At 31.9% G+C, this 72,089-nt stretch overlaps 2 protein-coding genes across 2 annotated transcripts; one reads left to right on the top strand and one right to left on the bottom strand.

The window, feature by feature from the left end:
- Positions 1-51,693: 51,693 nt before the first annotated feature.
- On the top strand, positions 51,694-55,297 carry LOC143080666 (uncharacterized). The gene is made up of 3 exons (XM_076256633.1): positions 51,694-52,055; positions 52,368-52,749; positions 54,001-55,297. Exons 1-3 carry the CDS (start codon positions 51,775-51,777, stop codon positions 54,799-54,801), a joined length of 1,464 nt encoding a protein of 487 aa, XP_076112748.1. The 5' UTR covers positions 51,694-51,774; the 3' UTR covers positions 54,802-55,297.
- On the bottom strand, positions 52,536-55,636 carry LOC143080665 (uncharacterized). The gene is made up of 3 exons (XM_076256632.1): positions 55,287-55,636; positions 54,785-55,013; positions 52,536-53,933 (listed from the first exon to the last, which is right to left on the bottom strand). The coding sequence occupies exons 1-3, from the start codon at positions 55,482-55,484 to the stop codon at positions 52,816-52,818; spliced, it is 1,545 nt and encodes a 514-aa protein (XP_076112747.1). The 5' UTR covers positions 55,485-55,636; the 3' UTR covers positions 52,536-52,815.
- Between the last annotated feature and the right edge of the window lie 16,453 nt (positions 55,637-72,089).

Here is a 72,089-nt window from a genome sequence, read left to right as displayed (position 1 = left end):
TTATCTTTTTATCGTTCTATTACTGGTCTTTTCTTTCTCCTCAAGTCAGTTTTACGCTTGACGGAAGCAATCTTGATAACTTCTCCTCTCGTATTGTGACGTCGCTGATAACTTCTCCTCTCACATTGTGACATCGCTGATAATGCCTGATCTCGTTTTGAAGTCTTGATACGAGAATTACGGAGCGACAGAGCAAGGTGATATAGGGGTAGGGAAGGACGATAATTTACGATATCAACATGCAGATAACCTGAAAATCGGTACGTATCATGATATGAACGTCCCGATAGTATGATTTGTAACAGGAGTACAAAGAAGAGAAAATAATGAGGGAACATTCTTAATCAATAAACGCAATAAATTAACGTACTGTGACCAAAATTAAAATCGTTGAAAATAAAAACAACTATTCCCAAACATTTAGGAAATAATGGATGCAAGCTATACTTTATTGCATTATAACATAGAAAGGTATTATATTTAAGAAATAATTCTATCCTGCCATGCTCAATGCTCATTTTAACATGGGTAGGCATTATATTTGTTAATATCTTAATATCGAGCGTTAGCGAGGTATTCAATATTTGAAAATATGCCTACCCATGTTAAAATGAGCATAGAGCATGGCAGGATAGAATTCTATCGATTCTAATAGGAATATTTGAACGTTTTCACTTCGAAGCGGACCTACAGTAAACGCTCGGAATGTCGCCCTTAAAAACGTTATAGAAAATCAGCAGTTTATCAATAAAAAAGAACAGAAACATTTAAACTTACTTTTAGAATGTTTACATTTAATTTCCTGGCGAGCAACACCAACACAAATGTCCATTTTGATCTCTGGCGTTGTTCAAAATTCATTTGACGTTGCAATTTTAATTGTGACGTCAATCACGTGCAGCCCATGTTTTATTTGAATTAGAACATGGCTTTGTACCCAAAGCTTTAGAAGAACGTCATATTAGAATCGTGATTATTTTTGCCAGAGCGAAAGTGAAGGCTAAAATACCACGAATATAATGCCTATCCATGTTAAAATTACAATAAAGTATAGATGCATCAATTATTTCGATTCTGATTAAGACAATTATGGTAATTTCTATTTCCGATGTGTATAAGTGAAGAGCGTTTGTGTAGACTCTGATTTCTTTTAGTAAACAATCGACTGGAAGTTTGTTATATCAGAAGGAAGGGTTTTGAACAGCCAGCATGAACGTTGTCGTATCCAGGTAAAATCAGTGAATTGCAAATTGTAGCACATTGTAGTCATAATATAACAACATGTGCATCATTTAAGAGTTTGAAAGCGTTTTAAGTTAATGAAATATATGAAATGCATGCAAATTTGATGAAATTCACTTTTCTGCGGTATACATAGTCAATTAAATTAACGGTACTAATTTTCTTGCACCAGAGCGCATTTCGACAATACATGTCTCTTCAGTGATGCTCGTGGCCTAAATATCCGAAATCCAAAGCTTATATAAAAGATGAAGAGCTATAATCCAAAAGGTCCGAAAAGTATAGCCAAATTCGTGAAAGGAATCAGAGCTTGGCATGAGGGAGATACATTCCTTAATTTATAATAATTTCTATCATTTAGTAACAGAAAATTTTAATAACACAAAAAATCCGTATTTTCATGCTAGTACCGATCAGTCTATACGCAGGTAAAGAATGATCAGCAAAAACCCAATACAAAATAGGAATGAGGCTCAAATACTTCGGAAGAGAAACCAAACCCCGATCTATTACTACCAACGTCGTGCTACTAATCGGAAGTACAAACTCGGTGAATAGGCTGTTTCGATAATGTCACAACCAAGGAAATTGAATTGAAATTCTATTTCGTCATTTTGTGAAAAAAAAGTAGCAGACGCAGCGAAGGCCTTTAAGTATTATTGCACATCACATCAAACTCATAAATCGAAAATAAACTGACAACGCCATGGCTGAAAATGAAACAGACAAACAGACAAATAATTGTACACAAGAAACAACAAAGAACACTAAGACTGAGCAACAGGAACCCCACCAAAAACTAGGGGTTTTCTCAGGTGCTTCGGTAAATAGTCTAATTTAGTAGGTCACATTCATAAAAAAGGGAACGGGATTGTAGTTACGTAAAAAACATATTCGATATCATCTGTGAAACGGTTATTCCCTAGCGGTCAACCTACTCGTGATGACGTCTGTGAAATTTACGAAGGGATGATGTCAACTTCACCATTCGGAACTCTTGGTCTAAAAGCTTCTTTTTGAGCAGCAACCCTCTATCAAGGAAATCATGACAGGAAATATAAACGCGGGAATATCGTATCGATTGGGAGATGTACACTTCGTATGCAGGTGCTGCTGGAATGTTGCTACATATAAATTGAAAGTTAACAATTGGGAAGCTGAAATCATCTCGTATGTCGTAAAGTTTTGTATTCAACCGAACCTCATTGTCAATTTCTAGATGTAAGCCAAAATATTTCATAGAGGCGGTTTCATTTCTATTGGAACCATATCAATTTAGACTCGTTATCCTGTTATCGGATCTGATCAATGGAAAATACGAAAGGGCTATATTGCCTTGTTTGCCCACCTTCTAACTTTTATTTATTTATGTGTTACATGTATGCCTCAAATGGCAAGAAGGGGGTAAAACAAACAGTCAAAAAATTGAAATTAAAGTAGTAATTTAGTCCATTTAAAAAGTTTAAAAGTTAGTATGACTGAAGATGTCTAAAGAATTTTGAACCTATTAACATAAATAAGTACATATTTGGTTCAGAAATTATATACAATGCTCTATAATTTTGATATGATTTGTGTTAAAGAGGTACCTTACATTGTAATAATAACACCGGAAAATTTGCAGCCACATCTAGGTCACATTTGAGTTTTATTGATTTTTTGTGAAATTGTTTTACACATTACAAAGATCTACAAAATATTGGAACTGTGTTGATTAAATGATATTTAGCAATACGTTATTATGTTAGAGAAATCGAATCAAATGGGCGACTATTCAAATTGCATTTTGTTTGTGTTTTTGATCATAACTAAATGTTATGCAAAAACAAAAAACCCGAACTTAATGGAAAATTTAAAACGAAAAATCTCTTTTCAAATGGCAAAAACAAGGTCAAACACATCAAACGAATGGAAACAACTGTCATATTCCTCACTTGACATTTCCTTGTGTAGAAAATGGTGGATTAAAGGCAAGTTACAGGCAAGTATAGCTAGCTAGATCTAGCAAAAATAGTTCTTGAATATCATGGTAAAAGCTATTAATTCCAAGATTTAAGCTGAGACAGAAAGCCGTAAAATAAGAGTAAAATGTGTTGTATTGTATATAAGCGATATTGTAGTGATATTTTCCATAGTTAACAATTTTTAAAATTTCATTGAAGTGAAACTCAAATAGCTTTGTACAAGCGTGATTCGCATCATATAATGTATATTACTGGAAAACTACGTTAAAAATTCATCTTATGTTTTTTTTATAATCAATTAGATGAATTACATTTTATGTATGCCCACACACGAACTATCCAACGTTTTTGTTTTAGTCATTTGAATCATATGTCATCAAGAACCATCAAAACTTAAAAGAGAATAACATGTATTTTCAGTGTGAGATCTAAGAATCGATGCCCTCATAATTTGTGAAAGGGTTGTTAAAATATGTTCTCACTCATGAAATGAAATTGGCTGTTGAACTACAGATTGTAACCGATATCTCTAGTAGTTATATGCAACTGAAATTTTCTCGGCAACATAATAATCAAAATGATGGTATTTTATACTTACACAAATGGATTTCACAAACGTCCCAAATATACAAAAAACTGCATATAGAAAAGTACAATTCACTAAAACAGACCTTCATTGTACAGGAACAATTCATTTTTGAATCAGCTAAAACATGTGTTCTCAGACACCCAGATCAGTCAAACGAATTTTTATTGTAAGGATACACCACATCTTGAATCAGTTCAAACATGGCCTTAAATGATCTATACTCCTGTAACCAGAACGGACATTCATGGTAAGGGTACATCACATCCTAAATCAGTTACATCATGGCTGTGTATTCTACACCAATCTCAGCAAAACAGATCTTTATTTAAAGGGCATCACACATCTCAAATGAGTTACTAGTATGTCAAAAATGAAATGAAATGAAACGAAATAGAAATTTGTTTTCCTTTATAGTTTGTTAAAATTATTAAAAGTTATAAATATTCAAAGGATTATATTACATTTATATGCAAGTAATCCGCATGGTTTGTTAATGTTTAGCTATGCGAGCATTTTTTCTAGATATGAATTAAATCTAAATAGTTGGTTTGCAAAATGAGGTACGAATTTGGAGAGTATTAAAAACAAAATAATTGTTCAAAATACGAACTAGGCAATCTATCATGACAATAAAAAAAAAATAGTGTTCGAGTAATTCAAATTTAATAAGCAGTATATTTTTCAGAAAATGAAAATAGTTAAGATATTTCGTGATAACAACACATGATGACTTTGTGCTTGTGATACCCTCGGACGGAAACGCCTACTAGAAGTGAAGAAGACTCAGTGGGTAAAAACCTTATAATTTGGAACATCAGACGACACGCATTTCATTCACACGAGACTCATCAGCATGATCAGTGACGCGCGAATAAAAAATAAAAATGGATGACAAAATCAAATACAACGATCATAAAAAACCCAACATTTACACAAAATTAGGCTGAATATGACTAAGGCAATGTACGCTGAAGGTAGAACTACATGAGTGTTTCGTTGTTAAGTTTAATAAATTTTCAGTAAATGAAACAATGTACATATATCAATGATATTTCATGTCGACACAAAATTAAAGTGCTGGCTTCTGGACATTTTTCGCACACAATGGATTTAAAAGTTTGCCAGCATTAGCGGCAATCTAGTGTTTGTTAGCCTCATAATTTTGATACTCAAGATGCAATTTCCATCTAAAGAAGATTCATCAGTTGGCTTAGTGAGAGACTACTGGAGGACGTTTAGAGAGGTATCTCTAGCCAATGACATAAAGGCAGCTGCAAAATTGATTTAACGGTGATACTAACAATATTCTCAACGCTCAAACTTTCTTAAGAAGTTTGATGACATAACTTGAAATCAACAAACAGTTGTGTATGAAAAACAATGGTAACTGAAAAAAACCCAGAAAACTATATTATATAAAAAAGAAGATGTGGTATGATTGCCAATGAAACAACTATCCACAAAAGACCAAAATAACACAGACATTAAAAACTATAGGTCACCGTACGGCCTTCAATAATGAGCAAAGCTCATACCGCATAGTGAGCTATAAAAGGCCCCGATAAGACAATGTAAAACAATTCAAACAAGAAAACTAACAGCCTTATTTATGTAAAAAATGAACGAAAAACAAATATGTAACACATAAACAAACGACGACCACTGAATTACAGGCTCCTGACTTGGGACAGGCACATACATAAATAATGTGGCGGGATTAAACATGTTAACGGGATCCTAACCCCCCCCCCTAACCTGGGACAGTGGTATAACAGTACAACATAAGAACGAACTATAAAAATCAGTTGAAAAAGGCTTAACTCATCAGATGGACAAAAATACAGTGGACGTGGCCCGGAAACGATATTTATTAGACCTTAAACGATATTTATAGCCCCACTTCTCTGTCCAGACTCCGATGGTGATCCAGGTGAATGTTTGTGAATATGGTTAATGATACCAACTTACTCGAATGTATTGTGTTATTGATTCGTCGGAAAGAGTTAGTATCATCGGAAAGAATCTTTTCATTAATTCTGTTAGATGATGAAAAATAAATAAATCAGAAAGTCACACTTCATTGCGACTTTTCTTAATATATATTATGCCTGATATTAAATTTTATTTACTTACAAAAAAAGTTAAATAACAAAAATACGAACCTCTATAAGGAAATTTAAAACGGAAATTCTTTAGCAATTGGCAAAATTGGTAAACCTCAAACTCCTCAAACGAATTGAAAACAACTGTCGTATCTCTGCCTGAAAGTTTATCTATATTGTTTTGGTATTTGTCACAAACTTATTTGATTTATTTGAAATGTCAATAATTTGTTTTGAAAGATAAAATGTTTAGAAAACTTCATACCATGCACTTTTTTGTATGCACTCCTGTTTAACACTTATTTCCAACACAGCAAAATATAACGTTAACCAAAACACGAAAAAGATATATGCACTTTTTTTATAATACTCAGAAAAACATGATTTGTATTGATTATAATTAACAAATAAATTGAAACATATATTATTCAATTTCATTAGCAAAAGCAATGCCACTTATTATGCAATTAACAGTGTCAGTGCATCATATGTTATTAAAGTTTGATCATCATTCGTGGTTACAAGATCAACTGATTACTGTAACACAACGTAATCAATGAGGTAACTTTTTATGTTGAATTGTGATTAATATTATCTGCCGTATTGTTTTGGATTTATAAACTTGCAGCTGTCAAAACATTTTTTTTTATTTTTCCTATAAACTAATTAGAGACAACACTAATACAATAGAACAACCAATTTTATTAATTAAAAAAAAGTTAAAAAAGAGGTACGAAAGATTTCAAAGGGACAGTCAAACTCATAAATCGAAAATAAACTAACAACGCCATGGCTAAAAATGAAAAAGACAAACAGACAAACAATAGTACATATAGGTATTTGTATATTTAAAAACTAAAATTGATAATTCCTTTTTGATACGTTGCGTTTACCAAACAAATTACAAGTACTCTTTTTATGAATAATTCTTATGTGATTTGCATATGATGGAATACGTTGATATGATTGGTCGAGAGAACGTCCGGTAGTTGATTTTGACTTTGTTTATTTTTTGATAGACGACGTTGACCGTACTTCTCATCGTAACCAATGTAAAAAAAGTGTCGGTGATGATATCACCGACGTTAAAATTATTTAATTTTGCTGCATGTTAATAATGAACCAAAAAAACTCATTTGAGTTTTTCGTCCCGAAGTCAAGCCAAGTAGTCAGCACTTCGGTGTTGACAGGAATGGCCGTTTTGTCCCGAGGGTATCACAAGCCCAGTAGTCAGCAATTCAGTGTTGACTTGAGTGGACATTTTGTCACGAGGGTATCACCAGCCCAGTAGTCAGCACTTCGATGTTGACATGAATATCAATTATACGGTCATTTTTATAAATTTCCTGTAACAAAACTTTGAATTTTTCGAAAAACTATGGATTTTCTTATCCCAGGAATAGATTACTTTAGCTGTATTTGGCACCACTTTTTTTAATTTTGGGTCCTCACTGCTTTTAAACTTTGTAATAGTTTGGCTTTATAACTATTTTGATCTTAGCGTCACTGATGAGTCTTATTTAGACGAAACGCGCGTCTGGCGTATTAAATAATAATTCTTGTACATTTGATAACTATTTGTAGTTTATTTATCATCAGATAGCAAATTTCATATTTTTGCGTTAACCAACAAATATATTCATGCGCAAGGTCAATTCAATGACATAAATCTACAATTAACGTGTGATAGAGGTTGTCAGTGTTGAAAAAATATATTCCTTATCTCCAATTTTAAAAAATTATAAGGATTAAACGTCAATTAAAGGAATTTATTGGTGTATAAACTTGACCAAGTCACTCACTTCGGACTTTTATGATATGTTTGTGAGTGACTTGATCCAGTTTATACAACAAAAATTCCTTTAAAAAGACGTTTAATCCTAATATATTTTTGCAGAATGAGGTTGAATGTCAGAAATTTTGGAAGTATTTTCATTAAATAGTTAAACTGGTTTAGACATTAAAACCAGCGTATTAAAATTATAAGAATGTAATGTTTATGATGAAATCACAAATCCAAACTCTAGTTATTTTTTGAAATTATTTATTATATTAAAAGAACTGCGGAACAAAAAAATACAGAAAGGGGTCACACGGTAACTTTTCAAATTTCGAATTCATATCAAGAAGTGAATAAGTATATTAACAAAGTAAATATTATTTTATAGCAAAACAATTTTGATTCAAACATACTAATTAGTAAACAGATTTTCAGTTATAAAAATACACACCAGAAAACGAATAAGACCTGAAAGAATGTAACACGGCGATTAATATTATGCATGGACATTACGACCGCAAATTATCAGTTATTATGCTGTAAACATGTATGTATTCATATCAAAGAAAAGCGAAAGATACAATAGGGATTTTCAGACTATTGGATCGAAAATACACTGACAACCCCATGGCTAAAAAATAAAAAGAGAAAAAAGTGCACAAGACACAACATAGAGATTAAAGTTATATCTGCATTATTTAATTCATTGCATCTTTCTCTGTATTCTGCCTTATTTGTAATATATGTATAGACCTTGTATGCTGCTGAAGCAATGTTGTTGCTAATGTTGTATCATGATGGATGGACAACTAGTGAGCCTCCTCATGGGATTTTTGATTATGTAATTACTGAGCCGTTTTAATAAGTAATTATTTGATTACCAGACCAAATATGTCATGATTATTTGATTTAATTAAACAAAACCAAAAAATATTATGTGATTGGACTGGAACACAATTTTTTATTGATGCTTACTCAGCTACCCCATAAAAGGTCTCACTTATGAATGAGGAAAGCAAGGATGTAAAGGAAAGATACCAGACGAACGCAGGCAAAAATGGACAGTTTGAACTATAGACGGTATTATATATACAACTTCGGATTCTAATTGGTCTGATGAGTCTCTTGTAGACGAAAAACGCGTCTGACATTTACAATGGTAATCCTGGTATATATGATGAGTTAATATATACATACGCACACAAGGAGGGTTACATGAAATTTAGAAAAGTAAGCAATAGAAAAAATAATTACTTTTTAATTGTACGTCGAAAAAAACAGTAAAAAAAAAAAACAATAATCCGACTGACAAAGATTTGTATTTTCTGCGAAAGTCAATTATTCATTAAAATAAGACAAACATCACTGAAGGGCCTGATGGGGATGGAATGTGGGGTCTCATCACGATTCACAGAACATAAATTTCCATGATCACGGATCACGAAAATATAAAAAAATCAAAATCTGTAGAAAAACGGTTCACGATATCGAAAATGAGCCGATCACGAAGAACGGAAATAATCCATCAAGCCCCTCATCACTTTTTTATTCATCATTTACTCAAATAAGCAAATCAATAAAATTAAAAAAATATAGATTATCGTTTTCTCGAGAGATATACCATCGGCAGCATTCATGAATGTAAAATTAATCAAACTCCTGATTTAATATCCTAAACTATTGAATGGCGTATACACGACTAAGTTGCAAACAGAAGCAGTAAGTTAGTTCCCAAAAGATTCTGAAGTACTTGTGTCAAATTAAAAAAAAAGCAATACAATTGTCGTCAGAATAAATTGAAATGTGTGTAAAAAAACTAACTACGCGTTCATATAACCATTTTATGGGGGAAACATTGTGTCGTAATTAACTTACCGTATCTAAAGACCCAATTTTCTATCAGATAATATTCAAATATAATGAGTTGACACTATTTTACATAATCAAAAGTAAGAGCAAACATCGCTGTGTTTGATTATTGTATCAAGTACACAGAAAGGTTTGTCGTTGTTGTCTTTACCTATGGGAAAATTCAAAATGGAAAGTTCTCATATCAAATGGCAAAATCCAAAGCCAAAACACTTTAAAAGAATGGAAAACAACTGTCATATTACTGACTTGGTACAGACATTTTCTGATGTAGAAAATGGGGGATTAACCCTGGTTCTGCAGCCAGCTAAACATCTGGCTTGTATGACAGTCGCACAATATTGACAAAAATGTGTTAATAAAGCAAATCGACATGAAAGGTAAAAATGGCAAAAATAGGGGAACAGCAGTCAACATTGTGTTTTGATCTTTATCCCTATAAAACAAAAAAAATTGTCAACAAGATTGGTGCTCGTTTTTTTTTCGATTCGTTCCACTGATTAATATAGTTGAGTATTTAATTGTGTCAGGTTAAATGGACGTACGAATTTATGATTTTACCTTGAAGGACGGTACTTTTGTAAATCCTTTTTTTAATTGGTCTGATTTCGTGCAATTTCACCAATAAACTATCACTGCTCCCATAACCCTACCACCAACCTCATTTACTTGCATCGTTGAATAGATATGTTAATTTCATAATCAAGTTTGTAAGCATAAACGGGATCGATAAGAATTAATGGAAACGTTTTATCTTTTATCAATATTTTTGTTAATATGCCTTTTGATTGAGTTAACTAACCATTTCACTTTATATTTTATAGTGTATCTTTCTATGTAGCTATTGTTTCGGGTAAACCCACTGCATTTGTTTGCACCTGGCATTAATGTTGTCAGTAATCAAAGCCGGACTTCAAAGTTATTGTAACACTGCCTATTCTAGAGATGGCGTCAATTAGATGCGGATATTTAAAAATTCCGAAGATTTTTTTAGAATACATAAAATATAAGACTCTTTGATCTTGCGCTTGTATTACAACATTTGACTTTTTTATACTTTACACAAGTATTCCCATTCCAAAACATAAATAATCTGATTGATAATTTAGTCTTAGATGCATGATTTTTCTCTTTGTTGTTATTTTGCTTTGAAATAGCTGTCAGTTACTGCAAGTAATCTCAGATCAGTACTTAGTGTCTTTTTGTTTCTGGGATATACAAGTACCGAGCCACGTCCACTCTGTGTTTTTGTAAGATGTATTTCTATTTATATAAATTAAATGAGTTAAGCCTTTTTCAACTGTTATTGTTTAGTCCATTCTTATGTTGTAATGTTACACCACTTTCCCAGGTATGAAAAAGGAGGGCGGGGTTGATCCTGCTTAAAGTTTTACTCCGCCGCATTCTTTAGTATGTGCCTGTCAAGGATCCAGAAATTTAGTGGTTGTCGTTTGTTGATGTGTTACATATTTGTTATGTGTTCATGTTAAGTGTATAAATATACTTTGCGGTATGGGCTTTGATCATTGTTGAAGGCCATGCGATGATCAATAGTTGTTAATTTCTTTATCATTCGGTATCTTGTGGAGAGTTGTATCATTGGCAATACTAGTTTCCTGTCTGAAAAAGGGATAATTCCTACTTTGTAAACAAATCACTCTGATTTAAACAGACTGACATTATCAAGATGTCTGAGTTTTTAAATGAAAACATACATGTATATGTTTCGTTTGAAGGACAAAATTTTTCAATAACATATCGGCATTCCCATAAAAAACCAATTGTGTCCCTCTTCTTGCCAACTTTGTCCTTTATTGTTATGATGCTGATTTCATACATGAACTTATCCTTTAACTTTACTTTCCGCTATATAGATGAATTCTCTCACTTAATAACTCAAAATGTGGTGAATATGTTTAAAGCATCTATCAATCGAACGAGAGATAATGGATATATCAGATACAGTTAAGTCTGCCTCATATATTGACTTATATCTACAAATTGACAATGAGGTAACTTACCATTTCTATGTAGCAACATTCCAGCAGCGCCTGCATATGGAATATGTATCTCCCAATTTTTACAATTGTTACAATGTTCCCTGATTTGTATTTCCAATCATGATTTCCTTGATAGAGGGTTGCTTCTCATAAGAAATTATTTCAAAGCTATTAAAAAAAACCAAATGGTGACTTTAAAAATCATCCCTTCTAAAAATTCCCGAACGCCTTCACGAGTCTGTTGACCGTTATGGAATATCCGTTTCACAGATGATATCGGATATGTTCCTTATGTCGAAAGTACTATCCTGTTTCCTTTCACGAATGGCCTAGCGAATTATACTATTAATTGGGTTTGTAATAACATGATCAACTCGACGGATGGCTACAGAGACCATCCCTAGTTTTTTGTTGGGTTCGTGTTGCGTAATCTTTAGTTTTTAGTTTTCTATGCTGTGTACTATTAATTGTCTGTTTATCGTTTCTTTTTTATCCATTGCGTTGTTTATTTTTGATCTATGGATTTGAATGTCCCTACGGTATTTTTCGCCTCTCTTTTCTAAGTCAGGAACCTGATGTTCAAGAGTTGTCGTTTGTTGATTTGGCTCATGACTATTTCTCGATTTCCCACTTTTTTATATAGACTAGGCTCCGTGTTGAAGACCATACATTGACCTATTATGGTTTACTTTTACAAATTGTGACTTGGATGGAGAATACCACATTTTCTTATATCTATAGACCGATGGTTTTTCAGTTTGAATGGTTTAACCTAAGTCTTTTTTTAGCCTTTTATAGCTTGTTGTTTGGTGTGAGACCATACTCCGTGTTGAAACCCGTACTTTGACATTTAATTGTTTACTTTTACCAATTGTGACTTGGATGAAGAGTTGTCTCATTGGCACTCATACCACATCTTCTGTTTTCTATGTGTATGGTTTCTCCGATTTTTTCCCCTTGATCCTCATATTTTCTAAGTTATTCCTTTGTTTCTAGCAATGTTGAATATAATCGTTTACTTTTTGTGACTTGGATGGATAGTTGTCTCATTAGCACTCATACCTCATCTTCTTATATCTAGATACAATATCTTATTCATAACAATAACGAATGTCGTGACATTGTCATATACTTATGCCGTTAATATAACAATTGACTTTAAAGAACTTGAGAAATTATTACATATATTTACCGATTTTATTTCAAATTGGTCGACATAAAAAAATAGCGAACATTTAAAATTATTCGAGTTTTAAGTTATGAGCTAGTAATTTCCAGTTTGTTATTTACAATATTTTTTACTACCAATAACATCAATACACCGACAGCAATCAATGTTTATATGTATGAAGACTGAAATTAAAGGAGTTCCACAATAATTCTCATTTCCTTTTGTCTATCCTATAACCTGTTAATATCATTCTGCTTGCATTCGTAGTCATACGCAAATGATTTATAAATTAGTGTACGATGGTTAACAACCCTCAATTATTTCTGCAGCAATTTTTACTTCCCTTTCAAACAAAGCAATATTTATATATATTACTAGTAGCATGATAGATATGATATTTCTAAAATTATCTCTTTGCAGTTTTCCTACATCTAAATTAAGTAATATTACTTAGTTTTGCTGTTTCCGCAGACGTATTACTTAAATGATGTTACACAAACTTTAAGGGATATATTTGCGCTTAGATATGAGTCCTAATAAGCCAATAAAACACTTAAATATCATTGTAAAATAAACATATACATCATATGCATGTTATTATTTTCATCCTTCTTTAAAGTTACGTTTTTGTAGCATTTTATAATTTATTGAAATGAAACGATATGCGTATCTAAAAATTAAATCAGGAAAATTGTAGGGAACACCCGTAGTTTCTACTAAATATTTTGTTTTTTTATTTTTTCAGTGATATAATATTTTATTTGAATTTTACATTTGTTAGAGAAACATGAAGTACAGTTACCTTATCCCCCTTGTAAACGTGAATATATTGATTATCAGTGGTAAGGTTAGTACTTGTTGATATTACATTAAGTCAGTTGCTATTTAAAGGGGCACTAGCTACGAGATACATAAACAATCTAAAATATGATTTTGTTTGTTCAATCATTTATGAAAAGGAAACAGTGAAATGATAATTCGTTTCTAGTATCTAGTATGGTTCAATTTTGTCAGAAAGAAACTGGAAATATAATATTCACTTACAAATGAATACACATTCATGTGTACTTCAATTTAAACCCTCAGCTAGAGATGGAAAACACGTGAATTATGTGTGTATAATTTGTTTAAGGAAAGGAATGTCGAAATTGAATGTGAAACAAGGGTAAATTTTTCAATAGACCGGTTGGATCCACAAAAACAAATATTTTTATACAGGTGAAAACGATGACTAATATACATTTTTAATCTATATTCTGAAATAAAACAGACTACGAAAAATCCAATTGCACAAGATGCTTTATCTATTTATATCTTTATTTATATTTATGTCACTTATATGACACTGGTTAGTCTTGTGTGGACGGAGCGCACTTCTGGCGTATTGAATTTTAAACCTGGTACCTTTTGTTAGCTATTATTCTCCTATTTATTTGTATTGTAGTCCTGTAATGTTATGTTGTCATTTGAATGTCACATTGAACATTGTTATTAAAGCGAGAGGTTTGGCATGCCACAAAACCCGGTTAAACCCACCATTTTTTCTGCAAAAAAATTCCTGTACCAAGTCAGGAATATATCAATTGTCATATTATAGTTCGTTTCTGTGTGTTACATTTTAATGTTGTGTTACTGTTGTGTCGTGTATTTCTTCTTATATTTGAGTGTGAATTCACATTACAATAAGACGTGTCACGGTACTTTTTTTATCCCAAATTCATATTTACTGTTCATGTTATATTTGTTATTTTCATCGGATTTTGTATAATGCTTAGTTCGTTTCTTGTGTGTTACATTTTAATGTTGTGTTGTTGTTCTCCTCTTATATTTAATGCGTTTCCCTCAGTTGTAATTGTAACCAGGATTTGTTTTTTTTCTATCGATTTATAAGTGTGGAACAGCGGTATACTACTGTTGCCTTTATTTATATGGTCATCGAAAGTATTCGGATACTAACTGGATGGCTAATTAGATGGCGTCTAGACTAAAATACACACGAAACTAAGCTACATATTCTCAATCCCAGGACCTGTAAATTGTTTTTGTTGGTCTTTTTATAACTTGGGTGAATGTTTTAGGGAGGGATGTTCTTAGGGAGGGATACATCCTACTTTGTAAAGGATCACTCTGATTCAAACAAAAACTTCTCTAAAACTGATATTATCAAGATGCTTGATTTCTTGATGTGTTTTTCAACAGACTGTCGGCATTCCAATGCGAACAAACTGTTCCCCTCTACTTGCCGACTTGTTTCTTTATTATTATGACGCTGACTTCATGCAGGAACTTCTTAGGAAGAAAGATAAGAAGTTAGCAATATCCGTTAACTATACTTTCCGCTATATAGATGATGTTCTTTCACTAAATAATTCAAAATTTGGTGACTATGTGGAACGCATCTATCCCATCGAACTAGAGATAAAGGATACTACAGATACAGTTAAGTCGGCCTCATATCTTGACTTACATCTAGAAATTGACAATGAGGGTCGGTTGAAAACAAAACTTTACGACAAAAGTGATGATTTCAGCTTTCCAATTGTGAACTTTCCATTTCTAAGTAGCAACATTCCAGCAGCACCTGCATACGGGGTATATATCTCCCAATTGATACGATATTCCCGTGCTTGCATTTCCTATCATGATTTTCTTGATAAAGGATTGCTGCTCACAAGGAAGCTATTAAACAAAGAGTTACAAATGGTGAAGTTGAAATCATCCCTTCGTAAATTTTACGGACGCCATCACGAGTTGGTTGACCGTTATGGAATAATCGTTTCACAAATGATATCGGATATGTTCCTTACGTCATAACTACAATCCCCTTCCTTTTAAAGAATGTTACCTACCGAATGAGACTATTTACCGGATGTGTTATCACATAGGCAACACGACGGGTGCCACATGTGGATTTGCTTACCCTTCAAGAGCACCAATGATCACCCCTAGTTTTTTGTTTGGGTTCGTGTCGTTTATTCTTTAGTTTGCTATGTTGTGTCATGTGTACTATTGTTTGTCTGTTTGTCGTTTTCATTTCTAGCCATGGCGTTGTCAGTTTATTTTAGATTTATGTGCGTGACTGTCCCTTTGGTATCTTTCGTCCCTCTTTTACGAGCATCACTGAAGAGACAAGTATTGTCGAAATGCGCATCTGGTATAGAAAAATTGGTACCGTCATTGTTATAACATTTTTATAAATCAATTATCAGCATTTGAGTCAAATTGATGAACATGAATTTGACATCTAGTGCCCCTTTAAAACTAAATCATGCAATATATTAATAAGGATGCCGCAGAATTAAAAGATTAATACATTTAGCATACGAACATACTTTTAATTAAGAAAGGAAAAAAAAGAATGTGTCAGAGAAACAACAATCAGACCAAAGAGCAATTACTAGCAGAAGGTCACCAATGGGTCTCCAACACAGCGAGTAAAAACGCATTATACAAAATCCGATGAAAATATCATAAGTTTAAACGCACTCCTAGTCTGATGGTTCAATAGGTAACAGAAAAACCAAGCAAATGACAATTTTCGATATATTTTCCTTATAAATGTTTTTTCATCAATTTTTTTTTCATGCAAAGAAAACGAAAGTCGTCAAAATCATTTTATTCTTAAGATATAAGGTTGCGGGCGTCATCATGTAAAATATATGCCATCGGTGTGATTCATTGAGGCATGCGTTATAGTAGAACAATTCAAACCCCTTTTAAATCATGTGCTTAATAAAACAATGCATGTAAACTCATATGCAGTTAACAAAGGCTATTTTGGTTTAATGTTAACGTCCTGAGGCTATAACCAACAAATTCAGAAAGCAATTTTCTAAAGAATGTACGGAGAGAAAAATCATGTATCAGTAAGTCATCGACTATATATATAATTGTTATCGCAGTTCTATGTCATGGACAACATACATCACTGATCGGGAAGTTTTCTCCATGGCATACATGTATCTTTATGAAGCAAAGAGAACTATATAGGTAGTTACTAATTTATATTGTAATTATACCTGCTAGACTTATGTCATGTTATTTTCATGTTATATTCAGGAAACAATTAAACATTCGATGGACAACAAGTGACATTTCAATGAACTTTTCTTCTCAAACTTATAGTGAAACTTTTCCACATACGAAAAATAAATATACTAGAAGAGAGAGATTAGTTCATGGAATTAAACAAATGTTTTGACAGGCTGAAAGAGTTTTCAGAAATTTTCATAGCAATTATGCATGTGTCATTCTTTAACCATATTTATGGAATCTTTCTGTTGTAAGTGTTAAGATACATACGTGTTATATTAAACACAATAATGACATAAAAATGACTTATCATCTCATAACTCTATGAAGGGTTGAAATAGGATCCTTTTGATATTTACTGAAAAAAAGTATGTGTAAAAACAAAACAGCATAGATAAAAGTCTTTACATTAAAATATTCACATATCTCTGTAAGAACAAAGCCAATAATAAACCATATATATAGCGTCACGTTGTAGGTTTTTTTTTTTATATAAACGGCATACCCATTTATTGGCTGAACTGAAATTTTCAAACTTAACATACCATAAATTAAGGCGGCAGTAATTTAACGAATTTGTCGTATAGCAAATCAGCAAAGGAGAAGGTAACCCAAACAACAATAAAAACATGAAATCGCTGTAAGTCTAAAAAGAACGAGATCGGCTGCGTCGACTGGGCGTTTATGCATGTCGCTATATATGAATCACTCACTCTGCGAATCCGCACTATGTCGAAATGTCACATTTTGGAATAGAAAAAAAAGATAGGTAAACCACAGTGCAGACGACTAATCACGGTATTTAAAGACCAAGGTTCACGAAAGGATGTCGCTATTGAGTTGAAACACCAACTGTTCGTATTGGTCTATTAATAAGTTTTGTATGATCCTGACTGCAACAATTATAGTGTTTTGATTTCAATCGCAAATCCCCATAAGTCTGATGGAGCTTTTATTCGTGTATGGACAAAAAGTAAAACTCCAAAAATACCGAACGCCGGGGAAAGTTCAAACAGTCCAATCAAATGCCAAAAATCAAAAGCTAAAACATATCAAACGAATGAATAACAACTGTCATTTTCCTGACTTGATACCAGCATTTTCTTATGTAGAAAATGGTGGACAAAACCTGGATCCCAACCCTTCTTATAAATTACGTATATATTGAGACTTCACGAACAATAAGAAGTTCGTGTAGCCTCACCTCTTCTTGTATTGTCATCCGGTATGATAGAAAGTATTTTCAAGCTAAGAAACAGAAAACTGACAATTGAACAGTTAGACTCAATTTTTGACATAGATTTATTTTTAAAGTCATTCATCTGTACCAATATCGATTAAAACTTCTGACCTTCATGTTTTGGTAGAAATAAATATCAAGTTCACTCTGATTTAAAGGATGCAATCAATTCCTGTAATGTAGGATATTGAGTGACAGGGACAGCGTCAATACATCTGAAAGTTATATCTAACTTTAACGGATTTGCAAAATTGTGTTTTGCTTTTTGTCTAAGAAAATGTTATGTATTTATTCTGCTTCATATGGGCACAAGAAACATAAAGTTAAACAATAACACATATGAAATTTACATGTATATCCCGGAAGAGAACTGTCCATTAGGGTTACATACTTTGTACAAATTAAATTACCAGTTGTCGGTTGCGATAGAAAAAAATGTGTTGTATTTTGATGAAATCACCGGAGTATACGTTTCTGAACTGAGTTAAACCTAAAACGAAAATTTGTATCGACAATTCAAAATTTTGTAAAAACAATCTCTGTTTAAAAGGAATATGTATATGAGCCTTCAGTTCAACATCCACATAGTTATTTAGGTTAAAACTAACATTAGAAATTGAGCACACGAACAATAATAGCAGGCCTAAGGCCGATAAGATAATAACATCATGTTAAAAATTTCCAGCCATTATATATCATATCAAGTTCTATTGCATTTTGTCTGAAAGCTTGCAATTAAAAATTTCATCACACCACAAAATATATGTTAACTGCTGTTAAATAAGCTCTACAGACAAAACACATATCTAATTGTTATTTAAACGGTTCTCAAGCATATGTCAAAGAAGTAATGTTGTCTACTTAGCATTAAACGTAAAACTGACGTCTTGTTTTACCATGTAAATGTTTTATGAGTTTATTTATAGCTTCTGAAATTTTTTTCATAGTATAAACACAATTTGTCTAACAATAAATTGTTAACATACTTGTGCTTCATGTTCATATGGTGAAATCATAATCTTTCAGTCAGTTTATTTGAAGTCTGGAGCTGGCATGTCAGTTAACTGCTAGTAGTCTGTTGTTATTTATGTATTATTGTCATTTTGTTTATTTTCTTTGGTTACATCTTCTGACATCAGACTCGGACTTCTCTTGGATTGAATTTTAATGTGCGTATTGTTATGCGTTTACTTTTCTACATTGGCTAGAGGTATAGGGGGAGGGTTGAGATCTCACAAACATGTTTAACCCCGCCGCATTTTTGCGCCTGTCCCAAGTCAGGAGCCGCTGGCCTTTGTTAGTCTTGTATTATTTTAATTTTAGTTTCTTGTGTACAATTTGGAAATTAGTATGACGTTTATTATCACTGCACTAGTATATATTTGTTTAGGGGCTAGCTGAAGGACGCCTCCGGGTGCGGGAATTTCTCGCTACATTGAAGACCTGTTGGTGACCTTCTGCTGTTGTTTTTTCCTATGGTCGGGTTGTTGTCTCTTTGGCACATTCCCCATTTCCATTCTCAATTTTATCAGTTTCAAAATTGCAGTTATGACCACATAAATATCGTCTGTTTTTGTTCTTGGTAATGTTTGATTGCTTTTAAAAGCAGAAATAAACATGTTTCAATAATTTATAACTTTCAAAAGTATACAATTTGAAATAAAGCAATTACATGCTATCAGATTTACCGCTACTGGATACTGTGATGTAAGATCCCACGAGAGGTTTAGAAATGTTTAAGGAAAGGAATGTCGAAATTGAATGTGAAACAAGGGTAAATTTTTCAATAGACCGGTTGGATCCACAAAAACAAATATTTTTATACAGGTGAAAACGATGACTAATATACATTTTTAATCTATATTCTGAAATAAAACAGACTACGAAAAATCCAATTGCACAAGATGCTTTATCTATTTATATCTTTATTTATATTTATGTCACTTATATGACACTGGTTAGTCTTGTGTGGACGGAGCGCACTTCTGGCGTATTGAATTTTAAACCTGGTACCTTTTGTTAGCTATTATTCTCCTATTTATTTGTATTGTAGTCCTGTAATGTTATGTTGTCATTTGAATGTCACATTGAACATTGTTATTAAAGCGAGAGGTTTGGCATGCCACAAAACCCGGTTAAACCCACCATTTTTTCTGCAAAAAAATTCCTGTACCAAGTCAGGAATATATCAATTGTCATATTATAGTTCGTTTCTGTGTGTTACATTTTAATGTTGTGTTACTGTTGTGTCGTGTATTTCTTCTTATATTTGAGTGTGAATTCACATTACAATAAGACGTGTCACGGTACTTTTTTTATCCCAAATTCATATTTACTGTTCATGTTATATTTGTTATTTTCATCGGATTTTGTATAATGCTTAGTTCGTTTCTTGTGTGTTACATTTTAATGTTGTGTTGTTGTTCTCCTCTTATATTTAATGCGTTTCCCTCAGTTGTAATTGTAACCAGGATTTGTTTTTTTTCTATCGATTTATAAGTGTGGAACAGCGGTATACTACTGTTGCCTTTATTTATATGGTCATCGAAAGTATTCGGATACTAACTGGATGGCTAATTAGATGGCGTCTAGACTAAAATACACACGAAACTAAGCTACATATTCTCAATCCCAGGACCTGTAAATTGTTTTTGTTGGTCTTTTTATAACTTGGGTGAATGTTTTAGGGAGGGATGTTCTTAGGGAGGGATACATCCTACTTTGTAAAGGATCACTCTGATTCAAACAAAAACTTCTCTAAAACTGATATTATCAAGATGCTTGATTTCTTGATGTGTTTTTCAACAGACTGTCGGCATTCCAATGCGAACAAACTGTTCCCCTCTACTTGCCGACTTGTTTCTTTATTATTATGACGCTGACTTCATGCAGGAACTTCTTAGGAAGAAAGATAAGAAGTTAGCAATATCCGTTAACTATACTTTCCGCTATATAGATGATGTTCTTTCACTAAATAATTCAAAATTTGGTGACTATGTGGAACGCATCTATCCCATCGAACTAGAGATAAAGGATACTACAGATACAGTTAAGTCGGCCTCATATCTTGACTTACATCTAGAAATTGACAATGAGGGTCGGTTGAAAACAAAACTTTACGACAAAAGTGATGATTTCAGCTTTCCAATTGTGAACTTTCCATTTCTAAGTAGCAACATTCCAGCAGCACCTGCATACGGGGTATATATCTCCCAATTGATACGATATTCCCGTGCTTGCATTTCCTATCATGATTTTCTTGATAAAGGATTGCTGCTCACAAGGAAGCTATTAAACAAAGAGTTACAAATGGTGAAGTTGAAATCATCCCTTCGTAAATTTTACGGACGCCATCACGAGTTGGTTGACCGTTATGGAATAATCGTTTCACAAATGATATCGGATATGTTCCTTACGTCATAACTACAATCCCCTTCCTTTTAAAGAATGTTACCTACCGAATGAGACTATTTACCGGATGTGTTATCACATAGGCAACACGACGGGTGCCACATGTGGATTTGCTTACCCTTCAAGAGCACCAATGATCACCCCTAGTTTTTTGTTTGGGTTCGTGTCGTTTATTCTTTAGTTTGCTATGTTGTGTCATGTGTACTATTGTTTGTCTGTTTGTCGTTTTCATTTCTAGCCATGGCGTTGTCAGTTTATTTTAGATTTATGTGCGTGACTGTCCCTTTGGTATCTTTCGTCCCTCTTTTACGAGCATCACTGAAGAGACAAGTATTGTCGAAATGCGCATCTGGTATAGAAAAATTGGTACCGTCATTGTTATAACATTTTTATAAATCAATTATCAGCATTTGAGTCAAATTGATGAACATGAATTTGACATCTAGTGCCCCTTTAAAACTAAATCATGCAATATATTAATAAGGATGCCGCAGAATTAAAAGATTAATACATTTAGCATACGAACATACTTTTAATTAAGAAAGGAAAAAAAAGAATGTGTCAGAGAAACAACAATCAGACCAAAGAGCAATTACTAGCAGAAGGTCACCAATGGGTCTCCAACACAGCGAGTAAAAACGCATTATACAAAATCCGATGAAAATATCATAAGTTTAAACGCACTCCTAGTCTGATGGTTCAATAGGTAACAGAAAAACCAAGCAAATGACAATTTTCGATATATTTTCCTTATAAATGTTTTTTCATCAATTTTTTTTTCATGCAAAGAAAACGAAAGTCGTCAAAATCATTTTATTCTTAAGATATAAGGTTGCGGGCGTCATCATGTAAAATATATGCCATCGGTGTGATTCATTGAGGCATGCGTTATAGTAGAACAATTCAAACCCCTTTTAAATCATGTGCTTAATAAAACAATGCATGTAAACTCATATGCAGTTAACAAAGGCTATTTTGGTTTAATGTTAACGTCCTGAGGCTATAACCAACAAATTCAGAAAGCAATTTTCTAAAGAATGTACGGAGAGAAAAATCATGTATCAGTAAGTCATCGACTATATATATAATTGTTATCGCAGTTCTATGTCATGGACAACATACATCACTGATCGGGAAGTTTTCTCCATGGCATACATGTATCTTTATGAAGCAAAGAGAACTATATAGGTAGTTACTAATTTATATTGTAATTATACCTGCTAGACTTATGTCATGTTATTTTCATGTTATATTCAGGAAACAATTAAACATTCGATGGACAACAAGTGACATTTCAATGAACTTTTCTTCTCAAACTTATAGTGAAACTTTTCCACATACGAAAAATAAATATACTAGAAGAGAGAGATTAGTTCATGGAATTAAACAAATGTTTTGACAGGCTGAAAGAGTTTTCAGAAATTTTCATAGCAATTATGCATTAATGACATAAAAATGACTTATCATCTCATAACTCTATGAAGGGTTGAAATAGGATCCTTTTGATATTTACTGAAAAAAAGTATGTGTAAAAACAAAACAGCATAGATAAAAGTCTTTACATTAAAATATTCACATATCTCTGTAAGAACAAAGCCAATAATAAACCACATATATAGCGTCACGTTGTAGGTTTTTTTTTTATATAAACGGCATACCCATTTATTGGCTGAACTGAAATTTTCAAACTTAACATACCATAAATTAAGGCGGCAGTAATTTAACGAATTTGTCGTATAGCAAATCAGCAAAGGAGAAGGTAACCCAAACAACAATAAAAACATGAAATCGCTGTAAGTCTAAAAAGAACGAGATCGGCTGCGTCGACTGGGCGTTTATGCATGTCGCTATATATGAATCACTCACTCTGCGAATCCGCACTATGTCGAAATGTCACATTTTGGAATAGAAAAAAAAGATAGGTAAACCACAGTGCAGACGACTAATCACGGTATTTAAAGACCAAGGTTCACGAAAGGATGTCGCTATTGAGTTGAAACACCAACTGTTCGTATTGGTCTATTAATAAGTTTTGTATGATCCTGACTGCAACAATTATAGTGTTTTGATTTCAATCGCAAATCCCCATAAGTCTGATGGAGCTTTTATTCGTGTATGGACAAAAAGTAAAACTCCAAAAATACCGAACGCCGGGGAAAGTTCAAACAGTCCAATCAAATGCCAAAAATCAAAAGCTAAAACATATCAAACGAATGAATAACAACTGTCATTTTCCTGACTTGATACCAGCATTTTCTTATGTAGAAAATGGTGGACAAAACCTGGATCCCAACCCTTCTTATAAATTACGTATATATTGAGACTTCACGAACAATAAGAAGTTCGTGTAGCCTCACCTCTTCTTGTATTGTCATCCGGTATGATAGAAAGTATTTTCAAGCTAAGAAACAGAAAACTGACAATTGAACAGTTAGACTCAATTTTTGACATAGATTTATTTTTAAAGTCATTCATCTGTACCAATATCGATTAAAACTTCTGACCTTCATGTTTTGGTAGAAATAAATATCAAGTTCACTCTGATTTAAAGGATGCAATCAATTCCTGTAATGTAGGATATTGAGTGACAGGGACAGCGTCAATACATCTGAAAGTTATATCTAACTTTAACGGATTTGCAAAATTGTGTTTTGCTTTTTGTCTAAGAAAATGTTATGTATTTATTCTGCTTCATATGGGCACAAGAAACATAAAGTTAAACAATAACACATATGAAATTTACATGTATATCCCGGAAGAGAACTGTCCATTAGGGTTACATACTTTGTACAAATTAAATTACCAGTTGTCGGTTGCGATAGAAAAAAATGTGTTGTATTTTGATGAAATCACCGGAGTATACGTTTCTGAACTGAGTTAAACCTAAAACGAAAATTTGTATCGACAATTCAAAATTTTGTAAAAACAATCTCTGTTTAAAAGGAATATGTATATGAGCCTTCAGTTCAACATCCACATAGTTATTTAGGTTAAAACTAACATTAGAAATTGAGCACACGAACAATAATAGCAGGCCTAAGGCCGATAAGATAATAACATCATGTTAAAAATTTCCAGCCATTATATATCATATCAAGTTCTATTGTCTGAAAGCTTGCAATTAAAAATTTCATCACACCACAAAATATATGTTAACTGCTGTTAAATAAGCTCTACAGACAAAACACATATCTAATTGTTATTTAAACGGTTCTCAAGCATATGTCAAAGAAGTAATGTTGTCTACTTAGCATTAAACGTAAAACTGACGTCTTGTTTTACCATGTAAATGTTTTATGAGTTTATTTATAGCTTCTGAAATTTTTTTCATAGTATAAACACAATTTGTCTAACAATAAATTGTTAACATACTTGTGCTTCATGTTCATATGATGAAATCATAATCTTTCAGTCAGTTTATTTGAAGTCTGGAGCTGGCATGTCAGTTAACTGCTAGTAGTCTGTTGTTATTTATGTATTATTGTCATTTTGTTTATTTTCTTTGGTTACATCTTCTGACATCAGACTCGGACTTCTCTTGGATTGAATTTTAATGTGCGTATTGTTATGCGTTTACTTTTCTACATTGGCTAGAGGTATAGGGGGAGGGTTGAGATCTCACAAACATGTTTAACCCCGCCGCATTTTTGCGCCTGTCCCAAGTCAGGAGCCGCTGGCCTTTGTTAGTCTTGTATTATTTTAATTTTAGTTTCTTGTGTACAATTTGGAAATTAGTATGACGTTTATTATCACTGCACTAGTATATATTTGTTTAGGGGCTAGCTGAAGGACGCCTCCGGGTGCGGGAATTTCTCGCTACATTGAAGACCTGTTGGTGACCTTCTGCTGTTGTTTTTTCCTATGGTCGGGTTGTTGTCTCTTTGGCACATTCCCCATTTCCATTCTCAATTTTATCAGTTTCAAAATTGCAGTTATGACCACATAAATATCGTCTGTTTTTGTTCTTGGTAATGTTTGATTGCTTTTAAAAGCAGAAATAAACATGTTTCAATAATTTATAACTTTCAAAAGTATACAATTTGAAATAAAGCAATTACATGCTATCAGATTTACCGCTACTGGATACTGTGATGTAAGATCCCACGAGAGGTTTGGAAATGAAAACGTAGCGTTAGCTTATTGACTAGGATTTAAGCTTAATGCCTAATTTCACTTATTGCCGCTAACATATACATACAAGCTTCTATACATTTGACATATATTCCTTAAGACGAATTTATATACAAACTAACGCCTTACACAAACTGAAATGTTAGTAAAATAGTTAGAAGGAAAATTATATTTTATATATTTGTATGTCATGTTCGAATTTTTTAAGGTAACGGATCATGATAGATGCGTATACATTATAGCAGGTAATAGTTATCAAAGGTACCAGGATTATAATTTGATACGCCAGAAGCGCGTTTCGTCTACATAAGACTCATCAGTTACGCTCATATCAAAAACGTTATAAAGTACAAAGTTGACGAGCATTGAGGATAAAATATTCAAAAAAAGTTGTGCCAAATACAGCTAAGGTAATCTATGCCTGGAATAAGAAAATCCTTAGTTTTTTTTCGAAAAGTTCAACGTTTTGTAAACAGGAAATTCTTAAAAATGACCACATTATTGATATTCATGTCAACACCGAAATGTTGACTACTGGGCTGGTGTTACCCTCGGTGACGAAATGTATTGTAATAATATACTTTATGAAATTAATACATTTTCAATTGCAACATAGATGTTTCCTAGAAGCAAGATGGACGATTTTGACTGAATTTAGGAATCTGAGAAGTAGCATACCGTTTACTCTAACGAAACACTATGATGTATGAGGGTTACTGGTAGCTATTAAAACAAAATCTCCAAGTGGTAAAGACATTTTGATAGATTGGTGAAGGTGAACTCATCCCTTCGTATTAAATATGTCCCAATTGTCGTAACCACAATCCGTCCTGTTGTCTCGAAATTGAACTACTTAATTAAACTTATCACCGGATGTGTACTAATTTGAGCACCAGGACTGATGTCACAGGTGGAGCATGATCTGTGTATCCTCTCAGAGCACCTTAGATCACGCCAATATTGTTTGAAAGCAGAGTCTTTAGTTATCGAGGTTGTATTTTGTGTACAGTGGGTTTTCTTTATTTGCCATGTTGTTTTGCTACTGATAAGTTCGAGTGGCCTGTTGGTATCTTTCGTTTCTATTATACAGAGTTGGAGTCGTAGTGAGCGAAAACAAAACAGGTTTAGCCCTCAATTATGTTCAGTAAATGCCTGTACCGCGTTAAGAATATGGCAGTTCTTCCATTCGTTTAATTGATTTGTCAGGTGTTATGTTTGATTGTGTTAGTTTTTAGGGACTTCCCTTATAGGATTTACCTTCAGTTCGGTTTTCATTTTTTAAAACAAAAGAATGACGCCATTTATATAACTAACCATTGTTGTATCTACTGATAATTACTTAGTAGCACTCTTATCAAAACAGTTAGAAGATTACAACGTCGAAGAACATTAAAAACCAAACATTCCAAAACGTTGTGCCAAATTAAGGCAGCAATAGTTAACCGCTGTTCAAAATTCATAAATAGATTGAGAGAAAACAAATCCGACGAAAAACATTTTTGACAGTGATTGGACATAATTTAGTGTTCCGACAGAATTTAACATTTATAAAAAGTAAAATAACAATAATGATCACATCAATGAAAATGAATGATACGTGATGACATTGCTTACTAGTACTGTCTACTACGCTGGTGATAATCTCGACGACTAAACGCCCATCACCAATGGTTTGAAGTTACTGGTTGTAAAACAAAACCAAAGTCAAAGATATCTAGTTCATTCTCAAGATCTATAGATGTTATGTAAACAACTATTGGGCAGGTTGTGACTCAATTATATATTACATTACAATCAATGTTCTGTTGACATACAACAGCAAGTCATTTGACTTCTTCAGTCTTTATGATAATACACCTCCTTCTTATTTTTGACGCATACAAGCATTATGAAAGAAACTAATTTTATTCAGACCTGTAACCGAATATTAGACGGGTTTTTGTTTGCTCACATTTTGTGTCATTGCAAAAAGAGGGGCAAAAATACTAAAGGTACATTCAAACTCATTGATCGAAAACAAACTGACAACGCAATGGTTAAAAAAGAAAAAGATAAACAGACAAATAAATAATATTACACAGGACACAACATAAAAAACTAAAGAATATGCAACACGAACCCCATCAAAAAGCTAGTGGTGATCTTAGGTGGTCCGGAAGGAGGGTTAGCAGATCCTGCTCCATATGTGACAAACCCGGTAAATAGTCTTATTCGTTAGTTCATATTCCTGAAAAGGGAACGGGATTTCAGTTACGACATAAGGAGCATATCCGATATCATTTGTGGAATGGATATTCCGTAACCAACTCCTGATGGCATCCGTAAAATTTTCGAAGGGTTGATTTCAACTTCACCTATTGGAACTATTGATTTAATAGTTTTTTTGTGAGCAGAAACCCTCTTTCAATGAAATCAGGTTAGAAAATACAAGCCCAGGGATATTTTTCTAATTGGGAGATATACATTCTGTATGCACGTGCTGCTAGAATGTTGCTACATAAAAATGGAAAGTTTAAAATTTAGAAGCTGAAATCACCTCTTTTGTCATAAAGTTATTTTCCAACCGAATCTCATTGACAAGTCCTAGTGGTAAGTCGAGGTATAAGACAGACTTAACTGTATCTGTGGTATTCTTTATCTCTAGGTCGATGGGAAAAGATGCGTTCAACATAGTCTCCAAATTGTTAATTATTTAGCGAGAGAACATCATTATATAGCGGAAAGTAAAGTTAAAGGGTACTTCTTCCTTCTTATCTTTCTTCCTAAGAATTTTATATATGAAGTTAACCTCATAAGAATAAAGGAACGAGTCGGCAAGAAATGGAGCACAATTGGTTTCCATGGGAATGCCGATAGTTTATTGAAAAGCACGTTCTCCAAACGTAACAAATATGTTGTCAATCAAGAAACCAAGTATCTTGATGATGTCATTTGCAGAGAAATTGTTGTTTGAAACAGATTGATTCCTTACAAAGTAGGATGTATCCCTCCCTAAGACACAATACTGGTATCTACGTTGGCCATTCTTTTTTTTATGGAACAAAGCAATACCAACGCTTTTCTCTTACTTCGGAATGGGGAATACTTGTGTAAAGTGTAGACAAGTTAAATTTTCTAATACATGTACTATTGCAAGATAAAAGAGTTGCAAATGTTTTAAAACTGTTGTGATATGAAAAAGTCTTAAATATTTTAATACTATTGCAAGATTAAAGAGTCTTAAATAGAGTCTTGATCTAAAAGATCTTAAGAATTTCTTTAGTATCCACATTAACGCGGCCTCTAGAATAGGCTGTTTCACAATAACTTTGAAGCCCGACTGTGATTGCTGATAAGTTGTTTCTAAGTTGTTATCTGTCCATTTTCGACTTTTGTTTAATTCCTTTTATAAGCGGGTAACATTTGTTTTTGATTTTCTCAAAATAAAGTATTCATTGATCACGTCAAGATATAAAGTGAATGGGTTAGTTGTACTATATGTGTATGAATCTGCAAAGAGTTATGCACTGCATGAATTTAGATGTATAATCATCTTCATACTTATTTTCAATAATACAGAGAAGATTCTCGTTATTGTTTCGCTTCTAACTTACAATGTATGTTTGAATTCTATGAAGCAATACAAGTATTATTAAAATTTCAAAGTTGCTTACTGCATTATCGGATCATTAATTTATTTAAAGACAATTTTAAATTTTACATACATCAATTTTTTTACCAGATTGAAAAGAAGCAACTATCTGAAGAAGAAACGTTTTATTCTAAAATGCATAGATTTTTGTTTGCAGAGAGTCGATGTTCCAATTGTTGTGCTTGTTTTCCTGAGAGGTGTTATAAAAATATTTATTACATTGGTTGCAATGAATTACATTGATTTCCCAGTGAAATAAAAACCGATAATTTCACATGTGAAATAAACGTGGTTATTTCACTCCTCTGACGTGATACAACAATAGGCGTCGCCAAGACGTCGACGACATTGGATCAAAACAAATTGTGCATGCGTAGAAATAAGATATAGATCCTTACAAATTTTACATTAATTTAAAAAAAAAAGTCATTTGCCAATGTAATAAAAAGAATAACTAATTAATTAAACTAAAGATACCAGGACTAAATTTTGTATATACGCCAGACGCGCGTTTCGTCTACAAAAGACTCATCAGTGACGCTCGAATCACAAAAAGTTAAAAATGCCAAATAAAGTACGAAGTTGAGCAGCATTGAGATCCAAAATTCATAAAAGTGTTGCCAAATGCAGCTAAGGTTATCTATGCCCGAGGTAGAAAAACCTTAGTATTTAAAAAAATTCAAAATTCTGTAAACAGTTAATTTATAAATATAACAATATCAATGATAATTCATGTCAGCACAAAATGTGCTGACTTCTAGGCTTGTCATACCCTCGGGGAAATAAATCTCAACCAGCAGTGGCATCGACCCAGTGGTTGTAAATAAACTCATTAAAGATACCAGAACTTATTTTATATATACGCCAGACGCGCGTTTCGTCTACAAAAGGTCGTTAAAAAAGCCTTCTAATCAGCAGATTGGATGACCGATACTACTGGTCTGTGTCTCAATCATAAAAATAACAAACACTCAGGCATAAGGAAAAGGAAAAGAAAACTGATATAGACTACTCGCTATTAATTTAAGCAAAAAAAAAGTGTTTTACCTACTGACATTGATACACAGATCTAACACTACCAGCTGTATTGCAGGGTATATTTCATCAAGTTAGCTATTAAACAGTGTAGATAACCTCAATCTTACGCACATACCATAGTTATTAATAGAAAATATATTTGGTTTTGTTAAACTTAATTAGTCTATCAAAAACCTTTTCGCAAATAAACCCGCTTTGTCGGTGCTAGTTGCCATCTTAAACTTGCAGTGAAGCGATATCTTTGTGTTCCGTATTGAAGGCCTCGTTGTCTTTTTAAGATGGAGAATAACAATAAAAGCGCTGTTCCTTTACTTGTTTATTCTGACCATGTATTAATTTTATGTTTTGATTAAATACTACATATACCTGTTTGTCTATTTAAAGATGTAAGAGCCTCGTATATTATGTCAATTTATTGCGTAGAGAATCGGTACATCAGTGGCCTACACTATTAGACACAATGATTGGACAATTTCTGTAAAATAAAACACTAGAATAATACGGATCCCTTTCCGCTACCATTCTGTTGTATTTAATATTTTGAATAAGCATGGAATATTTGCAAATGGACGTTTAGCAAACAGTAATACAACATTACAAAGATTTAGAAAATGTCAGTTTTGTTCGCGTCAAAATTACAATGTTATAAATATTTTTTTATTCAAATTATTCAATTTTGCCAACTCCAACAATGAGTTAAACTAATACCGAATAATCGGCTTAAAAAGGCTTTGACATGAAAAATATAAAACAATCATAAAAAATAAAATCCAATTCAGTTGTTATCTTTTAACCAGTTCAATCAGTATTTACGTGAATGAAGTAGTATACAGCTGTTCAAAAATCTTCAATCGATTAAAAAAAGAACAACCGGGTTACAAATTAAAACCGAGGGAAACACATCAAATATAATAGGAAAACAACGGAACAGCAGAAACAATGAATCACACCAAAAACAAACGCGAGTATTTCATTACAATTATAGCCAAAATAATTTTATCTCTAGAAACTAAACAAAGAATTGGCAATTTCTTGTTTACATTTTAATATTTTTTTTTTGTAATACGATTGTTTTTGCATGTTAAATGCCTGTCACTTGCCTCTGTAAAATATAAGATCAAATTCCACTTTTATGTATACTAACATGTATCTGCATTTGGATGTAGAAGTTGATAATTAACTGTTGATGTTTGTGCTTATCTACCATTATTTATTAATTTACTCATTTATAATTCAAAATATACACCTTCATAAATAATGGTATTCCAAGTGGTAAACAATACTGATGAACATATTAATTTCTGACATTGATAATAATTCTTGAATGCAATGCTATTGTCCATATTTTATAACAAGTATTAAAACGATTGCCTGTTTTATTACTATGGCAGGTTGTTACATTTTGAGATCTATCTGTGTATCTGAGACAATATTATGATGTGTTGTTACATATAAATACAATTTGTATTTAATTATTTTGTTATTGTTTAAGTCTTCTTTTCTGTTGACATATTAAACAAATTCTTATGCTTTGGGCATATTATATTTCCGGTTTATATCCATAATCAACCATATTTAAATAATAATAAGGATATTACTGACATTCGATCCGTTCATCATACTTAAACCTGCACAATGATCCTTATGTTATTTTGGAGATAAGAAGTGTTTGCGAATGTAAAAAATATGTAGCGGTACCTTCACATTTTGTCTGGTAACAACCTGTGTACATGTAACCTATAGTTTTCATTTATCGAATATCAAAATAGGAATTGTATTTCTGTATGTAAAATAACACTTTATTAATTGGCATTGAGAGTATTAGTCTGTCAGCAGCGATATCGATAAAATCACTGTAAATACAAACAGCTATTGCACACTTGATTCGTCTGAAGTACTTTCCAGAATTTAGCTTCACCAAAACTTTTGAAGTCAAAGAATAATGCTTACAAAAGGAGCTCCAGCATCAAAAGGCGACACTGTAAAATATACAGATTGTGACATTTTTAAAAAAGATATAAAATAAAATTTAGACATGGAAACTTGACTATAATGCTATAACAAAGGAGTAGGCTCGGTAGAATTCGCTTTCGGCCTAAAAATATAGCATTTGTTCAAATATGTATATCTTTACGCTTTTAGACAAAAATTAGTTCCGACTATAATTTCCAATACATCTTTTCTATCGGTTCTATTTTGCAGGACCTAATTATTGGCATTAATCGCTTTATATTGTACAATCCACAGTTTGATTTGGAAACTATCTGAGGTGTCAGATCGGAGTTTTAACCTTGCTAATCCCGCTGCAAATGTTTGCACCTGTCCTAAGTCAGGAATCTGATGTACAGTAGTTGTCGTTTGTTTATGTAATTTATACGTGTTTCTCATATCTCGGTTTATTTTATTTTTTTATATAGATTAGATCGTTGGTTTTACAGTAGTAATTTTGGGGCCCTTTATAGCTTGTTATTCGTTGTGATCCAAGGCTCCGTGTTGAATGCCGTACATTGACCTATAATGGTTCAACCTTTTTTTTAAAATTGTTATTTGAATGGAGAGTTGTCTCCTTGACACTCACACCACATTTTCCTATATCTAAGTCATTGAAATTACGACAATTCCACATGCTCAATTAAAAAAATCGAATACACAGAGATGTTTTAGTAAAAAATAAGTTGGTAGATACCAATAGATACAGGAAGATGTGGTATGAGTGCCATTGAAACAACTCTACATCCAAGCAACAATTTAAAAAAGTAAACCATTATATATGGGTAAAGGTACGGTCTTTAACATGGAGCTTTGGCTTACACCGAACAGCAAAATATAAAGAGCCCCAAAAATTACTAGTGTACAACCATTTAAACGGGAAAACCAACAGTCTTATCTATATAAAAACGAGAAACGAGGAAAAACAGAACTCGTCTGGTTTCAAGTCAAGAAAAATCTAACTATGTCAAGAGTCATGCTTAAGCCGAAGAACACGACATTGGTGATATGATCAAAATGTTTTTTAATCAACTAGTGTAGTGGATTTTTTTCACAGATAGTCGTCGTATTTCAAATGTTAATAATAGTGAACCCTTTCTAGTTGACCCTTTAAACTCGTGTGTGGCAGATAACAAACAAAAATACTTAAATAAGATAACCTGTCAATTAATAACCCACAATTCAGTGCATGCTTATATCTCATATATTGCCCAATACACTTTTGATACTGAATCTTAAAGATTGGTTTCTTTACTTGAACTTTTCCACGACAATCGGGCGAATTCAAGTTAGAAGCTAAGACAAACGTAATGATTTTTTACTTTCTAATCCTCTCGTCAACTTCCAATTACCCAGCAGTGACATACATTCTGTCCAATAATATGATATTTATATATCGCAATTAGTACGTTTGCGCTCTTACACTATACGCGCGTACGGATGTCATTAGCAGGTCACTGCGCCTTACACAAACACTACTTTAATACACTTTGAGGAAAACCTACTGAAATCGACACAACAAAAGTTTTATGATCACCATAACATGGGTAGTCAAAGTCGTTAAAAAAGTCTCCTCATCAACAGATCGGCTGATCGATACGACTGGTCTGTGTCTCGAATAAAAAAAAAACATCAAACACAGAGGCATCAGGAAAAGGAGAAGCAAACTAAAATTGAACTCTTTAACAAATACTTGCCATTAATTAAAGCAAACACAAGTGTTTTATCTACTGACATTGATACACAGATCTCACACTGCCAGCTGTATTTCAGAGTATATTTCATAAAATGAGCTAATACACAGTGACGGTAACCTCGATCTTACGCCCACACAATAGTTATTAATAGAAAGTATGAATAGAAAATACTTTTAGTTTTGTTAAACTTACTTATTAAAGGCAACAGTAGTATACAACTGTTCGAAACTCATAAATCGATTAAGAGAAAACAAATCCGGATTACAATCTAAAACTGAGATAAACACATCTATTATAAAAGGAAAACAACGAAACAACAGAAACACTGAAATGCAACAAAAAACCAAAACGTCAATGCAACAAACACAGAAACGAACTATAGGATAACAACTGCCATTTTAACGACTTGACACAGGACAAAATAGTGGGTTGAACCTGGTTTTGAGGCTAGCAAAACCTCGCACTTTTAAGGCAATGTTAAATATAACACTAAAATGATAACATTACATGACAGGAATACAGTACAAATAAATGCAAGAACATTCAGGACACAGAAATACACAAATAAACATTACAATAGGAAATTTCGACATACTTATATAGTTATAAAAAAAAAGGCTTATAACTTAATACACCATATGTGCGTTTCGTCTATATAAGACTCACCAGTGACTCCAAGATCAAAATAGTAAAGAAAGTCAAACAAGTTCAAAGTTGAACAGCATTTATGACCCAATATTCTAAAAGGTTGTGCCAAATACGGCCGAGGTTATCTTTGCCTGGGATAATCCTTAGTATTTAGAATAACTCTTACTTTTGCAAGTAGTAAATTTATAAAAATGACCATATAATTGATGTTCATGTCAACACCGAAGTGGTGACTAACCAAAGAATAAAAACGATCCCCACGTAAAATAAAATAGGACAGCACATCAAACAGCACAAAAGAACCATGCATTGTAACCGACAGAATACGCTAAAAAAGTGACATCACAGGTAAATTTCGAAAATTTTGAAATAGTTAATCAGGTGTGTAATGATGGTAATTGATGTATAATATAACAATCACAATTTAATTAATATATAATTGTGTTAGTAATTAGATACATAATTGTATTGGTTAGGTGTGTCGGTATTTTTTCTAAATCAAACTATCAAACAAATAGATCGTGTACGTTAAGTACCCGTTGATAGACCATAAAATTAAAATCTTATAAATGAACTGGGTGATTAATTTTCTTTACTTTTACATACGAACAGAATATTAAAAAATAGAATTACAACTACAGACAATAATACATCTAACAATATTCAATCAGAATTACGAATACAACACCATAACTAAATACATTAATGATGTTGGATAACAAAGTACCCAGCTGACACGTCGTATAGTAATGTTAAACCACACTCAGCAAAACAGTCAAATTCGGGAATAGGCCACGTTTGGTACTTAAAAGACCAGGCGACGTAAATGGAAAACAACTATATAAGACGTGGTAAGATGTCCTTAGTTAGTTTAGACATAGACGCATTATATGGATCAACCAATTCGTGATGGTGTCCATAAATTTTACGGAGTGTCATTTTCAATCTTAGACTATCCAAATCTTTCCCAAAAAGAACCCAACTCAAGTCGGTGCTAGTTGCCATTTTAAACTTGCAGTGAATCGTTATTTTTGTGTTCCGTGTTGAATGCCCAGCTGTCTTTTCAAGATAGAAAATAACAATAAAAGCACTTACTTTTATTCTGTGCGTGTACTGTTTTTTGTGTTTTAGTTAAATACCACATACCCCTATTTTTCTAATCAAAAATGTAAGAGCCCGCTATATTATGTCAATATATTACGTATCGAATCGATATATTAGTGGCCTACTCTATTATCTGTGAATAAAACACTTTGAAAAGTTAATACGGATCCCTTTCCACTACCAATATGTTGTATGTCTAAGTTTAAATACGCATGCAATATTTGACAATGGACGCTTAGCCAGCAGTAATCACAATAAATTTTTCTGAAAAAACGGTTGGTTCAAAATTTTAGAAATTTTTATATTTTTGTTAAAGGGTCAAAGTAAATGCTTTGACAAAATTTTACAAAAATTAAAGAACCAAATTAATTTACGTGAAAGTGTTTGGTACCACATTAAGGATTTGCAGAATAACATTAACGGTACCAATCGACAATACATGTCTCTTCAGTGATGTTCGTGGCCAAAATATGTAAAATCCAAAGCTTATATAAAAGATGAAGAGCTATAATCAAAGAGTTCCAAAAAGTATAGCCAAATCCGTGAAAGGAATCAGAGCTTTGCATGAGGGAGATACCTTCCTTAATGTATAATAATTTTTAATATTTTGTAACAGCAAATTTAATAACACAAAAAATCAGTATGTTCATGCCAGTACCGGAGTACTGGCTACTGGGCTGGTAGAAACTGCATCTAAATATCAAACAAATGGTATATTCATTATCTATGATTCAAGAAATGTCAGATATAGCTATAGAATGTGCGTCAACAGTTAATTAAGATATTTATGTTTTACACTATAAAAGTCTGTTTCCCGTCGCAGTTTCCCTTTGTTAGTGCCAATGAAACAACTCTCCATCCAAGTCACAATTTCTATAGGTAAACATTTATAGTTTAATTATTTTTAGAGAATTTATTGAAAGATTTGTTTAGAAAAATGAGTCGCAGTCTTTAATTTTGAATAAAAATTTAAAAAAACACACATCGAATTTCCTATTTTCATTTTGTCTACGAAATGAATACAGAAGAAAGATAGCAAAAGTTTTTTTCTGTCAAATGTTATTAGAAGTTTAAATGTGTTGAAGACACATTGGTGGCCTCTGGATGCTCGGTTTTTGTCTCTTTGAGACGTTTCCATTATCAATTTAATGTCTTAGATTTCTGTTTTGCGAATAATATGTTATTGCTGTGAAAATGTCTTTTTCATTCGTATGGAAATATGGAGTCACCGTGTTCATCTTTGCAATCTATATCAGTCAAACATGAGTTGTGTATTATCATATGAAACACTCCGTTTATTTTGCTTAAAGTGGTATGATTGCAAATGAGACAACTAAGTCATTATCCATAATGCGTCTCAAAGTAGGTACTCAACTTTAAGTTGAGTTATTGAAAGTTTAAAACACAAAATTATTTTTATAAAATTAACCTGTTTTAAAAAAGGGAATTCACATGCTGAAACGGAATCACGTGGGGTCTTTTGGGATTTGTGAAAAAAATCATTCTCACTTCGTACACTAAGAAATCAATTACAATAAATCTTAACGATATGGGGAGAGGAATGAAGGAAAAAGCTACCATAATCGCATGCTTGAAATGAACTCCTTATCCTTACCCAACTTTTCACAAAAATTCAAATGAAGAGGATGTGAGCAATTAAATGCAATTGTGCGAACTTCAACAATGAGTAAAACATATACCGTATAGTCGGCTTTGACATGAAAATTATAAAATAATCATGAAAAATAATAACCAATTCAGTTGTTATCTTTTAACCAGTTCAATCAGTATTTACGTGAATGAAGTAATATACAGCTGTTCAAAAATTTTCAATCGATTAAGAAAAGAATAATCGTGTTACGAACTTAAACCGAGGGAAACAAATCAACTTTAAGAGTAAAACAACGAACATCAGAAAAACTAAACGCCAGTATTTCATTAACAATTATAGACAAATGGAGATTGATATGATCTGATGAAGGAATGACGTGATGTAGATAAAGAAATATATAAAATATTTTCATTTCTAGAAACTAAACAAAGAATTGTCGATTTCTTGTTTACATTTTAATATTTATTTTATTTGCAATACGGTTGTTTTTGTATGTTAATTGCTTGTCACTTGTCTCTGTACAATATAAGATCGAATTCCACATTTATGTAGACTTACATGCAGCTGCGTATGATGCAGCAGTTGATATTTAGCTGTCGATGTTTATGCTTATCTATCTTTATTTATTAATAATTCAAATTATACAGCTTTATCGAAAATGTAAACAACACCGACGAACACATAATTTCTGACATAAATAATAATTCTTGTATGGAATGTCATTATCCAAATCTTATAACAAATAATAAAATGATTGCCTGTTTTATTATCAATATCAATACTGTGGTCATAATTATAAATTTCCTGTTAACAAAACTTTGAATATTTCAAAAAAAAACAAAGCGTTTTCTTATCCCAGGCATAGATTACTTTAGCCGTATTTTACACAAGTTTTTGGAATTTTGAATCCTCAATTCAATTTTGTACATTTTTGGTTTTATAAAACAAATTAATATGAGCGTCACTGATGATTTTTACTTTAGACGAAACGCGCGTCTGGCGTACTTAATTATAAGCCTGGTACCTTTGATAACTATTATTACTATAGTAGGCTGTTACATTTTAAGATCTATCAGTGCATCTCAAACAATTTTATATTTTTATTCAATCATTTTGTTATGGTTTTAGTTTTCTTTTATGTTGACATATTAATAAATTCTTAGCTTTGGGAATCTTATCTTTCTGGTATATTTCCATAATCAACCATATTTGAAAAGTAATGGATAGATTGAATAATGATATGATTGCAATTCGATCCGATTTATCATACTTTAACTGGCATATGCTCATTGTGTGTGTGTTTTTTTTTTTTTATCAGTAGTGTTTGCTAAAGTAAGAATAGATGACGGTACCTTCACACTTTCTGACATCAACCCTTGTACATGTAGCCTATGGTTTTCATCTTTCGGATATCAAAAAAGGAACTTCAATTTCTGTAGTAAATAACACTTGTTTGTTTGTCTTTTTCATTTTAGCCATGGCGTTGTCAGTTGTTTTAGATTTACGAGTTTGACTGTCCCTTTGGTATCTTTCGTCCCTCTTTTATTAATTTGGCCATCATCAGCTATATTGACCAAATGATAGTAAATACACACCACACAGCTATTCCACACTCGGTTAATCTGGAGTACTTAACTGGATTTTACTTAACGAAACTATTGGAAATGATAAAATATGAATACTTTTAAAAGGAGCTTTAGCATCAAAAGTGACATTAAATATCCAGATTGTCACATTTTGATTATGATCAAACATAGTTTAAACATTGAAACTTGACTATAATATTATAAAGGAGGCTCGGTAAGACCCTCTTTTGGGCTAATTTTTGTTAAGCATTTGTTCAAATATATGCAAATGAAAACTTAACGCTATTAAAAAAGATAATTTTGCTATATAAATATTGGCAATACAATGCAAATCCGTCAGGTACTAGCATCCAGCATTCATTAACAATAACCGAAATTGGTCATAAGAGAACTTATACTATATTATCTTGTTATTTAAAGACCTGTTGTTATAACAATGAAATTAAGTTTCAAAACGAATTGAGGTGTTTTTCCTCGTATTTGTCTCATCATACAGGTAGGAATGACACCGATCCCATTCTAGATCTGTAACACGTAAACTAAACATTTTCACAAATTGGTATGATTTACAAGTAACATTTATAAAAAAAGGAATCAAAATTAAAGATTTTTTAGATAAAAGGAGAGAAACAAAATAAGTTCGATCTTTGAATAATAAGCGTACAATCAACTTGTCGGAATTTTCTGTTCTTTTTGTCTTCCAACTGTTTTTAATCTAGCGTGACTGAAAAGTCTGATGTAGACATAATGCTCGTCTAACTGACATGGGTTCTTGACATCATCATTATTTATGTTGTATTTTGTTTTAAGAAATGAGGTAATCACTCTACCCATTCATCCTTCTACATCTTATTTGAACTCGCAAGTTTGTTGATATACTTGTTTTACTTAGCAACAGTTCATTTTTCTATCCGTTGTTTTCCGGTTAACAATTAGTCGTCTCAGTCTACTAAGACCATGTGATCCAAGTTGTTTATTTTGTTGTTCGTACCGGTTAATGACCTGACTTTGTTGTTTACTGTGTTGTTCGTAACGGATAATGACCTGACTTTCGCCCTCTAATTCTTTTACTTTTGTTTTGTCTATCATGTCTCGAACTTCAATCACATTGATCGAAGTCAAAAGGGATTTCACTGACACAATACCATGAGCTGATTTGTAACCTATGTAGATTTTCCTGCTTTTATTCACATCAATTCTGACATACACATATTATATATATCGTTTTTCCTATCAGTTTTGGCAAACCAGTTATTGCTATCACGCTGCTTAAAAAAACCTAAGATAGAAGGAAAGGAGAACGATTATTATGTTTAAAAGATTTGTCCATTTAGGATCAAAGATTTCTCAGAATTTTGGTATATCAATCACCTCTACTGTTATGGAAGAAAGCAAGTCGTCATACTCTCTCTGCGTATACGTCCTACGCGGATGCAAAGTAAACATGGATTAGTTGACGAAAGGTTATTGCTCAAAATGAATGAATTTAATGGTTTCGGGTCTATTGACCTTCTGTTGTGATGTGTAGTGGTTTTAACATTAACTTGTCATTTCGTATAATCATGTTTTTGTCTCTCTCTGAATTCATCGCACCGATTAGTTTGGAAGTAATCCCTTTCTCTCTCTTTCAACGTATGGATACTACCAAACTAAACCAATTTTCACGCAAGGAACAAAATATTAACCCATGTGCATCATACCTATATATGTACCTTAAAAAGCCATGTTAGAGTTGAATTTGATAAACTTAAACATTCTGTAATCAAGAACGTCAAGAAAAGTATAATATCTGAAATTACGTATTCGCAAGTATAAAATTTGTTATCCATTCGTTTGATGTGTTTGAGCTTTTGATTTTGCAATTTTGTTAAGAACTTTCCGTTTTGAATTTGCTCGGAAATCCGTATTTACTTTATCTTACTGTTTAAATATTGCTGTGTTATTAACCATGCATGGAACTATGAAATCAATAGTTGTAATATTGACACTTTTTCCTCTATTTTGTCGGAACCGGAAAAAAAAACATTTTGAAAACAGTTGTTTTCGGTGCAGAATATCTAATTTTTAAAAGAAATGTTTTTATTATCTTTTAAAGCGTTTAAAATGTGTTCTTTGTTGTGATTTGAAACAATATTTAATATAGGCTCCAAATGGTTAAAATGAAACGCTTGAAGATAAAATATCATATATTTCACTGTTTGTTCCTAATTGGACCGCCTTCGTCATAGGAAGCATCGTCTGTTATTGTATTAGCAGATGAACATTAAAGTTCATGACATATAAACTGATATTATCAATTACCAATTCAGATTCACCAAGTTTCAAATTTAGAAAAGAAATATAAATCTATGTTTACTCTCATTCTTGTCCTCATGTCGATGTTCATTTATATAGATTTTCTTATACTCATTGCCTGGAATAAATTGTAATGTTAATTTTTCCTTGTAACATGGACATTGGAGGTATTTGCCAGTTTTCATGTAGGGTGTGTCACCATTTGTTGTTTCAAGCATTGTCTACAAAGTCAAACGTTATTGAAAGCCCAAGAATAGATGTAAAAATGCCTTATACCCAACGTATCGTATATCTAGAAACACGTGTTCGAAGTAAATTTGTTCGAGGCTCATGGGAATATTTATATACTTTTTTTGCATGGCATTCGAATTATGATTGTCTCAAATTGGTAAACTTTCAATATAATGGAATTTGATGCGACTGTCATACATACGAGAGGTTTAGCTATAACTATAACACATGAAAATGTCTGTACCAAGTCAGGAATATTACAGTAGTCATCCATTCTTTTGATGTGTTTGAGTTTTTGATTTTGCCTTTTGATTAGTGACTTTTCGTCATTTCGTTTTGAATTTTCTTCGGAGTTCAGTATTTTTTTTTGATTTTACATTTTTTTTTTTTTATCTTACATAAGATTTGTTCAATAATTGTTTTGTTTTACTTTTTAAGCATATTTACGTAGCCCTTATGATTCTAATAGTTTGTCATATTATACCGTCGAAATCGGGATCGATGCCAAATAGTTATTAAAAACGGTTCTTTAATATCTTAATACAGAATTCTTCGATCATAATTTATCTAAATTTGTACTATTGAAATTTATTTTCCTAGTATGGATTTCGCATTACCACCAACTTAATGAGTTGCCGGGTTTGCTTACCAATCAATTTTTGTGTCCAACCCTTGTCTTCATACGAAATTGATAGTTTTGCTGTAAATTGTCAACTTCTTTTAAAGTTTGTGAAATCTACAACGAGTGACCGACAGACGAGAGGACGAAGAATGTTGACAAGTGCCTTAATATACTTAGTGATATAACTGAATGTATGTGAAAATGAGCGTTTTTTACTACCCTTCTGTTTCAAAAGACTTATTTGTATCTCACATTGGCATGTGCAAATAAAAGCATTGTATGCTCTCTTTTTAAAGTCATTTTTGAATTAAATCACCTCTTAAATAAAGGCAACAGTAGTATACCGCTGTTCAAAACTCATAAATCTATGGACAAAAAACAAAATCGGGGTAACAAACTAAAACTGAGGGAAACGCATTAAATATTAGAGGAGAACAACGACACAACATTAAAATGTAACACACACAGCAACGGACTAAGCATTAGACAACATCCGATGAGAATAACCAATATAGCATCAAAACCAAATACATGAATTCGGGATAGAAAAGTACCGTGACACGTCTCATAGTAATGTGAATTCACACTCAAAAATAGGAGAAAACAAACGCCATAACGGAAACACAACGTAAAAATGTTACACACACAGAAACGAACTATGATATAACAATGGCCATTTTCCTGACTTGGTTCAGGACATTTTTAAAGAAAAATGGTGTGTTGAACCTGGTTTTGTGGCATGCCAAACCTCGCACTTTGATGGCATTGTTAAATATAACATTATTATGACAACATAATAATACAGGACTACAATACAAATAAATAGCAGAACGTATTAGGCATAGAAACACATAAATAATAGATAACAAAAGGCATCAGGTTTAAAATTCATTACGTCAAAAACGCGCCTCGTCCAAACAAGACTTACCAGTGACGCCCAGATATAAAAGTTCGAAAGTCAAAAAAAATGGGACAAAGTTGTACAGCTCTGAGGATCAAAAGTTGAAAAAGGTTGTGCCAAATACGGCTAGGGTTTTTTGCTTGTGATAAGAACATCCTTATTATATAGAACAATTTATGCTATTGCAAACAGTAAATTTTATCAAATGAATATAAAAGATTTACATGATCAAACTGACGTTAACTAATTACAGAAAACAAAACCATAATACATAATGCATTGAAGACCAACACAGAAAATAGACACACCCGACTCAGTGACAAACCAGGCCTGAACGCAAAAAGTCATAACCATGACGTCACATACGAAGTGTTGAAAAGGTACAATATTACGTCATGCAGACATTTGAATTTCTGAAACAGCACAAATATGACGTCATATTTGAAAAATTATTTCTAAAAAATAAGATAGAAATAGGATTGAATTAAGATTATAATAGAACTAAATACTGATATTACATTTAAACACAATGCACATTGCAATACTAATCAATAGCAATTAAATATCTATAATACTAAAATTACGAGGTCCAATTTGTCATCCGTCATCACGTAAAAACGACGAATCAAAGAATTCAACTTTATATACAACTAATATAGTACAAACGTATAGATTAAAAATTACACCACTCCAGGCCCCTTTGTTTTCCACGTAATTAATATCGCCAATAATTAGGAAGTTCCGGGTCGAGTCCGATACCGATACCAATAGTATAATCACCTGTTACCTATTACCTTATCTGTACGTTCCGCATCTGACAGGCGCACCACCAAACGGTGTATTCAGGATTAATATGCTATATAAACGGGTCATAATCACAGGGTTGACACTACTAAATTGTCAAATTGTTACCTATTGTAGTATTTTAATCCGTAAGACTTTCTAAGATAACAATACGAATACTAAAAATCTGGACTAAAAATAAGTTTCAATTTGTTAGCGGGCATGACGTAAAACAGCGAATCAAAGAATTCAACTTTATTTATAACTAATATAGGACAATGCTGTTGATTAAAATATACTCCATTCCAGGACCTTTTGTTTTCCAAATATTTAATAATACCAATAATTGATAAGTTCAAGTTCGACGGGTTCAAACAGAAAGATTTGAAAGAAATTGTGTATCTTATAATCGGCATGACTTTATCAGATGACAGTACTAATACTAAGATAAGGCTTGCGCATAGTTATATACTTTAATTCAGTCACGAACCTGCGATATCACTGGTGTGTTCTAGTGTTATATATATGTCCGGTTTGTTTTGAATCTAACTTCAAACATAAAAATCGTACAGATTACGTTGAACAAAATCAAAACTAATAAATGAAGGCGGTGGTCATGGTTGTTTGCAATCTAAAATGTTACTTTGATCATCACTGATATATATGACATAACTTGCCGAAAAGTAAAACTACAGGTACAATGAAATTGGTACCGTTAATGTTATTACTGCATTGAATGATACCTCTATGTTTGATTAATAGTTCGTGAGTGTATGAACAGTACAGTATCGCGTACTACGGTACTGACATGAAAATACGAATATTGTTTATTAAAATTTCCTACAATAAAAGTTCGAAATAATTGGTAAAAAGGAACTGTTTACGTTATTTCCTCGTCCATGTTGGACTTTTTGATTTTGTACTTTTTGGTTTCATCAGCTTTCAGAGTTTGTTCAATGTTATAAACTTTCAATTTGTTTTATTTTGAACACCACTGACGAGAGATAAAATGTCGAAATCCGCATCGGGTGCAGTATCACTGGTTCCCTTAATGTTATTGCAGTTTTAAAGAATTTGCTATTTAATCTTTATTTATGAAACTCAGAGTTTAGACTTTTGTATTTTGGGCAAAAACTCGTATAAGAAAGTAATCACTATGTATTCGAATAGCATTTAGAAATCCAACATATGCAATATTAACATTTGGATATGGAGACGTACCTGTATGCCGCGTAATCAAATTTATCAATTAGAAATGCTACCTGAATCCCTTTGAAATACCAGTTATCCGTGTGGAAGAAAACATTATTCGGAAGACGGATTGTAAATAACCATTGTGTACTTGTAATTATTATGATTAAAAGTATGAATTAAAACGTATCCTCTTGTTAAATCTAAGAAGCTTATTTTTAGTTCAAGCACAACTAGATGAATAACAATCCATAAACATTGACGTAGACAATATACAATTCATTTGTTACTGTAACTACTTGTACGGACGAACAATTACCTATGGATAAATTAGCCGCATATTCCAATTAAATATATCATCCTCATTAATTCAACCATTTTAACTATAAATCCATTTTAATGTTGATTTTTCTGTAACTTGTGTTAATAAGTTGAAATATTTTTGATACTTAAATGTGTGCTTTTAGTGGTTTACTTTTTCAAAGAGATAGTGCAAGCTTCATTGAGATTTAGTACAGTTTCTTGATCTTAACTTTCACAGTGTTTAGGGTTCTAGCAGTATTAAGCATTATATCGAAAGATTAAACCAAAAAGACTAAATGCTTAATTGCATGTTTCACAAAACTGAAGTTGTAATATGTATCAGCATATATGTAGTATTTGGAAAGTTATAGATGAAGTGGAATATTTATTCCTAAAAGTCAATATAACAAAAAAAGATGTGATATGATTCCGAATATGACAACCCTCAACAAGAGACAAAAATGACTAAGAAATCATACACTAAAAGTCACCGTACGGCATTCAACAATAAGCAAGATCCAAACAGCATAGTCAGCTATAAAATGCCCCGAAATAACAAATGTAAAACATATTAAACGAAACATCTAACGGCCTACTTTATTTACAAAATAATCAACGAAAATAAAACACGTGATACAGCAACAAACGACAACCCATGAATTACAGGCGCCTTACTTCGGCCAGGCACATACAGAATACGACGGGCCGGGGTGAAACATGTCAGCTAGCGACTAACCCTCCCCTCTTCGTGAGACAATGTTGTAACGGTACACCATACTATGAGAACAGAGTATAAAATTCATGTGAAAGATACTTAACGCATTAGATAGATACAAATAAAATATATAACTTAGAAAAACACAGAGAGGATATGGGAAGGTTCTTGTACATACCAACGACAAAAAGACATGAAGTACAGATCTGAGAGTACCTGCAATAACTGACAGCTGGTTCAAAGTCAATATGTTTTAACTAAATTTGATGCTGTTATTCAGATGCATGTGATTTCGTTAGTGTTAAATATGTCTTTCTTTGAAAAATTTTACAATAAAATTCAGAACGGAAATGGGGAATGTGTCAAAGAGACAACAAACCGACCATATAAGAGACAACAACAGAAGGTCACCAATAGGTCTTCAATGCAGCGAGAATTCCCGCACCCGGAGGCGTACTTCGGCTGGCCCCTAAATAAATATATATATACCTGTTCAGCGAAAATGAACGCCATACTAAACTCCAAATTATACACAAGAAACTAAAGTTAAAAATAATACAAGACTAACAAAGGCCAGAGGATCCTGACTTGGGACAGGCGCAAAAATGCGGCGGGGTTAAACAAGTTTATGAGATCTCAACCCTCCCCCTATACCTCTAACCAATGTAGAAAAGTAAACACACACTATTTGTAATATTGACTCAATCTTTACCAACTATAAGAAACCCTTGATCACACTTTTAATTTCATATTAACATGTTTGATTGCTACCTTGACCATAAACACTGAAACATTAATTCTAAGAAAGGGTGGCGTTTTGTTTTCTTTGTCATATTTATTGACTCATTTATTGTTTCGTATACGATATCATGTCGCTCTTGCTGAACTTGTGTGCCTAAGTGTATTAATAATCTTTTCCAAACTTGAAACTTGAAAAGAAAAAAGTTAACATTTTCTGTAAGCTTATCATTGTTTATCTTTCATTAAGGTATTTAATTATATTTAAAAAATGTGCCAGACATCTCGGTACCCTATTATAGGTGCTGTATAATTGGCCAGTAATTTACAAAGATAGGCTGGTACAATGTATGTGCTGTTTCGCAATTTGTCAATTCAATTAACATTTCATGTCGAGTTTATTACGTTTAATAATACTACTGCTATGCTAGTTTGGTATAAGTAAATCATTTGTTATTTATTATGTTGAATGGTGCAACTTCTTCAAACAAGGTGAACTTTCTGTTTGGTTCAAGTTTATGTTTGCACACAAGTGATATAAATTTACTTTTTATTTCTCTTCATTGTTGGTTATGCCTAGGCTGTCAAATTCAAAAGATTCGTTTAAAAATGTTTTTTTATAAAGTGTTTTACAAAAGAAACAAAAACATTTCCGCAACATGAGTTTTCCATTTCTTAATAATAATGTTATTTATATTTCATCATACATAAACCCTTTAGGAAAATGTCTCTGTTAATTGGTTTTTCTCTAAAGTCATGATTATTTATATTAAAGAATACAACATTTGTGAAATCTGCATATTTTGTAATTAGCAATGTTATCATTGCAGGGGTTTCATGATGACTTAGTGTACCGTTATACAGTAACTATTATTAAACATAATTGAATTAAAGTTTCTATTTCCGCTTGATCACATAATTATGTAACGGAAACCTGATAATCAGCATGGGACTAATCGTAACAAAACAAAAGATGTTTTTGCTGATATCATTGTATATGACAAAGCAAACACTGGTGTTCCGTACTGTAAATTTGGATGTTGTTCGGTTTCGTTAATGAGTTCAGAATTGCTGTCCTTGGGTTCTTTTGGATGTCAAGATTTTTGCGATTTTTGACACTCAATAATCATATGACGTCAGTATTATATACACACATTTTTATAAACTCGTCGCTTAAAGAAAACTAAAAATTATTATTTTAGCAATAAGACACAATAAGTTAAATTTCTGCAGGAATTCATTACACATAACGATAACAAATACGAATCGATGTACTATTTTTTTACCCACATGTACACATTAATTTTCATAGTTTCGCAATTAATCATGCAAATACTAAGGAACTGGCTACTATTTGGTGATATTTATTTGTCAAACACAATTGTTGACTTTAATATTATACAATTTAAAAGTTATGAGTATAGAACGAGCACAAACATAAAACAAAATAAAACGGCACGTTTAGTCAGAGTCTCGCTATCTGAACGCAACAAACCCGTACAACTTTGCGGTGTCCGTATTTAAACTGTTGCAAGGCAAAATTGTCATGCAAATAAGATCTTTAGCTAGCTATGAAAGCAGGTTAATTCCCCATATTCTACATTAGAAAATACCTGTACCAAGTCTGGAATATGACAGTTGTTTTCTAATCGTTTGATGTGTTTGAGCTTATGATTTTGCCATTCGATTCGGAAATGTACGATTTGAATTTTCATTGAAGCTGCTTATTCTATTGTTTAACATTTTTCTTTTCCCTATCTATTTTTCCATATTTTCTAGTATCATTCAAGGTTGCACTTTGTAAATACAGCTGTTTCTGACAACACGCCTCTTTTGGGGAGAAATTGAATATTCATAGAAAATTAATTTTGTTAACATACTGGTTCCCAGTTATGCTCTCTGTGTTCCATACCGCAGAGACAGAACTGCGGAATGTTACCAGTAAATAAACACGTGCATATTGTTTACATTGAAATCTGTGGTAACCTTTCATTCGAGGTAGGGGTAGTTAAGAAAATTAGTGTAAGTTTAAACTCTGAGAAGTTCAGGGCATATAAACGTTGAAAATATGCCACACAGCCCTATATTTTGACCTTTGAAAAAAATTGTGGTGCAAATGAACTTTCAATTCTAGGATAAGATTTTTTTCAAAACTTCATAGTAAAAGTGGTACAGTTTTAGCCGTTAAAGGAGTTCCTATGGGAAATTGTATTGTCAATATTTACAGAAATGCAACCTATATAGGGTGAAAAAGGGGAACATTCAGAATTTAACCAAATTTGCTTTATTTCACAGATTTTAAAGAAATTAACTCAAATATGAAGTTTTATAAATATTTAATGAAGATTGATAGAATCCTGGGCCTTAGATATGATGACTCAGCATAAATTTACAATTTACAGTATGAATAGTTTACTTAAAGTCCTGGATACAAAATTAATTCATAACATTGTAATTTAAATTGTTAAAAAGTGCTTTTATTTACTCTTCGCAGTCATTGAAACTCATAGATCCTTCCTGAATATTATTTATGGAGTATTTGTGTCCTTTCGATAACCCAAAATTAAGCCGCAACACCTAATTCTTCTTTTTTGTCACCACGGCATAACAAATACAAGCTAGAAAAACAAAAATATCTCAAGAAAACTTACAATAATGTGTTCTATCCTGAATATGTACTAAATATTTCAAATTGCTAGAAACAGCAGAATGATTTAGGAAATTTGAGGCCCCAGGGCCAAAAAACATAGAAAATTGCCTACCCCCTGGGTCATAAAACAAATAATTTAACTTGTAAATGCTATGATTTTATGATTTTAAAGTTCTTGATATAGAAAACAATAACTATGCTTGGAAGTTATGCAAAAATCAGATGTTAGCAGTCATCTCTACAACATTTTAAGTGAATTTATATCTCAGACTGGTATCTGCATACATACAACTATTACAAATATGGCTTTGTTTGAACACTTCTAGTATATATAGTAGCTAAATTGTGTCAGATATATGGTTACAGATGATACTGTTGTGACAAGAATTCTAAATTGACCATTTGAGGCAGAAAATGTGTTCTTTAATTGACAAATAGGCATACAGTAAGATGTGGACTGGAGACAGAGGCTGGATTGGATACTGTATATAATCTTGAATGTTGTGATGATTGACTGCTAAACATTACATTTATAATATTCTGATAAGCTTTCAATATGTTATCAAAACAGTTTTTAACAGGTTCTAGGCATTTTTTATCAGAAAATATGCAAATAGGGTAAGCTGGCAATAATTAAAGTCTTGTTTTCAAATTTAAAAAAAAATTGAAACAGGGGAGGGGGTATAAAATGTATAGTAAAGAAAAACTTAGAGTATACACAGTGATTTCTTTAAGACTATAATTCTGATAAATGAGTATTAATGTGAGAAAAACTGATTTTAGAGAGTTTTCTATTTGAATAAATGTCTATATAGGTTGTACTTTGTAAATACAGCTGTTTCTGACAACACGCCTCTTTTGGGGAGAAATTGAATATTCATAGAAAATTAATTTTGTTTACATACTGGTTCCCAGTTATGCTCTCTGTATTCAATATCGCAGAGACAGTACTGGGGAATGTTACCAGTAAATAAACACGTGCATATTGTTTACATTGCAATCTGTGGTAACCTTTCATTCGAGGTAGGGGTAGTTAAGAAAATAAGTGTAAGTTTAAACTCTGAGAAGTTCAGGGCATATAAACGTTGAAATATGCCGCAGAGCCCTATATTTTGACCTTTGAAAAAAAAAATTGTGGTGCAAATGAACTTTCAGTTCTAGGATAAGATTTTTTTCAAAACTTCATAGTAAAAGTGGTACAGTTTTAGCCATAAAAGGAGTTCCTTTGGAAAATTGCATTGTCAATATTTACAGAAATGCAACCTCAAAATTGTCTGACAATCATCTCGGTCAACCCTCCTTTGAAAGACCTACCTATAGTATTTTTATAAATATGTTCTCATCCTGACCATGTATGACATATTTTCCACTGGACCTGACGAAACCAAATATCAATCAATTAACCAAAAGACTTGTGCATACAAACTATTTCAGAATAAAATGTTTAAAGTGTACGAATGTTTATTTATTGCCCAACGTTTAATCAATACCGATTTAATCAAAACCTCTTTAATCTGTTGAATAAGGTTTTCGTTTTAGATATAATAATTGTTGATATTCATTTATGACCCTCAAAACATATGGCACTTTCATTACGTATTCCATAAAATGTCGCACATTTTGTAATATTATTGATACTAATACTACTAACTTTAATGTATACAAGATGATCATTTAAAACTACTGATAAGTATTTATATATTCATTGATGAATTTGTAAAAAATCCATTAATTTTGATAATGACTGATAGTATATCATTTTTTAGAATATAATGTGTTCGTCTCTAAATTCATTTGACACATTGCATGTGTGATGCTTTTTATGTATTCTGTAATGTATGCATTTTATTAATGAATATGCGAAAATAACTTTTTTATACTTATTGCTCAATTATACGTTATCTTTATGAAGGCACTCGAATTACAAAATAATAAAAATGTAATCATCTGAAAGCTCAATATGACATTACGATAACCGTAAACAGTAGACAAATGATTGATGAATTATTAGCATCTGCAAAATCTTCAAAAGTTGAAGTAGTTAAAGATGTATATACAGTAATTTACGATAAGGGATCCTGAGTGTTACATCATGGGGAGTTATATACTTGTAGTAAGGATTACAGATATCGTCACCTATTATTTTTTTACCGTATTACAAATAAGTGTTTGCGTATGATTTGCTCGGTATTAAATTATCTATGATTTGTGACATATTTATATGAACTTCAAAACACATTGTTGTCTGCATAATATAATTCCATGTGTTTTATTACATCTACAGTAGCTTGAATACATGATGTAAAAAAATGCCCACTGTAACTTTTGCCTAAATTTAAATTTTAGTTATATGAATTTTCATTTAATGTATAACACCAATGTCATCCGAATGTCCCCACAAAAAATATTATACAAAACAGCAATACACCTATCCACTAATCTGAGATAAGCCCGCCCATCATTAGCAACACATGGCAACCCAGCATCCTCGGACAAGCTTATCTACAAAATGGCGGTTACTACGAAGTTAGATGTGTTGCTACACAATATTAATCTTGATTATTTTAAGGATAAGACATTAACAGGGAGATCAAAAGACCAAGGTTATAATTATTTTACTCTTGGTTACATTCATAGCATAAATTTGTGTGAAATTAATGCAAATGAAGTGGATATTAAAGCCAAATGTTATCGGTCAATGAGGAAAAATGAAGCTCCACACAAAGTAAACATTACAGTGATGAAAGATGAGAAGATAATATCAGACAGCAATTGTACATGTGTAGCAGGGTAAGTAATTAATTAAAATATACATGATTGCATGTGGTGTCATACTCGGCATGATCGTATGGTCAGATAAGAAAGTTTTTAGATAAGATACATATCAAAGATTTATGGCACAGCATGTAAACTGGCCAATTTACGCTCAATGAAACACTTGTTTTATTTGTGTTTTGATAATTAGCTAAGTTTTGATTACATTTATATTTATTTAATAATTGTATAATCTATCCGTTCTATCATGAAATTAAAAAGATAAATATGAAAAAAATATAAGATATATATATCAGAATTATAAAAAACTTCTTTCTTCATTTTTAGTTTATCTGGTACTTGTTCCCATGTTGTTGGATTAGTGCATACAATTTGTCACTACCAAAATTTAAACTTAAAAGAGGTACCATCAGAGCTATCTGCAACAAGTTTGCCACAACAATGGCACAAACCAAGAGGGAGAAAAATAAAAGCGCAACCAGTAGTTTCAATGACTCTTGCTAATCCAACAACACCTACTTCAGAGAGAAAAAGAAAACCAGTGTTTACCGAAATTCCGCAGGTTGATTTACCAGGTTCATCATCAAGTGCAATTTTAAAACTGAAGGAGGATGATGAAATTCCACTGAGTTATTTACTGCAAGAAAATGCAACCACAATCGACACAAGGCTTGGCAAAGTTCAGACAGGGTCCTTACTGTATTTTCATGTAAGTAAAATATAATCGAAAGTTCATACATATTTTAATTTTCTTTACCTGAAAATAAGATATTCATTACATTTTGACAAGAGTGTCCTGAAAATTTGTTAATAAGGAACATACAGTCCATATTTCATTAATGTTATAAAATAAAGTTCCTGGAATTCTTCTATTAACAATTTTGAAATTTTTAATTTGATTAATTGAACGTTCAATGTGAATTCTATGAGCTGCAATTTTACGGGTAAGTGCAACATCACCAGAAGACATTTGCGTAGCAGTTGATGCAAAAGGTGGAATATTTAGTCTCAAATTTAATTCACCAAGATCTTTTTCTATACGAAATCCTTTGTCTGCCATTATTCCATCATTGTCTTGAAGATAACCCTGATCCTTAAGTTGCTGTAGTAGTTTATAAAATCCACTTTCCTTGCAAATTTCATTGTCTGAGATAGATCCCGAAAATAAATCGGATACAAATATTACAGAACCTCTCGGATCTGTAACCACCAAAGATTTCAAGGTTGTTGATGACTTGTAGTCTGAATAGCACTGACTCTGTGACTTTAGTGATGAAGGTTTCTCTGTTTTTAATTCTGTACAGTCTATAATTGCAAGGCATGTTGGAAACTCTTGTTTGTATTGTTGTGGCATATTCTGTATAATAGTATCTCTGTGAGGCCAGTATGACAAATATCCTAATTTAAGGTACATATAATGGATAACACTCTTAAATATAACACTAACACTTTGGGGTTTGATGTTGAATCTGTATGCTAAGTCCTTTATATGAAGTCCATTTCTCAAACGACACAACACTAAGAATAGCTGGTCAGTGAGCAGCATTGCTTTGACTTCTTTTCTTTTTTCTTTGTAATTTACTGGATTAATTCCTTCTTCTGGAAATAAGAAGTTTACCAACAAAATGAATCTTACATATGTTAATCCAGTGTAATACTCAAAAAGTTTCTTTATGTTTGAATTTGCCACTGTTTCTGCAGAAAACTTTTTATTGTTGACAACTTGTTTGTGTTTCTTTGCTGGCGATCTTTTGCTTTTTAGTTTGAAATCCTGTTCAACACAACTGGCTAATTGCATCTTTAGGTCTTCATTTTGCTTAATGAGTGCATTTTTTTCTTCTTCCAAATTCTTTATTGATAAATTATGTGCGACCAAGTCCAAGTTTGTGTAAACTGAAAAAAGAAAATAGAAAAATATGAAAAATTATGAATCATGAAATTCCTTTTTTTTTTTTTTCAGTTACAGCACTATGAAGAGCCACAATCAGTAGATGTCACAGCTTGTGGAAATACAAAATTTCCCATTCAAGTTACAAATATTATAGATGACTTGTATAAATGTTGTAATGAGTTTATACCAATAAGTATTGAAGAAGCCATGAACTTAGAAAATGTTACTGTTCGCCAGTTTGACTGTACAGAGTGGTTCAATCAAAGAAAGAAAAGAATAACAGCTTCACAATTTGCCAGGGTTGCTAAACGAAAAAAACAAGTGAATGAAAAATTTTTACAATCTTTGTTTGATCCAAAGAAATTTTCAAGTGCAGCAACCTCATATGGAACTGCCAATGAAACTGTGGCAAAGGAACAATATGCTGAAAAGTATAAGGACAACCATCTTCACGATTGTGGTTTAGTGGTCAATCCTGGATTTAGTTTTCTTGGTGCTACACCTGATGGAAAACTGTGCTCCAATGGTACCACAGGAATTATTGAAATAAAATGCCCTTATGCTGTTAGAGACCTTAAAATTGAAGAGGCAGTTGTTACAGCTAATTTTTGTTTGCAAAAAAATGGAGATGTTTTAGTTATGAACAAAGGACACGACTATTACTATCAGGTTCAAGGACAGTTACTTTTAACTGGTGCACCTTTTTGTGAATTTATTGTATATACAAAATCAGATATGTCAGTGGTAAAAGTACTTCCAGACTACGAATTTCAAATGGAAATGTTCAGTAAACTATGTGAATTTTATAAATCACATGCCATGCCTTATCTTGAAAAAATAGAAAAAGACTTACCAATTTCATCAGTTTGAGTATCTTTGTCATTTTCATTTCTAGACAGTATTATTGGATTAACATGATCAATACATGGGACTTCTGGTACACTACAGGAGGGTTCTGCACTATTGTGTTCCAATTCAACATATTTTCTTTTCCTGGATTTTACTCTGGCTTCATATATCTGGCCACCAGTTGCAGGAAAGGGATCTGGATTCTTTTCTGATGGAAAACCACCAACAAAGTGCTGAAAAAATCATGTTTATTCTGTTTTATTATTACGAAAATAAAAATAGATGATTGATAACTGGTTATCTATAATGTTTGATTTACAATTAAGCTTATCAAATGTGTCTGGAGACTTAAGTTTTCCTTTATTTGTATTAGTTATTAAATTACTCTATATCATTCAGATCCATCTATCAGTTAATCATGTTAAATTAGCTTTTTATTTTTAAGTGAAAACAGATATTAATTATGTAAATAATTGTTTACAAATATTAACAAAAATATTACATACCTTTGAACAAACATATGTGTCTCTTGTTATTTTATTAACATTTAGTTGTTCCACAGGCCTCCCACATGCCTTAATCCATCTTAAACAAGCATCATAATTTGTCTTTGGTTTAGGAAATGGCAGGAAGGATACATTAATTATCCTCTCTGGATACCTTGTATCAGAATTACATGTTCCCCATGAGCATCTTTTTACCATTTTTCTCAAAAATAAGTTGAAATCTTCTAATTGACCAAGTGTTTATATCTATAGCTTGTCCGAGGTTATGGCTGACACACGTGTTGTTATCATAACAATGATTCACGTGCATCTTGTAACTGATATGATTGGCTGATATATTTATCATAGATAAGAAATGGATTGGTGTATTATATATATATATATATATATACATTTTTATTGGAAAAAAAATATGAAAACAAAGTAACATTATATCACTGTGCTATATATATGTTTTGAAAAATCTAAGGAATCTATTTTTCTTCTTCTTTTAAAATATGAAAAGTAAACTGTAATTTTTTGTTAAAGTTTTACAATAAAATATATTTTTACACTATTTCATTTAAGTAATGTTACAGTTGAATTACATGTAAATATTAAGATACTAGTCCTTAAGAGGATACTCTTACTACACGTAAAATTGAGAATGGAAAACGTATTGGTTTTGTTTAAGTATAATAATGATAAATTTGTTTTAGAAACGTGAATAATCATTTTTTGATATTGCATTTCATTCTTATTCTGTGATAATCACATATTATTTCATTCAAGAATATGTTTCAGATATAAATTGTGCACCGATGGGCAAAACCCCGTAAGTTTTGGTAAAAAATATTTGAATAATGACATAAGATTCATTCAGTAGGTGAATCCTTCCGATTCGTCAGTTTATTATCAGTATAAAAAAGACCTTTGGTATGATTGCAATGAAACAACAATATGGAGGATTATATATCTGTTAGTGCACGACAATCAACAATGAAATAACAAATACAGAATCAGTATAGTCAGATGTAAAGAGCGCTTCAACAATTCAAACTAATAAACTAACGACCTGATGTATGACAAAAACAATAAACGATATGAAACAAATAGAACATACAACAACAAACGACAACCACTAAATTACATACTTCGCAATGGTACGTATACAACCAGGCAGTGTTATTATCAAATTCATCAGAAAGAACTTGTTTCCCTAATTTTATGAAGTCCTCCTCTTTATCTATACCACTAAAGAAACAGTCCCAATTTCATTGAGTCGCAACTCTTCTTAACCCATTCCAAGTCGAAATTATTTAAAATATAACATACAAAATGAAATGTTTTGTACTTCCAAAATTTGTCTTTGAAGCAAAAATATCCAAATTCGGGGTCCGTTATCTATCCGTATCTTACATACTTTCGTGTATATTCAGTCGACATACTGCCTGCGACATATAAACACTTTTTGTTTCAACTCTTTTCCATTTGTATCGAGATTTTGCGTGCATCTTCTTGTAAATATAATTATAAGTTGAATGAACTACAGTCATTGTGTTTTAAGCATAGTATTATAATTTCCTCGTTAAATACAAAGTTTCCCTAACAAAATTCTCTTACCTAATATAATTTTGTATATTAATACAAAACCCGTTAGGCAGGTGATTAGTTTACTTTTTATATTTCCACATACTTACTGCACAGCCACAATATAAAACTTATATATATTATTGTATTTTGAAAAAGCCAACAATATCGAAATACGCATATTTTTCTAATTTAAAGATTTAATGTATGCTATCTTTATTTAAACAAAGCAAACGGTTTTTTCAGATTTTAGTTAAATTTTGTTTGGATTAAACGGTACATAGATGGCAGCATAAATTACAAAATAGCTAGTATTAGCACATACAGTAGAAATTTAAGGAGACGAATTTGATAGTAAAACATTATTTTTTTATGGAATACGTCACATGAAGACGTTAAGTATTCGTAAGTGCCTCTTACCCTTTATCACAGGGAGAACGAGTGGTTTTATATTGAGAAATTTATCATTATGACAGTTGTTGAAATAGTTAATTCAATCGAAAATCAGATTATTGGAACTAAGAAATAAATTAGTACGTGTCATGCATAAAAGTGGCATAAAATAATATAAATTGAACGTCATCATCTAAAAGAAGAATATGTCTGATCTATTTTGTTGTAAAAGTATTTGTAACTTTTATGTCTCACATTATGTACTCGACACCTTTCCACCACTAAAATATATTAATTGAATTTTTAAAAGATATTAGAAATAATCAAATCGCCTGAAATTTATAATGATGAGACATTTCAATACGAAAAAAATCAATATATATATATTTCTTAAATTATTATTGAGTCTTGATTAATGTTTTTTATAAGAAGTAATTTTCGTCTAATTGATACAAGTTAAAACTCTCTATCAGTTCGTAGTAAAATGTAAATTAAAATTATGTGAAAGTAAATTATACAACGGAAAATCTGATCAGTGTAAAGTAAATACACAACAAGTCTATAACAGCAAAAGCTGACGAAACATGTTTTGAGGGAAAATGGTAGTTTTCATTCTGCTAAAGGCAACAATACTAAAATTTTCTAACCACTGTTTATGTGTAGTATTGGTACTTTAATTTTTTTTTTTGGAAATTGAAGTCAAATAGCATCTTGACCATCTTCCAACGAAGCTGGTGAATATTAGTCTTACAATCGTCATTTTACATCAAATTTATAAATTTTTTGGAGTGTTTTCGAATTATTCTTAACAAAAATTCTCTTAAAATGTATATTGTAAATTTTTACCTGTAACAATACATAGACAAATGAATAAGAATATATTGTACCCTTACATCCATCGCAGCATTGATTATGAAATCAAAATAGCAGAAGTTTTTGAAGAAAAAAGACAAAAAAATCCCGCAATTAGGAATAAAAGTAGTTTTGACTTGGATGGCTAGTTGTCTCATTGGCACTCATTTCACATCTTCATATATCTATAGAAAGTTTGCTATGAGGATAGATACTGAAAGGACTATAGAACATTTAACAAATGCCAAGTTTGTTCCAATGAATATGATTTTTTTTAAAAGTTGCATAAAATTCTTTCAAAGGAGAAACAAGTTGACTAAAACCAGATTGTAATAAAGTAATTTTAAAGCAAAGTAAATGAAGTAGCTTTTAAAACTCCAGTTGCACATTCCTGTTTGATGCAGATCGCATTAGAACAACTGTAGTTTGTGTGGCCATACATTTGACTAACACGTAGGTCGTTATGAGAATTACGTTTTTATGAAGTCGTACGTCATACATAAATAGATAAGTGAGTTACAATTAAGTGTAAATTCTACAGTAGACATTTGTGAGGTTCACGTTTTATACACCCTAAATGATAGATTTATTGACAATATGTTGCAAACATATCAATTGGAAAATTACATCAGAACATAGTTTGCAATAATGTATATGTACTTGGACCTTCAATTATAGTTGACCCAAGTCTGAAATATGTCTATTTGTTGGGGTTAAGCTAATGCCAAGCACAGCCGTTTTGATACTAGTGCACATAAAATATTTCGAAACTTTTATCTTATATTTCAGCATAACCGAGTTTTTAATAAACTGCTTTAGCAATAATCATCGATGTACAAAAACTACACTGGTGAAGATCAATGTACGTTTAAACAGTAGTTTACAAGTTGTGATGTTCAAATCGCATTTAAAAAAAAACTATAAAGGCTTATCAAACCAACATTAATTCCTCAGGATATTGCATAAAATCAAATAGAAGCAAGTCATGTTGCGTCGTCAGAGTAAGTGTCTCCTGTAACACGACAGGTGCTACATGTGGACCATCATCTAGTAAACCTGATCACCCTTCCAAATCTAGATCAACTGAGATCACCCCTAGTTTGTGGAGGATTCGTGTTGCTAAGTCGTTAGTTTTCTATGTTGTATTTGTGTACGATTGTGTGTCTGTCTTGTGTCTTTTTATGCAATGGCATTGTCAATTTTATTTTCGATTTATGTGTTTATGTGTTTAACTGTTTGACTTAGTTTTCTATATTGTATTTGTGTACTATTCTGTGTCTGTCTTTTTTCTTTTTAAGCCATGGCATTGTCAGTTTTATTTTCGATTTATGTGTTTGACTGTCCCGCAGGTATCTTTCGCCCCCTTGTGTAATGCATGCATCATTCGCCGTACGAATCCAATTCAGTTAGCATGAATTATCATAACCGTTAGTAACATTGAATCGGTTACATATTAGATTTGACGACAATCCTAGAATCTAATATTATAAGACTGTAAAATCTTTCCGCTAAAGCGTTTAGACACAAAGAGAAAGTAAAGACTAATAAATTTGTTATTGTGACCATAAACAAGTTGTACGATTTCAGTCTTACTTCTAATAGAAAGTAACATCACAAAAATACAGAACCTCGAGAAAAATTCAAATTGAAAAGTCTTATATCAAATGGCAAAATCAAAAACTTAATCACATCAAAAGAATGGATAACAACTGTCATACTCCTAACTTGTTACAGGCATTTTCTTTTGTATAAAAATGGCGAATTGAACCTTGTTTAATTGCTAGCTAAACCTCTCACTTGTATTACAGTCGCATCAAATTTAATTATTTTGACATTGATGGGTGAACAAAACAAACAGACATTCCTTTCTCAATTTTATAATAGGTAAAAATTCAAAAATTGGGGTGAAGCAGTCAACATTGTGTTATAATCTTAATCACTATAAATACAAATAAATATGTAACAATCAAGCGCAAAAAGGCATTTATGTTAAATAAAATCCACATATTAAAAACATAGATATCAGGATTAAATTTGTATTAACGCCAGACGCGCGTTTCGTCTACAAAAGACTCATCAGTGACGCTCGAATCTACAAAAAAAAAAAAAAAAAAAAAAAAAAAAAAAGCCAAATAAAGTAAGAAGTTGAAGAGCAGTGAGTATCTAAATTTCTAAAAGTTTTGTCAAATACAGCTAAGGTAATCTATTCCTGAGGTAGAAAATCCTTAGTGTTTCAAAAATTGAAGTTTTGTAAACAGCTAGTTTATAAATATGACTAATAAATGATTGAAAGATTTTAAGAACTGTTACCGAATCCCTACACTACAGGCACATAGTAAGGTTAACATTGACTCTCATGTAGAAGCATGCATTTAAAGTACATCAGTTGATCAACATGTAAACAGGTAGATACACCCCAGTTCTATTGTTATACTTCATAGTTCATAGTGTGACAAGCGGGGTTTCTGGAAACCCCTGCTTCTACATCCCGCGAACAAATTCCATTGTTAATCGTAACACTAGAAATTGATTATTCTTTAAATAGCATGAAAAACTTACTAATAGTGTTCACTACAAATTGTTTCAAGATATTAAAAAAAGATTTTAGGAAATTCCAATAGCGAAAACAAAATTAACTATCTGTTTTGAATACCAAAAAAATCCTTTAATTACTCCTTTGCTGAAAGTAATACTATTTGTATCCCAGTCATATATGTTTCTATTTAAAAAAGGGGGATTCTAACTCTCGGACCCCCCCTCCCGTCATTATCCAGTGGCCGATCCGGGGTAGGGGTTCCGCGTGTTGGACCCGATTTAAAAGATCAGTGTATTTGACTAATTGGAATCCAATCCCCTTTGTGTTGAGTTGGGAATCCCTAGCTTGATCAGCCCCTCTCCTCAAAAGAGAGAGTTACGAATATAATTATAAGATCTGTATCTTTGTATGATGAGCGTGTCTGGTAGTCGGGTTTCTATTGCAGACACAATTATCCCTTTGTAGGTCCGAATATGAATGTTTATTTATTCTCGAGAGGAGGGGGGCTTTTTCTTTCTATAAAACCGTAATATAAAAAATATAGTTATGATTACCTTTATTAACTGATACAGGTAAGTACTTTGGGTTATAATATCTTTGCCTTTATCTTTAGCCTCTTCTACCAAATCCAACGCTTGTCAAAAAATGTCGTCCGACTCGTACTCTTCCATATTGACAACTGCATACAAGGAGCATGAAGTATTTCTGTTTGTAATATGAATACACGATACGGTCAACCTTGACCTGCTGATCCATATTAACCCAAGAATTTAATTGGAATATGCAAAACAGCATTGACATTGGTAAAATATACTCACTTGCCAAAGTTTGAACGAAGATCTCCAAAAAAGATTACCAGTGGGGTTTCATGTAATAAAAGAAAAATCTTATAAATCATGGCTTGATATTGTCAATAAAATATATGCTATCGGTTTTTTTTTCATTTAATAATCAATGTTAACAATATAGAGTTTAGAATGGGGTGTAAGTTAGTTATACACCTCGGGATACGGCGTGTCTGGATAAGAAACCCCTCCGGCCTCCGGGTTTTTTTTATCCAGACACAACTTACCCTCGGTGTATAACTATTACAGTGGAGTCCCCGGTGTCCGCGCGGCCCGTGTTATCGCGCATTAACTGATTTCGTCAAATCAACACAGTAACAGATACAAAATCGTTCTTGTTATTGTATTAGTCTCCTGAAGGGATAAAAAAAATAAAATTGATAAGCTCAAGAATTTATTAATAACTGAAATCCCGTGATTTACCGTATTTGGCTAATTTCCATTTTAAAATTACATCATCAGTTAAAATTAGTTTTATTTAAGTCAAATTAATATCAGATTGAAATAATTTTTCCTCTGCATCCTTGAAAGTGTGTTTGGTAAAAACTCAGCTATATTTACTAGTATAAAATCTGTCCTTTATTCCAAAAAAGCTATTTCTGGAAGGCATGCGCGAAATCACCGGACATTGGAGGAACTCTCAGAACAGGGGTTTCCCTAATTTTGAACACATATTACACAAAATCTAAAGGATGAAACCATACAAACAGAAGATTTTATGAATTAAAAGTATATTATGAATGTGTTCACACAAAATTATCCAATTATAGGTTTTATCAGTTGAATGAGGTGAAGTCATCGGATGCACCGGACTGCACCGTACATATACAATAGTTTTGTCGTTCAAAGTATGAACATAATATAGTCTATTTAGATATAAGAAGATGTTTTACGAGTGCTAATGAGACAACTATCCATAATAGTTCTTTCAGGCATATCTTCTGCAGAATATTAATTAGAAGTTTCCCTTGTCCGAATGCTTATTTTGAATTTCTTCTTAAAAAGAGCCACATCATTATGTATCAAACAAACACAAAAGGGCATATAGAGATATTAAGTCTTGTGTTAAAAATGGAGAACTAAAGATAGATTTTTCCCGTGTGAGGTAAGTGTAAGACAGGGAGAAAAAATGCCACCTTTTCTCTTGGCCTTATTCCTGAATGACTTGGAGAAATATCTGGATGAAAACTCTGTGGATGGTCTAAAATTTATGAATGAAAAATTTACAGAGAATATTGATTTGTATACCAAGTTAATTATTCTTCTGTACGCCGATGACACAATTATTTTGGCGGAGTCGGCAGAAGGGGTACAAAAAGCTCTGGATGTTTCTGAGCAATATTGTTTTGAGTGGAGACTCATTGTTAATGTATAAAAAACAAAGATTGTAATTTTTTCAAAGAGTAAGTTTAATAAGGATGTTACTCTTAAACTATGTAATGAAATTATTGAAATTAAAGATGCATAGGTTTATCTTGGTCTGCTGTTTAATTACAACGAAAATGTCTTTCAAGCTCGAAAAAAATTGATAGACCAAGCTCAAAAAGCATTTTATGCTCTTTACAAGAAGATACAAAATGTCTCACTTCCAATTGATTTACAGTTCAAATTATTTGATGCATTGGTGGTTCCTATTTTGACCTATTCCTTGGAAATATGGGGGTTTGAAAAAAAATAGTACTGAAAAATTACATCAACATTTTTGTTAGCGCAGTTTGGGAGTGCATCTACGCCAAATTTTATGGTGTATGGGGAACTTGGAAGATTTCCACTTGAACTGCAGATCAAGTTAACAATGGTATGTTTTTGGCACAAGCTAGCAACAAATGATAAAAAAAACTATCGGGTAAACTGTATAAATTACTTTGGTACATGCATGAGCATGACGGTTATAATTTCAAGTTGTTTAACTATGTAAAATCTGTGTTCAATGACTGTGGCTTTTGTGAACTATATAATATTCCGGAGCAAGTTGATTTTAATTATTATAAAATTAATGTAAGGCAGCGTCTTCAGGACCAGTTTATTAAAAAATGGTTCTCTGATATAAACAACTCATCAAATGGGGGATTTTATTTACACTTTAAAGAAACGTTTTTCTTAGAACCATATCTGTTAGAATTAAGGCAGGGCATAGAGTAAATATGTTAATAAAGGGTTTGTATTAATACAAAGTGTCCCATCGAAACAGGAAGATGGAGAGGAACACCACGAAATGAGAGAATTTGTCCTCTTTGTACAGCTGGTCTTGGGGATGTATACCACTATATATGTAAATGTACCAATTGTGAAGTTAAGGATTTAAGGGAGAAGTTCATACTTAAAATATCCAAATGAAAAAAAAAGTACTTGGCATGCTTAAATATTGTAATAGTAAGGTGTTGTCTAAGCTGTCAATTTTTATTCTAAAGGTAGAAAATATGCTTGTCTAATTTAAAACTGTAATAAACACAGACTTACTTCTGAAGATGAATAATTTAGAAATGTATACTGTTTGTATTATGAACTATGTTGTAATTAATATTGTGTACAAAATTCTCCTGTTACGCAATCTTCTGCGGATAAGAATACAAAAATAATTATAACACAACGACGGGATGCATAATTTAAAGTAAAAGTTTTTGTGCAATGGGCATACCCCTGAGGCTGAAATCCATATAAGGAACATAATCGAGCCCAATATTTCAATTAAGACACGTAAACGTCATACGACAGAGTGGAGGGTATTTTACGGCTGAGAAGTGGAGCAATTGAAAAGTTTTGGTCCATCTTATTTCCATCGAAAGATCATTTTCGTTTGCCATAGATTGTAGTTTGAAGTCATCTATTTGTGTCACTATCGATGAAAAGATCAAAATCAAGCATACCTTATTGATGTGGTAATATCCTCAATGGTAAGTTACTAGGCTATATGAGATGCAAGCGCTCATTAAACGAGAATGTTAAAGTATAATATTTTAATCAATATATTTGAAAGTGAGGTTAAAATTGGTTAAATTATTTTGCAAGACAATTTTTTTAATTTTTCCTTGTCTTTGACACGTTTGAGTAAAATTTTGCTTCATGTAAGCAGGTCGGGAAATGTCTTGTCTTGTCTATGTACAGTAAAACTAATAAGTTAATAATATCAATTAATTTAAAATACAATGCAACACATTTTATTAAGTGGTTCAAAATATGAAATTGACAGGTATTAGTGGAGTATTTGAATTTGAGATCGGCGGAATATAACTAAGCGTATTCTAAATCATACGTTGATGAATAACTGTCACAGTTATGTTAAAAACTTAACTATTAAACAAACAAAAGCTCTAAGCTCTAAAACACATACTGAATAATGTTATACTGACCAAGACGAACCTCACCAAAAAATGGGTTAATCACAAGTGCTCCGTAAGGGTAATCAGATCCTGTGCCACGTGTCGTGGTGTAAATAAAGGCAGCAGTAGTATACCGCTGTTTAAAACTCGTAAATCGACAAAAAAACAAAATCGGGGTAACAAACCAAAACTGAGGGAAACGCATTAAATATTAGAGGAGAACAACGACACAACATTAAAATGTATCACACACAGAAACGGACTAAGCATTAGACAAAATCCGATGAGAATAACAAATATAACATCAAAACCAAATACATAAAAGTACTGTGACACGTCTTATAGTAATGTGAATTCACACTAAAATGTAAGAGAAAACTAACGACACAACGGAAACACAACGTAAAAATGTTACACACACAGAAACGAACTATGATATAACAATGGCCATTTTCCTGACTTGGTACAGGACATTTTTAAAGAAAGAAAAAAATGGTTGGTTGAACCTGGTTTTGTGGCATGCCAAACACGTTTATTAGTAATATCAAATATTTTATATTCAAGTTTGCTTTATCTACGCAAATACATTTAACTAGTGTCCTGCTCGTCATAAAAAATGTAAAAGTATATTTACCTTAAACTTTCTTACGTGAAGATGGTAGGAATATCTACTTTATAATAAGATTATCAATATTAATCATTTCAATTCAGATTTGTCTAGCATTTAATAAAAGCCGAATATCTTAAGACGAAGAGTTATTTGATTATTATACTCTTTAAATCAGTGTTTGAAGATAACACATTACGGAATATCAAACATAACTAGAAATAAAATGGAAACAAAAACAAAATTACAACACGAAACTGTTGCAGCTGTTAAAAAAAGTTAAAACAGAATCTGATTTTTAAGCCAAAGAATTATTTGATTAAATAATATTGGCATAGAAAATATAATGTTAAACATATATATTTAGTAAGTACAAAAAGGGTGGATTATACTAATAATAAAATAAAGTCTTGGAAAATCGTTCAAAAAATTTAAATAACATGATTTCAAAGTTGCTTCATTAATCAATAAACAGCTTATTTAGATGTAATACAATAGTTTTTTTGAACTTAAATATGCAATGATTTTCTCGACTAGTTCAGGATGCTCTATGCTTTACAAATGAGTTAAACCCTGGTTTTTAGTGGAGTTCGTTAATCTTAAAATTTCTGTGTTGTATTTAATATACTCTTGTTGGTTTTTTTGTGTTGTCTATTTCATTCTTACCTTGTTTTTTTTTCGATTCATGAGTTTTAATGTAATTTGTATCTATCGTTGTATGAATGCAACTAACATCGCTTTGTTTTTATCTTTTACAGCCTTGGGTTTGTACCTCTGCCGATGAAGTATCGATCCCAGAAAGTATCATCAAATTGATCAGCAGTAAGTAAATAAATACTGACATGATTTTATAACAAACATTTCTAAGATTTTCCGCAAATAGATTTTGAAATAATACAAAACCGATGTTTCAGCTCTATCAGACAAAGTTGCCCTGGTACGGATTTTGCAATTTTGATATATCCTTTTGATTATATTGCGCTTCAACTGTTGCGGTTCTTATACATATTTGGCTTTCAATATTTGAATCTGAGCGTTCCTGGTGAATGTTAATCAAGAAAAGCGCATCGGACTGATGCATTGTTTTATATATTTGGAATTATAAATGAGTCAACGCGTAATTAATAGTCATTTATAGTAAAAAAAATCAAAATAACACTTTGTAAATTTGACCAATCATAGTGTTTTTTTTCCTGAATTTACCATCATGATGAATGATTAAACCTTAATAATTATTCGCCAAGAATCCCTTTTCTGTTTTTTGCTCTTTTTTACAAGAAATTCACAATAAGTATATAGACAAGCGGCAAGAATGACCAGGAAACTTCTAGTTTAGAATCTGCAGAGGATATGCCTAACAGAACTATAGACTATATTCTGTTCATACTTTGAACAAAAAAAAAATATTTTAAATCTACCTGTACGTGTGATGTTGACATGCTGATACGTCAAACGAGCAACTCTGCGTCAGAGTTAATATTAACCTAACCATGTGCCTGATAGGGTAAGGATTCGGCCTAGTACTTAAAATCCTTTGATCCTTTATTGGTGGATTTAACATAGATAAATAAAAGTGTTTAATAAAAAAAGCACTGAATGAGGTTGTCAAATTTGATATATGCCTTTTGGTGCTCCTTTATTACATATTTGTTTGTTTTTATACTGATTAAGATTAAAACACAATGTTAACTGCTGTACCTCATTTTTTACATATTATATCTGTTTTATTTGTTCAAGCACCCTTGTCAATATAATGGAATTTGATGGGACTGTCATACAAGGGAGAGGTTTAGATAGCTACAAAACCAGGTTCAATCCACCATTTTCTTTATAAGAATATGCCTGTGCAAACTCAGGAATATGAAAATTGTTAACCATTCGTTTGATAAGTTTGAACTTTTGATTTTGGCATTTGATTAGGGACTTTCCACTTTGAATTTTCCTTGGAGTTCAGTTTTGTTTTTAATTTACTTTTTTCTGATCTATTAATTTGAACATATGAATGAACACAATTGAAATATCAATTATAAATCTGCAAATGATCTTTTTGTTTCAATACATTGAAAGATTCAACAATCGCTGTTTTACACAGAAAAATTAAATATTAATTGCTCTTTACTCTCAACGTAATGATTCAGAGGTTTTAGATTATAAACTAAAAACAATTGTATTTTCATACGAAATAACTTCCTGTCAATTTGCCTAATTCCAATTTCTCAAAAGGTAATGTATTCATAGAATACATGACAATGATATCTGTAAGAAGGTAAGACGTAATCACTGCCATTGTATTGATATAGAAGGTTCTACTGTTGATAATAACATCCGTCAAGACATTTGCATAACTGAGAAACAAACACAATAGAGTGTCACTCCCAACAGTTTTTAAAAACTATTTATTGTTTGATTTGGTATAAATTGAAAATACATTTCAAATCGCGCTGTGCCATAGAAAATACATCTCAATTTATGTAGGTTAAAGCTATGACAAATCTAATTTCAAATATGACCCATAGACTGTGACCTTCTTTTTTTTGTATTTTGTCTTTAGAAAGTACAAGAAATGTAAATTGTCAAGAGTCAATCTTGTCATATCAAAGGAAAACAGTTTTTAGAAAATAAAATAATGTGACGAAACATTAATTTATATAACTAATTACGGCAAGTACCCTTTTCACCGTTACATTTCCGTACATTTTATATATAAAATTACATGCTTTTGCCATTTCTCATTGCACTTCCTAAAATGATTATTGTCTTTTTACATTCAAGCTCCATTGATTCGCAAAACATTGCAAATATTTTGTGGTAAAGGCGGATCTCAAAAACAGTTGAAGTACGAAACTGTCAGATTTTAATATCAAACAAAATGAACTGATGATATTTTTAAAAATAAGGCAGCTAAGGAAACAGAGACATAGGATACAATTATTCCGGGATGTAATTATCTTTATTATTTGTTTTTTTTTTAATTTTCGAATATTGGATTTCCTTTCCATCCTTGAAAACACCAGGCGTTATGATAAAAATGTAGTCGTGCTGTTTTAACCTACTAAAACTGGTTAATCTAGTAAACTATGATGGGTGTCAGTATGCTTTAAAAACACAAACAGTCTTGAAAGAAAGTCAGAGAATTGGCTCATAAAGTTACATTATTAGGTACACATAGACAATGGTTTCAACACTGATGATTTAACTTTTTAGTTATCGTTGAATACTATTAGTTACATAGTGTGCAAGTGACTTAATTCGGTATATATGGGGTCAGTAAATTGCATAAGGGGTGAGAGTATTAGGACACTAGCAAACTATGTAACTAATAGTATCTTACTGACTATCTTGATGTGTCATATTAAGACTAGTGACCTATCAAAATGAGCAAGTCTTTTTTAGAAACTTCTTCCATTGCTCATACAAAAAGAGATGCAAACAATAACAACTTATTTGCATTAAATGTGTTTTATGAATTTATTACAATTTTCATCAATTCAATCAAGTCTGTTGAAACCTTTAAGATTTTACTCGGCACCGTTTTGTTTTTATAAAGTGACGTAAAACCACTACAAACCGTGTATTGAAATAAGCCCCGCATCTCTACTAATCTAATACTATAATCCAACTTATTTTCGCGAGCGATTTATTTTTGCGACTTTCGCGAGTAGAATAATAACGCGAATTTTAATCGTCGCGAATATGTATAACTTTGTTCTTTTCTTATTAAACCACCTTAAGTAAAATAGAAACTCGTGAAATTAAAAAGCCGCAAAGTGGACTAAACACGAAATTAAGTATCCGCGAAAATAAGTTGGTTTACAGTATGCAATATACACGGTCTCCACGTGGACGCTTTAAACCAATCATATTCTTAGAAATTTATAGGAGGTAAGATAAACAGTATTCCAAAAGAATTAGAAACTTATATTTCAAATGTTGTACTTCAGAACTTATAACTTGAATATGAATACTATATCCATATGTTTTTCTTAAAAAAATGTATATCAAAAATAAATAAAAACTAGTTAATAAACTCATTTAATCGTTTAAGCGCATAACTATGGAACGATAATCTAATCAAAGAAAAACATACAAACGAAAGGACGGACGACAGAAAGCACAACCAATAACTTGTAGTTAACGGATATATTAGAAACAAATTGAATTGAGAAATCAAACCATATCTAATTACTATAAATACGTAACAGTTACATAAGATAACAATTTCAAACTTCCACAAAATGCACTTCTTTAAAACTGAGTTTTACTGTGTTTTTATTTATTCTACATTGTCAAGACAAATTATGGGAGAGTTGAGTTCTCATACAACATGTTTTTCTCCCAGTCACATTATTGCACTTATCACGGCCCAGGTCGGGAACCTCTAGCCTTAGTTTGTCTTGCATTTATGGTTTTTGTTGTTGATAATATTGGTTCATGTGTATGTATTGGAGTTTCAACGTTGGTTTCCATTTCGCTGAACTAGTGTACACAATAATTAAGGAGGTCAGCTGAAACTCACGTTCGTGTGCCGGATTTAGTGGCTATGTTGAAGACTGATTATAGGGGCCTTGTTTTCTCTTTGACACATTTCCTGTTTCCATTCTCAATTTTACGTTTTTAAAAATCAAGCTGGAAGTAACCAAGATTTTAAATTTTTCATTTGTTATGCCCCTCATCTAGGTGTATTATGTTTTTCAATCTGTGCGTCCGTTCAATCGTTCGTCCGTCTGTCCTGCTTCTATTAAAGTTTTTGGTCAAGGTAGTTTTTTATGAAGTTGAAGTCCAATAAACTTGTACATATGCTCCCTGTGATCTTTCTAATTATAATGCCAAATTACAGTTTTGACCCCAATTTCACAGTCCACTGGACATAGAAAATGATAGTGCGGTGGGCACCCATGTACACATTCTGATTTAGTAATTAGTTAATAAAACAAAATATTATACACAACAAACTGGTTATTATTGATATCCATAATATGCATATAAACAAAAAATAATAAAGTCTGACTATAAAGATCCTATGTTAAAGGTTTTAACCATGAATTACCATGAATAACAGAGCTTTTTGTTTCCATTTTCACAATTTTTCTGTACACATCATATTTTACACAAGAATTGCTTTTTTTTAATACCAGTTTCTATAGGACTTCTTAAGATAAACATCAGATAATATTTTCTATTAACGTCCCAATTCGAATAACCAAGATTTTTCTTCATTTCCATTATTGGGTTTTCTGTCTTAAAACATATATTCAACTAAATTACCCAAAATGTTAATACTGATAACTTAAGGACTTCACAAAATAAACATAAGTATTATGTTCTTTTTAATAAATAGATCAAACTTCAAAAGTATTAACCATTTACAACGGAGATATTCTGTGTTTCACGTTTTCGACGTTTTTTTTACCAAAAATTACTCATTTACCCTCAAAATTACTTCAATATGAACAATAATAGCTAAAGGACTACATAATAGTCTATCAAGATATGGTTTCCTGTCTTCCACAAGCTGTAGGTCTAAAAATGCAACAACAAATAATAATATTTCTTCTTTTCCAGTTTTCAGCATTTTTTCTCTAAAAACAACATATTTCACCCAAAATAACCTTTTCCGCACATTATATCAATATATAGTTTTAGTCTGTTGTTAGTACAAGTCTATATTATGATTTGCAGTAAAAAAAAGCTTGTGCCGCAATTAGTTGGAGGTTGAGTGATTTTAGAGCTAAATGGACTAGGCTATAATTGTTATGCCTGCATTTGAAATATGTTGCAACTAAGGAACTGTGTTTCTGTGACCATCAGGCCTGTTAAAAAAAGAGACAAAACTATTCTGAATGTAGGATATCTTTTAATTCATTGTATAGGCTACAAATTTAAACGTTTTTCTAAGCAATGCATTTTGTTTTTAATCTTACATGTCGGAGATATTTCATGTGAAAGATTTGAAAATGTTATTAATTCTAAGATATTCTCAATCAGGTTTGTCACTGATTCCTGTCCGTTCCCACGAATCCCATCCCCACACCACTTAGATTTCTAATCATGAGACAATAGTCTGACAAAACATTTTAAGTTGAATTTGTTTAAAAAGGAGGCTTGTCATTTTTTTATCGAAATTTAGTATACATTTTTTATCATTTATAGAAATGTAATTTTATTTTAAAAGAACATCCATCTTTAAGTGTTTGTCATAACCCTTTAAACCGACATATAATAAACAGTTAATAATGGAGTAAAAAGACTCTTTTTGAAAACAATATGAACAAGACTGCAAAAACGTCCGTTGATAACTTTTTTTTCTATCAATCGACACGTTGATGAGTTATGCATATGACATAACTTTGATACAGAACAGCATCAATATAGAGGATTTTAAAGTTGAACACCTGGAGAGTTGTATTTTCCTTGTCACGTAGATATCATTCGGGGGATTCCTGTTTCATGAGAATGCGTAAACAAATCTATGTACAGTTCTACCCATAAGTGAACAACAAAATGACAACTGTGTGGTGAAGTGTATGCATATCGACTCATACAAAGTTATATCATATTGTTAGGTGATCTGTTATTGCTTCTATTAGACAGTTAAGTATAATGAAGGTATTCTTTTGAATATTTTATCAGAAGTGATAGAGAACGACAAAAGTTTTGTACCCGAAGCCTTTGAAAATAAGA

The sequence above is a fragment of the Mytilus galloprovincialis genome, chromosome 6, assembly GCF_965363235.1.
Source record: "Mytilus galloprovincialis chromosome 6, xbMytGall1.hap1.1, whole genome shotgun sequence".
NCBI classification, from domain to species: domain Eukaryota; kingdom Metazoa; phylum Mollusca; class Bivalvia; order Mytilida; family Mytilidae; genus Mytilus; species Mytilus galloprovincialis.
Note: the sequence above shows the minus strand (reverse complement) of the source record. Positions and strands in the feature narration are given on the sequence as shown.

Bases quoted from the DNA above. Each gene is read 5' to 3' on its own strand.
- LOC143080666 (XM_076256633.1), top strand. From the start codon at position 51,775: ATGGCGGTTACTACGAAGTTAGATGTGTTGCTACACAATATTAATCTT. The intron at 52,056-52,367 runs GTAAGTAATTAA...CTTCATTTTTAG, and splicing joins AATTGTACATGTGTAGCAGG to TTTATCTGGTACTTGTTCCC. The intron at 52,750-54,000 runs GTAAGTAAAATA...TTTTTTTTTCAG, and splicing joins GGTCCTTACTGTATTTTCAT to TTACAGCACTATGAAGAGCC.
- LOC143080665 (XM_076256632.1), bottom strand. From the start codon at position 55,484: ATGGTAAAAAGATGCTCATGGGGAACATGTAATTCTGATACAAGGTAT. The intron at 55,014-55,286 runs GTATGTAATATT...TGATTTTTTCAG, and splicing joins ACACATATGTTTGTTCAAAG to CACTTTGTTGGTGGTTTTCC. The intron at 53,934-54,784 runs GTAAGTCTTTTT...TTCTTTTTTCAG, and splicing joins TACTCAAACTGATGAAATTG to TTTACACAAACTTGGACTTG.